Source organism: Vanacampus margaritifer, chromosome 7 (genome assembly GCF_051991255.1).
Source record: "Vanacampus margaritifer isolate UIUO_Vmar chromosome 7, RoL_Vmar_1.0, whole genome shotgun sequence".
NCBI classification, from domain to species: domain Eukaryota; kingdom Metazoa; phylum Chordata; class Actinopteri; order Syngnathiformes; family Syngnathidae; genus Vanacampus; species Vanacampus margaritifer.
The window spans coordinates 20155082-20227170 of NC_135438.1; the positions used below are offsets into that span (position 1 = coordinate 20155082).

The following is a 72089-nucleotide window of genomic DNA, read 5'->3' on the forward strand; positions in this document are numbered from 1 at the left end:
GCTTCCGCTAGTAGAAGCAAGCAGCTGGCTGAAGTGACCACGCTCCTCCGAATTAGGAAGAAGGTACACACTGGTTGTCAAACTAACAACAGTTTATGGTAGAATGACCAAACGTCCTCTTTTGCCCAAAAATTTTTCACTTTTTTACATTATGTTTGGGGCCGGGGGGTTTATATAGTCATGAAAATGTCTGTTTTTCGTTGTGTAGTATTACCACGACAGGTGACTGGTAGACCATGGACTGCTCCCAAGTTGATCGCGAGGGGTGTAGGGAAAATATAAAGGCGGCTTTTGTGAGTGTGGGGGTGTGTGCGCGTGTATTAAAAAGTATAGATATACTGTATCTTTTAATAGTAGATCATTTTACATATCTCACTTCCTGAGCATTCAAATAAGATTCTGAGCAGGGCTGGCGACCCAGAATTTGAGCACACAGGTAAAGATTTGCGCTGCCAAACTAAAGGGTGCACACTGTATATCCCTCACTCACCCCATTAAAAAAAAAAGATGATCGTGGAAGCTTGCAACATTGTGTCATTATGTATTCATTTGTCAAAGAAGACTTCAAAAGAGAGTTCTGCTTTTTGTTTTGTTTTGTTTTCTACACATACAGATGAGCCACACATACAGTAAAATGTATGGCACCTTTCAGTAAATATTTATTTAAAGCTGCTCAATGCAGGAAATTTAATCTTGAATTGCTACTGCCACGTGTGGCTGAAAAAATAAACTGCACACTCCTTTCTTCACGTACAAACTGAGCGCATGATATCATATCGGCAGACAGAGGGCGGGAAATTCAGACCCAAATCCAGTCTCAAAACGATTGGCCAGAGGCTTGCAGAAGTACCCATTGTGAACACCGAAGGTATTAATCTGCTAATTAGAAGATGTTTGAGTAAATGGTAAATTAAAATTGTATGTATTGGCTAATTGTAAAGACATTTTCGGGCAGATTCCTGCATAGGGATGTAACAATAACGGCAATGTCGTAATGTCATGATATTAAAAGTCGCACATCCGTTAAAAAGGCAAGGTTGTATTCCATATGTGCAGTTCTTGTACCCTCTAGTGGTTAGTTCATTAGTGCAGATAAATTTTGCGGGCAAAACATTTTTCAATATCTCCATTTAAAAAAAAAAAAAAGCATTACTTTTGTCCCGCTTCAGCCAAACACAACAATATGAGCTTTTTAAAAAAATGTAATTGTATTTTTTTTTTTTTTACAATATTGTGAGTTTTTACACATTATCGTGGGCTTTTTTTTATATTGCCACCCTTCCCACAATATTGTGATAATTATCGTATCGTGAGGTTCATATCGTGATATTTATCGTATTGTGATGTTTGGATATTGTTACATCCCTATTCCTGCACAGTGCAGGCAGAGCTTCTTGAGGCTGGGCTGAGTGTCCTCTTTTTTGGAAATGAAAATATGCTCACCCTATAGCTTAGGGTCCAGCAGAATGTGTCCCAAAACTTTGGAATAGTCTGCCTTTTAGTATTAGACAAGCCCCCTCACTGTCCACTTTTAAAACTCGTCTTAAAACCTATTTTTATTCTATGGCCTTAAACACGGCATGAGACTCAGCTCTTTTAGTGCTTATTTATTTGTTTTATTCTGTTATGTTTCATGTTTTTACTTCAACTGTCAACTTATTCTTTTTTTATGTTCACCGCACAGCACTTTGTATTCAGCTGCTGTTGTTTTTAAAGCGCTTTATAAATAAAGTTGAGTGAATTTGGGACATGATGATGTGGCACACAGCATGATACAGAGCAGTCCCCAAAATGATTTAAAATTAATACAATTATTTCTACTTTTAAACAAATTCTTTTATTTTGATGAAAGTATGGAACAAACATGTTACTAAGAAACCTGGGAACTGTTTGAACTTGTGAAAAAAAATGCATAAAATCTGTCTTTTAATACGGTGGAAAGGAAGGAAGTAGTCTACTCATTCCCTTTATGTACACTTCCATATTGCTACTCCCGTCCAGTCCAGTTAATTTCTCACATGCACCCCAAGTACTTAGTATTGCTGTGCCGTTATGATGTCCTCACCCATGACTATAAGTAATTTCAAAGATGCCACAACATTGCCTTATAAGAGCTGCTGGCTTCCACGCTCAAAAGGTGCAGATTTGCATAGCAACTGGGGAATTCCATGATATGCAGTGATAGCAGCATTAAAGACCCCACTTCTCATTTTTCCTGAGCATTTCATCCCAGCAAGAGCATCTTTCATCATTGGGGATTGCAATTTCTATATCCAAGTGATAGAGTTAGAAATGGTGTTTCTCACTGTACTGCATGTACAGAAATCAGGATGATTCTTTGTGAAAACCAGACCACTTACTTCAAATAATATCAGCTTCATTTTGTGCTCTTCAAACTTTTCCCCCCCCCATTTCATGTCAGCACCATTCACTGCTGTCAAGCCCATCACCCAGATTGCCATCTCTCTTCTGCGCCACCTTTTTCCTTCAACTCTCCACACACTTTAACGCCTGAGCCTCTCGAGGCCCCTGTTCTTCCATTCACACCAACCATTCTCTCATCCTGCCCTAATCTACTGTCCTTGCCTTCCTTTAAGCCCCATCTATCCCTACTTCCTTCCTGCCACCCTTTGCCTTTTCTCACCACCACTCCCTCTGCTGTCCCTCCAATCCATCAGACTGAGTAATAGCCCCAAGGCCCTGGAGTCACCCCGCAGCTGTCTGGGACAGACACTGATCACACACACAGTCACTTTGAGCTGAGGGTACAACCATCCATTTTGTACATGCTCCTATCTTGATCTGAGTGCACTGCACTCTTACTGTTGAAGCAGAGGAGGAACTCAAATAGTTAAAAAGAAAGTGATTCTTGTATGCTTTTTTCCTCTCATTGTTCTGCTATATCCAATTTTCCATCTAACCATTTGTACAAATTGTTTTACATCTCTAATATGAAACTGAACGTGTAATGTGATGTTTTAGTGTTTTCTCTTAGTTTTTTTTTTTTTTTTTTGCTTTGGTTATCCCACTATGTGAGGGGATCTTAAGTGTTTTCATCTACATTGGTTGTTTATTGACTTGTTGTGTTCATTTTACAAACCCTCCAGCATTTATGACCGTGGAGCTTTTGAAAATCAATGTGTTTGTATCATAAAAGTTAACAAGATGACTTTTGTATGTCATAGATCAACAAGTGCATTTCATCCGATTAACTTTTCTGACATTTTCTTTGAATGCAAACATTACAGATGCCAGTTGACAAAGGGATTGTTGTTTTCCTTTACTACCATTTCATAGACCCACAACTCAGTTCTACTGCACTCTCCAAAGTAGCATTTTTAACTGTGGGAAGGTAAAAGCTTATTGGAGGACTCTGTCATCAGCATGAGGTATATATATCCTTTGGGTACTTTCCCCTTTAATGGTGTCTTAATTGCATTTATGTTACTATTATGAAATTGCAATACCCTTCTGAGCATTAAGTCAAACGACTGGCCTAAGTTTGTTTGTTACCACCTTGCAAATTGTCTGCTTTTTATACGGTTTCTCAAACATGTATAAGCCATTTGTCACCACAAGGACATAATACTGATGCTTTTCTCACTAACCAATTTATAAGTAAGTAAATGGTACCTTATTTTATATAGCGTTTTTCCACCTTACAAAGCCTTCGAAGTGATTTACATTTGAACACTCATTCACCTACTGATGACGCAGCATCAGGAGCAAATGGGAGTTCAGTATCTTACTCGAGTATTCTTCATGGTGTTCATAATGGCACGGGATCGAACCCACAACCTCTGAGCCACGCCACCCCGGTGTGACACATGTATTCAGATATTTTAGTACGGAACATTTGGTACAGTGAAAGCGTATTGAATCCCACATGAAACATTGGGTAATGGCTTGAAAGCTGCCTCACAATCTAGTCACATGTCTACTTTTGTACTACAAGATAGCACAAGAGCTCTGCATGCTAGCATGCAGACGTCATGAGTAGAGATTCACTTTTGGTAGTACAGTCCCCTCACTATTTGTGGGGATAGATCAAGACCTGCCGCAAATGCACTCATAAGTCATGGTCCTCTCCCCACAAAGGTTTTGAATTGCCTATAGATGCCACAATGCAGCACCAAAGCACTACTTTTCTCTAATCAAGCTCGTCAACATACTTCAACATAGCACCCGTGCACCCAGATGCCACAAGATAACGTCAAAGCAGAACTTACTATTAAATGTGGCTTTGGCCTGAGCATAAAAACTGCAATTAAGTAAGTTTTTCAATTTATGACGAAGAATAGGTTTTTAAAAATGCCAATGATATTAAAAGAACATGAGAATTTAGATTATTTAAACTGTTACCATTGCACTTGTCTTTATAGTTAATGTCCTAAAAAGACAAAACATTAGGACAATATTTTAGATTGATAAATAAATACATGCTATTTCATATTTTATTGTATTTAATGCTCAATTTGAAATGCATTTTATCGGTGAGTTTACTGACATTTTATTTATTCATTCATTCATTTGGAATGTCATTATATCTGTTTACGCAAAACAATGTGCAACAGGTAAGTGTGGTAACAATGTGGTAATGTAAGTCGTACAGTACTGTACTAAAACTTGACCTTAAAGCTGAGATACATAACAGACTCTGATATTTGTATTACGTACTGTATGTAATTTGTATTTGAAATACTATACACTGCATAATACAGAGACTTGTCCAGGTATAGAGTCACACCCACTTTACTTTGATTCGCCGCTCGCCATCACTAATATTGCTGATCTCTTTTAAACGCAGCCAGATATTTGTATTTGTGAAGACAGTTGGGTGGCTGAATGAACTTTATGAGCTAAAATTAATTAATAGCTTCATTATCAATTAAAGCAGAGTTAATCTTTCACTCTCTCTCTCAATCTTTCAGTCTTCTTGTGGTTTAAACGTTACTATTTTTCATCAGGTTCAAAGTAGTGCTGCTCTGATTTTGGGAGAGACCCCGATACCAGTGTTAATTTTGACAATACATTTTAATACAGTTTTAGTTATAGTCTTTTGGCAAAAATGTATTAAAATTTTTGTCATAATTTAGTCATCTGATTGTATTTTAGTTTTAATCCAATTTTAGTCCCTGAAAAAAAGATCAATTTTAGTCTACTAAATTGACAGTTCGATATTTTCCTCCAACATACATTTCAACTTTTATATAAAAAATTATAACACACCTATTTGTAACTGTAACTTAATTTTCACCTAAAAAAAAAGTGCATGATTGCTTGAGATTAATCTTACAGCTGCATAATGAATGTAAACATGTTTGAACATTTAATAAAGTGCAGTGAACACTGAACACTAGTTTCTGAGTGGTTGTTTTCTCCAACCCGCGTTTCATTCCTTCTGATTGGATTGTGTGAATTTTCGTCACTGTGTTGTTTTCATTTTTGTTTTAGTCATTGACGAAATTGTCAGTCAATTTTAGTAATCATTATCGTCTCAATGAATGGCTTCTATTTTAGTTTTCCGTTCATTTTCACCTGAAAAAAAATTGTGACGAAAAATTATGATGAACATTTTTCATCGACAAAATTATCACTGCCCGATACTACATTAAAACAGTGGTAGCATCGGCAAGGACTAACAAGTAACATGCCAATACAGACGCTCCCCTACTTACGAGCATTCGAGTTACGAACAACGGTACATACGAACATGTCTGCGCGTACAGTATGTCGAAAAATGTTCGGAAAGAGATGCTGTAAGTTAGATTTTGTATGCGCGCCTTTTTCCGAGTAGTGCTTCTTCCCGCCGCTAATACCGACGCTTGGCGCTGTGAGAGCTCATTGGAGGCTCAGCAACATGTCAAGGAGGAGGAGGAAGAAACGCCGGTCCCCATGAAGGAGGAAGTAACTTTTGAAGCCGATTCCAGCGACGACGAAGACCCTCTCATGATATAAAATCCTCCTCTTCCTCCTCCTCCTCCTCCATCATCTCCTCAAGCATCGAGTACATCTTCCAAAAGTAAGTTAAACTTCATTTTATTTATCTTATTACGTACATGTACATACTGTGTGTGTGTGTGTGTGTGTCTCTCGCTCTCTCTCTCTAACATACGTAGTACAGTACAGTACTGTACGTATTCTCTCCATTTTATTAAAAGTTTTTTTCAGTACAAACCAATGCAGGTTACTTGTACAAGCCTTAAACATACTTATATAAACCTTCAATATACTTGTATAGGCTTTAAACATAAATTATAATACAAAATATAGCACTGAAGCAACTTACGAACAAATTCACCTTACGAACGATCGCTCGGAACGTAACTCGTTCGTAAGGTGGGGAGCGTCTGTGCCATTATTTCCAACGCTGATATAGGACTTTGAATGCAGCATCTTGTGTCTTGCTCGTGCACAACATTCACTGATGTGTGACATGTTCACTGCATGCCGAGCCAATATATCCTATTGGCCTTTAAATGTTCTGAACCAATGGCAGGAAAGCGTTTTCATGTTGAGAAAAAAAAGGGGATCGGTATCGGGATCGGTATCGGCATCGGCGGATACTGAAAAGCTGTGTATCGTATCGGGGGCCAAAAAACGGTATCAGAACACTAGTTAAAAGTAATGTATGAAGCTGTTCAAAGGCTATAGCTCTATAAATCTTGTTTTGATGCTTGTGAAAACTCTCATTCATCCAGGTCATTTCATTGTCAAGCATTGAATCAGTCGCAACTAGGCTGTTGTAGTTGTCTTAGAAGATGTTTCACTTCCTATCTGAGCAGGCTTCATCAACCATTTGAGGTTTTGGGCATAACTCCAACTTGGAGGATAGTTTGGTTTCCCATCAACAACCTGGCTAGTGTTGTCCTAACTAGCCTGTTGCATGAACTGATGAAGCCCGCTCAGATGAGAGGCGAAACATCCTTGAAATGTCTAAAAACAACAAATTGTGCTGCACATAAATATTAAATAAAAAACTGTACATAAAGATTGAATGCAAATGTAATGTACTAAAATGATACAGTAAATGAACTGATTAGGATGTGATTCTTTTCACATACCAATAAAGAGAACAATACTATCAGTATTGGTCCGACTCCTTAGTAACATCACTTGCCATTACTATACCGTGACATGTACGATCAATAACCATCATCTCTCTTCTCTATCTGCTTGGGATTACATTTGTTATCCACACTGTCTATATTAGAATAACTATTTGTTATTTTCCAAGGCCTTTAAAGGGTCCAGGTATGTTCCAAAGTTTGTCCCTGTTTATCATCATGTGCATGCACCCTTGAAATGTTTACTTTGCTTTTATCTCTGTACTGTACGAAAGCCATTAGTGACACAGTGTTGTTACAGGTTAAGTCTGTCAATATCTGTGTCCGACATTTTATTCGCTGCCATTCTAGCCAGGACTGTGCTGAAATAGAAACTGTGCATCTTATATTAAATCACAAGTTTGAAATAAATGATTCAAAATGCTTAGCAAGATACATTTTGATTATTTACATCTAAGGTCCCCACTTCACCTGTGACCCTGAACTGACAAAGTGGTTGAAAATGGATGGGGGGGAAGGAGCTAACACCAGGGGGCGTCGTTGGTCTCTAAAGTAGCCTGTTACAAGCAGAAAGGGGGGGGGGGGGGGTAGAGAGAGAGAGAGGGAGAGAGAGAGAGAGAGAGAGAGACTGTGAGATCCCACTTCAGTGTCAGCTCGATTCAGTCACACAGCTCTGGCTCAGACATGGGTGAAAATTTATCCAACGTCTGTTCTTTGTTTCTTCTGACTTGCGTGGCTAGATGCAGAATCGCTGTTTAATCCACTCCACAATGGGCACGTCGTTTTGCATTATGGTCGATATTGTTGCGCCCCGTCTATTACACTTGGATTTAGAGACTTATGCTAATTATTTTCAATTACACCCTTTTTCATCCTCTTTGTTATCACCGTCTCAAAAATGCGTACAAGTACCGCAAGTATTTATGCCCCCCTCGGAAAACCCACCATTTGCATGCTTAATATATTCATTGTCAATTAAATTAGCACATGATGCAACTGCACATACAGTCAAGGCCAGCATGTGAGGAGAGTTAATGATAAGAAGTGGAAGATAGGGGAACTAATAGACTCCAAGCTATTAGCATCACGGTGGGACTAAAGCATAATGCTTCATTAAACTGAATTAAAGCAACCCATGTGTGATCGTGCTCTGATGGGAAACCCTTTTAGTGACAACTCCCCAACAACATGGGAAATGTCATTTATATACAAAACATGAGCAGGACCCCTGAGTTATTGTCTCGACAAGGGCAAAGGCACCATGTAGAGTTCCGTCGGTAGGTTCAGGTGGCCCTTGGCTGTGAGCATATTTAGATTATGCTACGTTATGACTCATAGAGCACTGCAAAAACATGCTGAAATAATTGAAATAAATGCTGCTGGCAACATTGCAACGTCTTGATGCTATTGTTTTGAGCGGTATGATATGATGACAGTTTAATTATAAGAGTTGCATTTTGGACCAAAACAGCTGCCTGCATGGGCTCTATTGAGTTGGCTCCAACCGTCTCTATTATAGGACTTTCTTAATTCGTCGAATGTGTAGAACATTTAATTTCCCTGGTACAAGCAGGCTTGGCCTGGAGGAGAAGAGGAGAAGGAGAGATGAGGAGCGCAACTGCACTTAACTGGTTTTGTTAAGAGGCTCCAGCGTGTGCGCTGGCTGGCGTCGCGAAGCCCCAATCAGGTGGCATTACGCGCGGTCTTTGCGCTCACCATTGGCTGGTGGGGAAAGAAGCAGTGCGCAAAACCAACCCGCTGCTCACACTCGCCTGACAGAAGCCGAGCCGAGAACATCATCCGCTTTGAGCGCACGGACACACTGATTACAGCGAGGTTGAGGGGGGAACGCGCACTGCTGTTCTCCATTCTTCATGTAGAAATTGCAGCTTTTTCTCTCTCTTTCTCCCTCACCCCTCCCCTCTACCCGCCAGTAATTGCCTGTTTTGTTGTGATTTTTTTTGTGTGAAGAAGGGGTCAGTGTGTTTCTGCGCACAGGAAGTGTTGGCTACGCACCCTGGCTCCAGCCTGACGCCAAAACTCACAGCCGCGCGGTGCGGAATTGATTAAAACGGAGGCGCTCGGATCAGATGGCTGTGCTTCACATCGCTCAAACGACTAAATGTTACACCACCCGAGTCAAAGGAGAGGAATTGCACAACCTTTTTTTCCCCTTTCTCTTAATCTCACTGCCTTTTTACAGGCAGATCATTTGGGAATGCGCGCTGCTTATAAAAAGTGAGGAGTAACACTTTTTTTTTTTTAAACAACTTTTTTCTTTCTTGAAGTGCACTTGGAGGGAGAGAGCAGACATGATTCGGTTGCTTTTTCTGCTGTCCATCCTGGATGGAGCGCTCTCGCAGCTCCGCTACTCCGTGGCAGAGGAGCAGGAGCCCGGGACCGTGGTTGGAAATATCGCGGAGGATTTGGGGCTGGACATTACCAAACTTTCCGCTCGCCGCTTCCAGACTGTGCCTAGTTCACGGACACCCTACCTAGAAATGAACTTAGAAAACGGCGCGCTTGTGGTGAGGGAGAAAATTGACCGGGAAGAAATATGCAAGCAGGCCATCCCGTGCCTACTGCACTTGGAGGTGTTTTTGGAAAATCCATTGGAACTCTTTCGCGTCGAGATTGAAGTGATGGATATCAACGACAATCCACCCAGATTTCCCGAGGCGGACATTTCGGTGGAGATATCCGAGAGCGCCATCCCCGGGACCCGCTTCCCGGTGGAGAACGCCTTCGACCCGGACGTGGGCGCAAACGCTCTCAGCACATACGCCATCACCAATAATAACAATTTTTACCTGGACGTGCAGACCCAAAGTGACGGGAACAAGTTTGCCGAGCTCGTGCTGGAGAAGCCTCTGGACAGGGAGCAGCAAGCCGTGCACCGCTACGTGCTCACCGCTGTGGACGGAGGCAACCCGCAGCGCACCGGAACCGCGCTCCTGGTCGTCAAAGTTCTCGACTCCAACGACAACGCGCCCACTTTTGACCAGTCCGTCTACACTGTTAACTTGCGGGAAAATTCCCCCGTGGGCACCCAAGTCATTCAGCTCAACGCGACTGACGTTGACGAGGGGCAAAATGGGGAAATTATTTATTCATTCAGCAACCACAATACCCCGCGGATTAAAGACTTATTCAGCATCGATGCCAGGACAGGGAGGATCGAGGTGGCCGGCGAGGTGGACTACGAGGAGAGCAGCACGCACCAGATTTACGTGCAGGCAAAAGATTTGGGTGCCAACGCGGTCCCCGCTCATTGCAAAGTGCTGGTGAAACTCGTGGACGTGAACGATAACACCCCAGAGATTGGCTTCAGCACCGTGACCGAGTCCGTGAGCGAGCAGGACGCCCCGGGCACCGTGATCGCACTTTTCAGTGTCTCGGATCGGGACTCGGGCGAGAACGGTTTAATGAGCTGCGAGATCCTGGGCGATGTCCCTTTCAAGCTCAAGTCGTCTTTTAAAAACTACTACACCATCGTGACGGACGGCCCGCTGGACCGAGAGACGACAGAGTCGTACACCATCACAGTGGTGGCAAAAGATAAGGGTCAGCCCGCGCTTGCCACCACCAAGTCCATAAAAGTGCACGTCTCTGATGAGAATGACAACGCGCCGCGTTTTACGCAGGTGGTTTATGACGTGTATGTGACTGAGAATAATGTGCCTGGGGCTTTCATTCACGCCGTGAGCGCTTTAGACCCTGATATTGGACAGAACGCTCTTATTACTTACTCCATATTGGAGTGTGACATACAGGGCATGTCTGTGGACACTTATGTTTCCATAAATCAGGACACCGGTTACCTTTACGCACTGCGCTCGTTCGATTACGAACAGCTCAAAGAGTTCAGCTTCATGGTCCAGGCCAAGGATACGGGAACACCCGAGCTCTTCTCCAATGCCACTGTGAACGTTGTAATAGTGGACCAAAACGACAATGCTCCAACTGTCATAGCCCCTATTGGCAAAAATGGCACGGTGAAGGAGCCCCTGCCGCGCACCGCCGAGCCCGGCTACCTTGTGACCCGTGTGGTGGCCATGGATGCGGATGATGGCGAGAACGCACGGCTGTCCTACAGCATCCTGCGGGGCAACGAGATGGGCATGTTCCGCATGGACTGGAGGACTGGCGAGCTGAGGACCGCCCGCCGGGTCACTCACAAGCGGGACTCTCAGGGCCATTATGACCTGCTAATAGAAGTGAGGGACCACGGGCAGCCCCCCCTCTCATCCTCAGCCACCGTGAGCGTGATATTAGTGGACAGCGTGGTGGAAGGTCGAAGCGGGGATCGTGGCTCTGCCTCCAAGGCAAAGGAGACCTCCCTTGACCTGACGCTCATTCTCATCATCGCCCTGGGCTCCGTGTCCTTCATCTTCCTCTTGGCTATGATTGTCTTGGCTGTGCGTTGCCAAAAGGACAAGAAACTCAACCTGTACACCTGCCTGTTGGCTGGTGACTGTTGCATGTGTTGCAGCTCCTGTTGCAGCAGGCACACTCGAGGCCGCAAGCAGAAGAAGCTGAGTAAGTCCGACATCATGTTGGTCCAGAGTACCAATGTGACATCTGGTGTGGGGCCCGTGGGGCAGGTGCCCGTGGAGGAGTCGGGAGTGGGGAGCGTGGGAGGCGGATTTGGCTCCCACCACCACCAGAACCAGAACTCCTACTGCTACCAAGTGTGTCTGACACCGGAATCTGCCAAAACGGATCTGATGTTCCTAAAACCATGCAGCCCCTCACGAAGCAATGATACGGACCACACCAACCCGTGTGGCGCCTTAGTTACTGGTTACAGCGATCAGCAACCAGACATCATATCCAACGGCAGTATTCTTTCCAGTGAGGTAAGAATCCTGATCCCCACACCCCCATCAGACACATGAGAATGTTAACATTGAACATGATGTTTCATGTTTTCAATTCAAGTCTGGGGATAGGCCGATTATCGGCCAGACTGATTATCGGTGCCGATATTTGGTATTTTGATGAATATCAATATCGGCCTTTTTAAAAAATTTGATGGCTGATAATAGATCCATATAAAATTGACCCTAGAAACTCTCTGCATCTTTTTTTTTGTTTGAAACTAAAACAAAGATACCTGAAAGTTTTAACATTTTAGTTATTTTGGAAAAAAAACATTTATTGTAGAAAACTAAAGGGCGCTATGACATTTATTTGTTTAGGTTTTCATTTAGATTTTAAGACATACTTATGACCTTGGGAGCTTCCTGAAGTTTTTGTTGGAATTTTAAAACATACATGACGATTGTCTAAGAAAATCCAACATTTTGCAAATCTGAAAAGTTGTTCAATAAATATATGCTTAAAAGCATTCCAACAAAGTTAAGAATTGGAATTTATATTTATTTATTTATTTTTTTTGTGTGGAATTTATATTTAAAAAAATATTTGTGGCAATCATTTTTTCCCTTTTACTGAAATTGAATATTGGCTCCAAAAATTGGTTATCGGTCTCCTTGACTAGTAATAATCGGTATCAGTATCGGCCCTGAGAAAACCATATCGGTTTATTTCTATTCAAGTCATGTCAAACTAAACCCTTCAAAAGATGGAAATTGTATTGACTGACTGTTTTGCTCTTTGGCCTTTAATCATTGTTATGCCTAATGGTGATTGGACACGTCGATTGTTAAATCTCATGTGGCCCTTTCGTTTTTACTCAATCATGTCAGATAAAGCAGATGGAGCTCATTTGAGTATTTTTCCTGTCAGACTAAATCTTTCTTTGTTTATATTGTGTATCAAAGTATGTTTTGTATTTAAAATATTTGATTTGATTTGATAGGGTTAGTTTGACTTCAAGTGTGCAGACAGACGACGTGTATGCATGGTGTAATTGCAAGACCATTCAAAGTTAATATGTGGTACAAATCATCTTCACAGTCAATTTTATTCATGGAAATTACACTTCTGGGAAATTTCATTGATTCGAATGTTTGCATAAAAAATAGCTGAGACCCACACTCGCTCAGAAGACATCCTAGATAGTCCTAATTATGTCCCCTTTTCTCCAACGAATGATTCATGCACTATATATACTTCGACGAGCAAAATATATTGAGGCGGCAAACATTAGTCGAACGGAGATAAGTGAGTCGGTGGCCCCATTTTGTGCTCAGCCTGTTCGTTTTGCAGCGGCGAGCTGGGAGGACTTGAAGCTTTTTCTGTTGATTGCGGTGTGGCTGGACTTTTGCCAGACAGCCAGTCACAGTCTTGCCTTTGCTGTGCTTTAAGTATTCTCTGCACGACCCAGCATGGCAGCAGCGTGAACAAAGGTTGTTCAGTCCCAGCGTAGGCTGGCTCAATCATTTACACATTCAATCGCCTCTAACCCACTCTCCACTGCTCTCTTCTCACACCGTCATTAAGTGGATGCGTGCGTCCAAGTGGATGCTTTCAGCGTTCGCTGCTTATGCCACCGCATAAATAGTTTTTAACGAGCTACTCTAATCTATGCATTTGTGGTCACTTGTGTTTCTCACCTGTGTGTATATTTTTAGTTGTGATGACCTGCTTTTGTTTTGATGGCTTTTCTAGAATAAACACCAACGCGCGGAACTCAGCTACCTGGTGGACAGACCAAGACGTGTTAACAGGTAGTGAAAACTACACACACACACACACACACACACACACACACATCCTGATAGTAGCAATGTGCTGAGCAAGGCAAAGCATCTAACCATTCACTACCCGAGGAGCGCTAACATCCAGCTGGCCAAAGCGTACCCGAGTCTATTCACAGATCTATAAAAGTGAATATTACACCCATCAGTATTAGTCTTGTGGATTTTGCATCATTAATTGTGGCTCTGAGAGGCTACATGGTTCCCAATGTGTCCGTAATGTAGCTCTTCAATTTGGCACCAGTCCCATAACTGGCAGAGCGGCGCCTATTAAAGCTCTAAGACTGGATTTCATTACATGCCATGTGTAACATCCAATTTAGAATCATGATGGCCGCCGTGACGGTATTAATGCAGTTATGCGTTGGCGGCTTCTGAATCTCTTGTCGTTCACTCGCTCGCTCTCTGTCACATGCACTCTCCTGGCCTTTCATTTAATCCCCCTCCCAGTATTGTAGCTTGACCCCCATCTCTACCCATGAATTAGTTTCGTTCTCCTGTACCTTTGTGACTAGCTGTATTGTGCCTCTCTCCTGCAGTTCGGCATTCCAAGAAGCAGACATTGTGAGCTCGAAAGACAGCGGTCATGGTGATAGCGAACAAGGCGACAGTGACCACGATGCCACGAACCGGGGACACCCTGCCGGTGAGTTCTTCTAATCATAATCAGACTGGGTAGATCTTTCCAAATAATGTATTTGTATTGGACGTGGTGAATTGAGCAGAATGGGGACTTCTTTTATTTTCATGACTAAGACTGCCATGGCTGTGTGATGATAGCTGTCTTCCATCACCAGCACCAAATCGTATTTAATGCATAGTGGTATCCAAGCAGCGGCCTGGGGGCCATTTTCAGCCCGCCATCCATTTTTCAGTGGCCCGCGGCATATACTAAAAATGACGTTGTAGAGGCTAATATTTAGTTCTTTCATTTCTTTCTGTAACTCGTTTGGTGCCAAAAATGTATAAATACGTTCTATTTCAAATATTACCATGCTCCTAAAGACGTATTTATCCGTTTAAGAAAAAATTATAATAAGCTAGAGCATACAGAAGACTTTGATGCAGCCTCTGAACTGAAGAGAATGCTTGAAGCAATGGAAGTTATTACAAAAACGGCCAGCAGGTGCCAGCAGAGTATAATAGATCAATCAGGGCCATGTTGCAACAAGCTTTTTTCCCCAGTTATTTCAACAGATTTGTAAATAATGGTGAAACTTAGCTATATTTTAATGCTAATTGCTGCATAACGGAAACAGATGCAAATATACTTTTTTCTTCATGAAAGAAGAGACTCTAATCTTTCTTTTGGTAGATTCCATATTTTTATAGTAATTTGAACACAATATTCTGTGGGCTTTGCAAAATCAGTCCTAATCGAGTAAAACAGCCGGGAGCAAAGGGGGTTGCTGCAGTGAAAATGGCTGGGAGTGAATGAGTTAAACAATCTCAATGTTCAAACCTTCTTAAATTTTACAAAATACTGTAGGTGCATGACTGTAAAAAATAAATAAAAATGCATGCAAAATTGTAGTAAAAAAAAATCCGCGAAACAGGGAGGCTGCGAAAAGTGAACCGCATTATAACGAGGGAACACTATACTAAAAATGACATTGTAGAGGCTAATCTTTAGTTTTTTCATTTCTTTCTTTAACCTCTTCGTTGCATGATTGACACAGAGACTGTCTTTACGCGTGTTACAACATGACTGCTGCAGCACGGTAAAAAGACCGTGCTGCTCCGCCAGCCATCTTTTTATTTTTTTCTTGAACACTGGACATTTTTTCTTCGTGTACAATAATAATGAACTGCACCCTCTGCAGTAACCTTTTGTATATAGTTCAGTCCAAAAAATATATTTTTACATATGAAATGTATCATTTGCCTTTCACCCAAAATAAACTTTTGAACAATCAAATATTCAAATCAAATATTTAAATAAAAATATACATACCTGTATATATAAACTGAAATGGCATTCACAATAGATTAACTGAAATGGCGCACAAATACATGATATGACATGACAGGACCCACGAGGCAGTTAAAAGAGAGGGTGCTGAGAAAAAAAAGGTGCCACTACAAACAATAAATTAGTTTATGTACTGTAGAGCTTTTCTAGATATGCACAGATAAAGATAAACTATTTGCAACTAAAATAACACAATTTCTCTTTGAATAACAAGTGAATAAGGATAATTCAATTTTGGAAACAAAAATGTGTTTCTTCCACTTTCTGCTATCATATTGATGATTTCCAAGTAAAGTACTGGTAACTGTTTTAAAAATGATCAACTTTCTACAGTTTGCTCTCGTTTCGATTCTGAATGTGGAGATGGGATTATGTTACTGTTCAGTACAGGGGTGAATCTAATCTAGTAGCATGCAGGGCCCTTGACCACCCCAAAATCTTGAAAAATACAAAACTATTTGCCTTATCCCCTTTAACAGAAATCTGACATGTAGAAGTTTTTCAAAATAACTAAAAAATATATACAATTTATAATTACTTACGTGACTGATTTTAGCATGTTTACTAAATTAAAGTGGAAGTATTTTAAAGTGGCCCTGTCATCCTTGCATTTTTATGTATGCCGCCCTCAAATTAAAAAGTTTGGACACCCCTTGTCTCTGAGGTAAAACGACAGACTATTTGGCAAGACTTTTCTTTGCATTCCCACGTGCCCCTTGTCTCCTCACTGCTGTTCCGCTGAGTGGCACTGAAAGGACAGCAACTCACAGGGAGGAAGTGTTAGGCCTGCAGTTCTTTTGTGGCATTAATCAATACATTCACTCAAGTGAAAGGGAAATGCACAGAAGCTAACAGTGACATAATGAGATGCATTTCAATCAGCTGTATGAATTGTTGCATTCCGCAGTTTTATACGAGGCAGACAATCTCCACTGTAAGAATTTACAGTCTTTATCTGTCCCTCAGTCCACACTGAAGTATTGAAATGTATCTAGTAGGCATGTTTGATACCACTTTCTTTCGGTCTGATACCAGTATGTGTGCTCAACTCTTGAGTAGTCACCGACACCAATTACCGATACCACTAGTACATAAAAAAAGACAAATCATTTTAACGAATTATACAGTACATTTCAATATAGCATCTCCCTTAAAATTACATGACATTAATGGCAATTTTCTAATTTCTAGTCTCAAGGGCTGCTTATACTGATGTCAACAACAAACTAAGGCTGGTATCGGCACTACCGATACCTGGTATTGGCACGTACCCATTCGTAGTAAAAAGGGACAAAAGTCATGAATGGGGTGGGCGTGGTTTGGTTAGCTTGTTCAATGGCACCGCAACAGAAGCCAGGAAGCAGACCAGCGTCTCTCCAATAACATGTAGTAGAGTTCTTATAAATGCCACAAATGCACCTTTTTTTAGCACCAACAATACACCGGAAATTTCCAAAGATGTGGAAGAAGATGTAATATGTTGACATAGAAATTATTGTACCACTAAAGGTACACTAACGTACTTAGACATAGACGTATTCATACATTTTTTAAAAATGTTATGTTTTTTTTTTAACATACAGAAGGCTTTGATGCAGCCTCTCAACTGCAGGAAACGGGTGAAGTAATGGTAGAAATTACAAAAACGGCCAGCAGGTTGCAGCAGAGTATAAGAGATCAACCAGGGCTATGTTGCAAACAAGCTAATTTACCCTCAGTTCTAAACAGATTTGTGAATAATGATGAAACGTAGCTATATTCTAATGCTAATTGCTGCAAACACATAGAAATAGACTTTTTTTCCTGAAGAAAAAAGATACTCTAATATTTATTTTGGTAGGTTCCATGTTTATATAGCAATAGAACACAATATTTGTGGGCCTTGCAAAATCAGTCGAAATCCAATAAAACAGCCGAGAAGCAAAGGGCCAGCCCCTTTGCTTCTCGGCTGTTTTATTGGATTATTGGATTTATTGGACTTCAGTGAAAATGGCTGGGAGTGAATGAGTTAAATATGATATTATAGAACATGAGTACAGTAATTTCTGGACTACAAGGTGCACCTGACTATACGCCGTGCTAGCTAAATTTGGGTAATACTCGAGTTTGTTACACATATAAGCCACACCCGACTGTATGCCGCAGGTGTTTTAATGTTACCGCACCAGTTTCTTTTTCATAAAGAGGGCGCAAATTGTCTCGCTCTCGTTCTGTCTCTCCTACTGTATTTGGGCTCACTTGGTTTGTTTTGCTCTGTCTGACGCTCTTGCGCTTCCTTTTTAGTGCGCCCCATTGTGATCTGATGGATAAGCCGCACCTTTGTATTAGCGGCAGGGTCCAATGCAAGTGAAAAAAGTAGCGGTTTGTAGACCAGAAATTACTGTAATATTTTTTACTATTTATAAAATAGATAAGCCTATTTCTATTTCATTGATTTGCTGCCACATCATTATTCTTTAGTTTGCAGTTTTGAAAAGTCCTTTTTTGTAGTCACAGTTTACCATAACAGTCATCTTGTTCATGCAAACATTAAATTACATTTGTACCTGTTTATTGATCCAAGTGGAGTCTGACAAAAAGAGGAGCAATAGAAAATCACATTTCATATTGAATTGCCCTTTTCCTTTGAGGCCTCCCTCCACACATCTCATATAAGACCTCCGTCTAGACCGGAGTCTGCCAAATATCGGATCAGTGTTGGGAATATAAACTAGACTTCTTTGGATCTGTATTGATGGACAGTGAATGGTGGTGATCAGGCTTCATGGCATTTGACATTATTTATCACCTGAGGCAAAACAGAAAGCCATCTACACGCAACTGATAGTGTAACTCTCTGCTCTTGCTTATCAAACACTTGAGGAAGGTCACACTGTGTAAATCAGAAAGGCAGCAGTTGAGATTTAAATATTTGACTCTTTATACGACTGTCAGCAGTTCTACTCAATAAAGCAGAATAAAGAACTTCAGAAAAGGCATGAGATAGCATTGGTAATGCTTTATTGCATCTTATTCTTGATGTGATTATTCACTGCTGATTAGGAAGATGGTTTTATCATCTATTTTGCATGGAATGTTGCAGGGTAACTGAAAATAACCAATCTTTAAAGGATATCTTTTATACTCAGTTCCGGTTTGGAACTGTACTGAGAACATAACTTGCACTGTTTATTTACCTTATATTTTATATCATAAATCAACAATTTTTTTTTCTTGTGTTGGATTTTTAAGTGAACAGAAGAGCACTCCATGGGAGGTAATAGGTAATAGGTAATATTTTCGAATGTGTGAAATCAATTTCCCCAAACTCAAAAAATCAGTGTGCATTTGCAGACAATCATGTCAATACAATAACAGTGAAGTATAAGGTTTTCATTTTTGGTATAGTTTTAAAAGACTACAGTAAAATGTTACTTTGCTTTTGTTGACAAGTAGTTAGTTTGGATTTTGAACAGACATTGTCTGCAAAACAAGCACAAAAAACCCTTGTTGTCCCGTCCTTTTTTGTGAGTGAGTCGTTCAATAATGTGATTTTGTTATGAACATCTGTAACCTAATGTCTGACTCAACTAAACGTGACCAAAAAGCTATATGGTATATGGAATCTATGCACTATACAATTATTATTGCAGTTTGGTGTGTTTCCATGTAGGCATTATCGATGACACATAATGTAAACAACTTTTTATATTTGTTTTCATAGTTTCTCAACTGATATGTCAGTATTAAAATGATTCTCTTCTAATAGGAAGCATGAATCTCAAAAGACATGTATTTTGTAGTCATAGCTATTGGCATTCTGCCAGGTGTATACAGTGGACCACTGCTATTCATTGGGGATAGGGATCGGACCAATGATTAATGCTCCCTAAAAGGGATTATAATTGCCTATATTTATAGTTTAACCAAGGCTATACCACAAAGTCTTACGCCAAAACATATAATGACATTGCAGATGCTTATAAACATTATGAAAAACTGCTGTACAGCTCAGCAAGTCTGATGATGATGATGATGATGATGATAATGATGATGATGATGATGATAATGATGATGCTGATGATGATGATGATGATGATGATAAATTATTCTAGCGGTGCAGTCGGCTGTCAAATAATGACCATTTGATTGCACAGCAAAGTGCAGCAGTCATATCGACGGTCACAACACTTCTGGGGCAGCCTATAGATATTGTTATAGCAGCCTATAAGTACGCTGCTTCGTAGCATGCAGTTGTCACTTTGGTGTTTACCGACCCAGAATTGCTGGATACACACCGGAACAATACAAAATGGCAGTTGTATCTAGGTTTAGTGATGTTATGCTGAGCTTTTGTTACGGATTCCATTGGTGCTCTTGTTTATAGCAGACATGGACACTGCCATGTTCTGCTGACTGTCAAGCACAAATCTAACACGGCTGCTGTTGAATTTGTGATAGGATGAACAAGTGTGAGTAAGCAAATCGTTCACCTACAACACACTCAACAGCCTTCGGCCGGTGAAGTTTGTCTTAACTGAAGTTTGGATGAGCAGATAACTAGTGTGATTGGTTTTGGTTCCAACCAACGGGCATTATTATATCAAGAGTGAGATACTACAATAAAATGTTAGATGTGTATATGGATAAGCCAGCTCGAAGTCGGAGCGAGTGTATGTGTGTGAATGCAGAAGTTCCGCATTCTGCTTTGCATCGTTGAAGTTCGGAATGGACAACTACCATGTTTTTTTGGCATGGTTACACAGAACAGTGTTATTATATCAATTAACTCATTCAAACCCAAAAATGTATAAATACTTTTTTAATGTTTTTTTTTATGCTAGAGCATACAGAAGGCTTTGATACAGCTTCTGACATTAAGAGGTCGCTTAAAGCAATGGTAGCTATTACAAAAACGGCCAGCAGGTGGCAGCAGAGTATAAGAGATAAGCCAGGCCATTTTGCAACAAGCTCTTTTCCCCACTGTGAATAATGATGAAACTTAGCTATATTCTAATGCTAATTGCTGCAAAACGGAAACAGATACAAATCTGAATGAAATAAGAGACTCTAATCTTTCTTTTAGTAGGTTCCATGTTTTCCAAGCAATAGAACAGAATATTCTTAGGACCTTGCAAAATCAGTCAAAATCCACTTTTACTGGATTTTGACTGATTTGGAGGGGGTTGCCTCAGGGGGTTGCTTCAGTGAAAATGTCTGGGAGTGAAAATGTCTGGGAGTGAAAATGGCTGGGAGTGAAAATGGCTGGGAGTGAATGAGTTAATGAGATACTATCATAAAATGATAGCTTTGTGAATGGATGAGCTGTCTAGTAGTCGAGTGAGTATATGTTCTTCCAATGCAGAAGTTTGGTTGAGTGGACAACTAGTTAGATTTTTTTTTTTGCGTGTGTTCAGTTGACAGTAACTATTTGTTGTCTCAAATAAAGTGATACGTCAATTCAATGACATTTCAGACATTTCGTTTTGGCATGTTGCAGATAATTTTGAATAGGCAAGGCAAGTTTATTTGTATAGTACATTTCATACATGAGGCATTTCAATGTGCTTTAAACAAGGACAGACAACACATAAGCATCAATAAACACAGTAGTTAACATTTAGAGCAAAGAAGAGAAAACAAAAGTAGGTTACAAAATTTACTAAAAGAACATACAGTACGTCGGCAATGTTAAAACATTAGACTGCAAGCTTTAAAAACATTTAGTGTAAGAAAGTTAAAATAAAAAATAAAAAAAATAAAACTTTTTTAACCTACATTTAAAAGCATTTACACTCGGGGCTTATTCCATTTGTGTGCAGCATAAAAGCTAAATGCAGCTTCACCATGTTTACTTCAAACTCTGGCTTCCACTTGTATTCAATAGGTGTGGTTTTAATCCAATAATGCAAGATAGGTAAAAAAAAAAAGAATGTCGAACCGCAACTATGCGGTTTTCCACTGCATATTGCTTCTTGACCTCATATGGGTCTATGCTTCTTCAAGTGCTGGATGTGTCTTTTTTACTCAGTAAACATTAGTACCGTATACAATTATGTCTTCTTGTCTAATGTGGGCAGTGTGTGTTTGCTAACACGTGTTTGTGCTGAGGACTTGTACATATTTCCTCGAAGAGAACTGCACTGAATAACCCTGAGCTAAAACCGGCATAGACCTCACATCAATTTTGTGTATTTCTCTCGAATTTGTCTGCTTAAGCAAATTTGCAGGGTGTACACATCCAAACAGCTATGTGACGCACATGTGCGGCAGAGTCTCATCCTTCATTCTGTTTCCCCCACACGTTGGATCTCCGCAACACTTGGCTGAGCAGTAATTCATTTCTGAAGCCTTTGCATAGCAATTATCAAAGGGGGTTTAGAAGAAGGTTGTCCTCACAGGACCGCATATCACAATGTCCCTTTAGGTACGTCTCTGAATATTTAAAATCAAGTGAAAAGCATCTGCAGTTGGCATATTATCAACCACACCTGCATTTGTTAACCGCACAGCCACCGTTTTGACACTTTAGAAAATAAGGCTCCTGATGTTGTTTTAAATCAAAGGGATTGTGCCTGTGAGGTTATCTCCAGATGCTTTTAAAAAGTGTGCAAATAGCTTTCCTGAAAGCAGTGTGTCTGCAGTGAAACACTGCTGTGCCAGGATCCCAAGCACAAGTGATTGACTGCCACACCCTTATCTAGCCCACACCCTCATTCAGGTTGTTTTATTCAAATACGCTGCTGTCTTCTCTCTGCATTATTTCCCTTGTCTCCCTAATAGGAAATTGAGGGAACAAGCAAAAAAACAAAAAAAATGAGCATCTCAGACACGGATGCTGAGATCTGTGAGACGGTAGAGAGAACAAAAATTATCGTCATCATGACATTTTCGTGATAACAAATGTCATGACAAATGGGGCAATTAAATTACTGTGGCAAGAGTCTATGAGATTGATGATTATGAATTAGTAGTTGGCATCATGTTTCCTTGTCACTGATCTGTCAAAGACATTTAGCAAGCTGGGTTAGTAACCACCTTTGCTCAGGGAATATAAAGAATGATATAACACAGGGATGGGCAACTTAAATGCTGGAGAGGGCCACAATTTTGCAATTCAGGTCCGAGGGGCTTGAGGGGCACAATCTCTCATCAGTGCGACTCAGTGACCACACATTTCCTAACCAGATTTATGACAAAAGTGCTTATTTTGAAAAAGGACAGATTACGTGTATTCATGCAATATATATCCTCTTAGTATATTTCATTTTTCAATGCATGTATAAAAAAGCCACTATCCTTACCAAACAACAACAAAAAGCATTCAAGGACGGCACAAAACTGTAAGGGCAAGTGCAATAATTTATTGTATGCATTTTTTCCACAAACATCATCTCACTCAGCATTTTAATGTTATTGAATACTTCGTTTGTCCTGCAAATCTGAAATATATATATCTATTTTTTATTAGGCCTATGTTATAGTACAGGGCGTAACATAAGACATGTCTGTCATCTAGTGGTAAATGGTGATATTTCAACTTAAAACTACATTTGCTGCATATTCGCAACTAAGCACCCGCAAATTTGCATATTTGCAGACTTGTGTCCCCATTGTTTTTCAATATTTTTTTGGGTGAGTTTTATTTTCACTTTTACCCCCAAAAACCTATATTGGATGCTTGTTGAAGTTTCCTGAAGATTTGTTTTCAGTTTGTTTAAAAAAGAAAAGCCCCCTTTTTTTTTTGGGGGGGGGGGGGGTCTTAATCAATGAGCCACTGAGAGTGTAGTCAGCCCGCCAGTTGCCCATCCCTGATTATGACAATATTATACAATATTATCATATAATAGAAGTTTGGTATAACATTTTATTTTTAATATTTTGGGTTTTTTGTTTTTATCTGAGATTTTTTTCCAGATTTACCCCCAGCTTTTCGCGAAAAAATAATGTTTTTCAATTCATTTTGTTTTTGTTTTAATGAATCAGGGGGTAACTCAGTGTATGGCCATCCTTGCCCATCTTTGATGTAACATAGTATTATTATTATACTGTACAGTAAAATTTTGCATCACATTTAATGCTTTCATTCACAGCAAACAAAAGTCATCTGGGATAGGCCCCAGCTCACCCCGACCCTAACGAGGACAAGTAGCATAGAAAACAGATGGACGGGTTGCCATTAAAAAAAAATAATTAAAAAGATCATTTGTATTTTGCAACAACAGGAGGTGTGACAACTTTGTGAAAGTTGCATTGATTTCATTAAAAAGTATCCAGCACATCTCGTTGCATCCAAACAACACACAAACCGGAGATCAATAACCAGTGGTCACCCAGAGCCTGTATGGTACGGCGGGATATTAATCAAGTAGGCAGCGCATGGGCAAGCAGCCATCTCGGCTCTCCATCAAAACATTTAGTAGCTGCCTCTGCGAGACTCACAACAATTTCTCTGTCTGTCATTGCTGGGTAGAGTGGCAGCCATCTTGCTGTGTTTTTGCCCTGGGAGGTCTATGGTTTACTCATCACTGGGCAGCTCGTGTAAGGAAGCTTCGCTACTCCCCTGTCGTCTTGAGCTGCTGTCCAAATATTGGCATGCCTGTATTCTCTCTGGAACAAAGAAGAAAACATCAAATATATATATATATAGTATAGTATCGATAGAAGACGCCATCATCTGGAGGTGTTATTTTTATTTTTTAGAGGAAAAATGACACCGAAGAAGACTGCTTGAGAGAGAAAGTGAGGAACAGCGAGGTGAATGCAGGGCATGTGTGGGGGGGATTGAGTTGGTTTAATCTGGGTACCCACACAGTGCATTCAAACATGTGGCTCATCTTTTTCCTAAGGATTTGTTTTTCCTCATTTCCTTCGGCTCCCACTTTCTGATTGTATGTCAGGCAGCACAATTAGTCAAATCACTCCAACATGGGATTTCTGAAACGCGCGGCGATGTAATGAAAAACAAAATAGTCGAGGGGGAAATGTGCTGATGGCTTATTAGAAAGTAGATTGTCTTTGCATTGTGTAGCATTGTTTACCCTCTTGCATGTGTTCAAGTTTGCATGTGTGTGTGTGTGTGTTTGCCTGCCGGATGAGGTCATGATGAGGGAGAGCACTGTTGGCAGGGACTGTCATTGCCACTCACTGTTTTGGTTGTTGTTTGCTTCCTGCCCGAGGAAGTGAAGGTGCTTCATAAGGATCAACAGCCACTGGGTGTCATGCGCACATGGCCTGTCTGTCTGTTTGCTTCCAAGCATTTACATAACTTGGCATAAGAGTACTTTAAAGCCTGTGTGTTTGCAAACATATGTGTTGATGTCGCTGTTGGTTAAGAGCAACCTGACAGGCAAAGGTTGCCGAGTCTTTGCACACTATGTTTACTCATCTTGACTACAATACCCCATTGTTGCCTTTAATTTGATTAAAACTGATATACTTTTAGGATGAATGAGTATTGTGACTGTTAGCCACTTATCTGCACAATGGCCCACGGAAGATTAGATTGCCGGAGGTTAGCACAGGCAGATGTCAACAAATCATTAAAAGGCTAAAGGCCATCCGTTTAATTAATTGTCGATGTTTTGCAGTAACTGTGTTAAAGGGTTAATAATAATAATGATAATAATGATAATAATATTAATATAATAATTCATTGGATTTGACACCGATGTGATTGAATCGATTGGGATCGGACGATATTTATTTTATGTAAAATTGGTAATCGGCTGTAATTGTAATCTGCCCAATCCATCAATGACGACATTAATCATCATCATGAAACAAGACATTACATGTCATATTTCATGTTTATCAAGAATTTTTGATTTTTTTCTTCTATGCATATCAATTGACGTCAGTAGTGGTGTTTCCATCCACCTATTTTTATTTGAATTTTCAAGAATTGCGAAAAAGAAACAATGGAATGCCATAATTTAGAAAAAAAGGCTCAAACTTCGAAAATGCACATTTTGGCTATGGAAACAGCTTTTCCAAATAAGCAACTACAAGACCGGATATACGTCGCACGTTTTGACCAAATACTGCGTCGCACGTACGTTTGTAGTCCCAAAAAAATGTCGGATGATAAAGTAAGATATGTCTTGGGAGACAAAGAAACAATTCTTTTAAGAATTAGTTAAAGAATAAAACATGCACGTCATCTCGTAGCACAATCTCCTCTCACCATTCGTAAAAGAAGACCGGATGGAAAAGTCGCAAGTCCGATTTGCGCATTTTCAGAAACTTTGCTTAAAAATTTCAAAACATTTATTGATGTATTTATTAATTTGACGCTGTTTTTTTCTCCAAATTTCCTTGTCTCCCGCTGTCTGTATGCATGTCTGTGATGCATGTGCATTAGTCGTAATCCAGGTCACCCGTGATGTAAACAGAAGCATTATGGGTGATGCTTTGTCATGACCATTTAAAAATGCCTGATTTCATTTCTGACATGGGGAAAGTCGTGTCTGGTAGCTAACATTAGCACACTCAGGTTCCCTTGTGTGCTTCATGTAAAGCAACATCCTGTTTGGTACGCTAACACATTGTAGCGTCTGCTATGGATTACAGAGGCTTTAGTCAGTGAACTCACGTTTATTAACAACCCAAAGACAACACATACGGTTGCGAACACAAACAAAGTGTTACATGCATGAACTCATAAATAGAAGCACTCAAAGTACCAGAACATATTTGTGACAAGCACTCAACGCCAACACATAACCCAGTTCGTTACAATATACTGTTTTAGTGCTTAAAAAAAATATGTTCCTCCTAACAATTTTAATTTAGCTGTTTTTCCACTTCATATACAGACCTTCTTTTGATCGTGTAGATCAGTGGTTCTCAATCGCGGTCCTCGAGTACCCCTGTCCAGCCTGTTTTCCAGGTCTCTCTCAACCAACACAAGTGTCTCAAAAGATCAGCTAATCAGCAAGCTCTACATGAAGCCTGATAACGATCCTCAGCTGTGTTGGCTGTGGGAGACATAGAAAACAGGCTGGATAGGGGTACTCAAAGACTGGGGTTGAGAAACAATGGTGTAGATCATTTTACTAGTTTAAATTATGCAAATTAGTCAAGCATAGCAAAACGTTTTAGATAAAAGTTAAAGAAAATCAAAATGAAATGCAGTTAAACATTTTGAGTGGAAAATTTTAAGACCACAGTATTTCTTTTAATAATAAGTTGCTCCGTCATTTATGAACATGACAGGAATGCTGCTACTGGCTGAAAAGTTGAATGTATCATCTTAATTGTCTTTATTGTATATTTATTTTTAATTTATAAGGAAATAATGAGCAGCTGCTTGCTGGTGCAATATGCCACGATTTGCATGTGATGCAATTCGTTGACAAATCGTGACTTCTGTTGGGGATAGTCAACTAGCAAAATAATTGTTTGTGACAGCCCTGATTGAAATGATGAAAATCATGTCCCTACGAATGTGAGTTCTCATCCCCGAAATAATTTGTGGAATGGGGATAAAAAGGCCAAATAAAAATATTCATATAAAACAGTATACAGTATTATTTGAATATTTGTCAGCAAATCATTAAATAACCCGCAACCAATAAAAGTTGATCTACTTCTATGCAAACACTCCACTTTTGTATGTATTTAGCCACTCTTCCTGTTCCATCTGCGGTGTCCCCATGTCTGTTTTTGGCCATTGCTCTCTCCATCTGTGTTTTCTGCGGTCCTTCTCTCTGTTCCTTATGGCTCCTGCAGCTTTGCTGTCTTTGTGCCCTGGAAATCTGTGACTCCCGCTTCTGTTTGGCCCGCGCTGTTGATTGTCTGGGAGCCTTGTGTCTCATCTGACTTCATGGTCACTGCGGTCGCATGGCCTGCCTTGCTCCCCGTGTCCTGAATTACAGTAGCAGCATTAGTACATACACACAGTGCACACAAAATCGAGAGCAGCTATGGCCAGTGTTACATGAGCATCGATGACATTTATAGTTGGAATTAGATCAGATAATTGCAAGATGAGTACATTTAATATCCTCAAATTTAAATTTCACTCTTGTCATATAATATAATGTTTGTTTGTTTTTGTCATGTTAGCGGTGACGTGTGTAAAAAAGTAATAACATAAAACACGGATGGATAATTCCTTAATTAATTGATTTTAAAGCCCTTGGTTCACTCATGATCAAAGGTGAGACAGAGATTTTCAAAGCTGATGTTTGAACACGAGATAACTAATCAAAAGTCAGTCCCAGGCCTGACCCATTCTGTATAGATCGTCATCACATGTATGTCATAGTGAACACTAAGTCGTACTTGGAGATCCAGACTTTCAGAAAATACAAGCAAGAAGAGGTAATAATAGAAGAAGAATGAAAAAAAACCTTGACCAACTGTTAACTTGCAGTTTGTGATAACTACAAGGTGTGTCAGAAAAGTTCAAGGACTGGCATCACCTTCGATATATTTCAAACCCAAACTACAAACTACAGGTTTTCCCCTTCAATGTGGGCCAGGTGATCAACCAGCACGTCATCAAAGAAATCCTGCAGCTTCATTCAGTGCATGAGAAGAGGCAAGAGTTGTGACAGGAATACTCATGGTTGCTTGACCATGACAATGCGCATGGACGACATCACGATGGCAGTGATGACAGCGCTGGAGAGGATCCCAAAATAATTATTTTCGGAGTGCAATACATCATCTTCAAACATTATCATCATAAGGGGCATAGCAACTGTGCAGTTGCATATGACTAGACACACTTAGAGCATTTAATACATCATCATCATCAAACATTACTCATCGTAAAGGACATAGTAACTGTATAGCAAATACAAAATACGAGACAAAATGAGACTGACAAATACCTCATCATCATAAGGAACAACATAATACAAGAACATAGCAATTCAATGACCCCATGGCCCAAGCCAAAACAAATAATTAAAACAAACAATAATTAATAAATTATGGAGTTTGGGTTGGACAAAAACACAAACAAATAAAACTTTTACGGCAAATGCAAACACCCACAATCGGGCTCAAGGACGACACGATCCTGAAATGTTACAGTGCTTTCAACGTCTCTTCTTATTCATTTATTTCGAGCTGTGCGACCTGTTTAAGGGAGATCAAATTGTTGAGATAGGTTCGCAGCACAGAAGAGCAGTATTATCCTGTCAAAGCAAACATAAGTGAAGTAGAACATTTGACAAGGTACATTTATGACATGACCCACTTTCTTTGCACTTGGTGGGTAAATATAATTCACAGTAAAATGGTCAGATATTTTGAGAAAATAAAAAACGGAAAAGCTACCCATTTATACGATGATGGTAATTTATACAAAAATTATTTCATTGTTTTATTTAATTGATGCGTTCTGATGAAAAAAAATGTTCCTGCCTATACATTTGGAGCACTTTGCATGGATTTATCTTATGTGTATATTTTATTAGTATGTGCTATCTGGTCAAAACAATAGGTAGACAGACCTGCACTGTGGATAATAATACTATATACTAGATGCTACAACTCACATTGTTCACAAGGGTCCAATTCTCCAACTGCAGGCTTTTTGATGGTAAGCCATTTTGGCCTCGGGGGGGATGGAGAGTGGAGGGGTCGTAGATTGTTCCCTTTTCTTTTTCTCACTATCCCTTTGCCATCCTCCTCCCTGATGTAAGCCCTCAACCTCCTGTCTCCTTCTTTGATCACACCATTCCGTTGCTTTCCCACATTTCACCAGCTACAGGGGAAAACATGAAGAAACACAAATCCAATCTGCACAGGAGAAAATTGGCTGCAGGGTGTAATTATTATGATGACTCTGTTCATGTTTCTTTTTGCTCATTTCCCCCCTTTATAATCTCGCTCATACACTTATCCCACCACCCTCCTCTCTTTATTCTCTCTAAGAGAGCGTAATTAACATAACTTGGATCCCTTTCATGCCTCTTCTATTATATCATTTCCATGTTAATATAATCGTTTTTTATGTAGATGTTTTTGTTTTTGGCAGTAACCCTATGTCAATTACAGACTGTCTGCTTGTATAGGGATGATTGACATTGAAGTGTAATTTGGCAATCAAACAAATACTTTGTTGCTTTTAATGTCACATTTCTTGTGATAATTGTAGTTTTTGTGTGCGTGTGGTGGCACTTTAGGATGGTAGTGCTTGGGGCAGGGCGTGTGTGTGTGTCATGTTTTTTAAATGCTGCCTCACTTTGATTGCACATTTCATACAGAATGAATGAGGCTGAAAGGAAAACAGTTGTTTGTTTCATCAGTGTTGGCTTTGTCTCTTTGATGAATAGTTTTCACGTACTTTTTGTTCTTGTAACATGAATGATTCATAATTTGTGTAATCCAGTCTTTTTGTCCTTTTGCTATGTATTTGCCATCCTCTATTACTTCCTACTTTGTTCCCATTGTGCTTACAATCTTTGTATTTTCGCTGACCTGACTGCAGGTGCTGATCTGTTCTCCAACTGCACAGAGGAGTGCAAGGCCCTGGGCCACTCGGACCGCTGCTGGATGCCATCCTTCGTCCCGTCCGATGGACGCCAGGGGCCAGACTACCGCAGCAACCTCCATGTCCCCGGAATGGATGCTACACTGCCAGACACTGAGGTACCCTCCTCTGTCAACCTCTCCGACCAAGTCGCCTTGACATCGTCCACCGCTTCGTCCAGCGATAGGTCATTCTTCACCTTTGGCAAGGATGGTCAAAGGTCACAGTCACACAACAGCCTTCACCATCACCTCCATCCGCAACAGCAGCAGTACAGCTCCAGCACGCTAGAGAGGAAAGAATATGATAGGGGGACCCTTCCGTACAAATCCACTTTTTTCTGTGAGTATCAGTATGAAAAGTCCCTAGAACCCTTTGACTTTGGTCAGGTGCAGTACAGATTTTAAAGGAGGGGGTTTCGAATATGCCTCTTTTTCTGATCTGGACTATAAACTTTTAATTCTCCTGTTTTTAAGGAGCTTTAACAACTTTAGTTTCTTGTATTGTTCTCTTGTAATTGATCATTTTTGTCGAATGTAAAATGCGATCCATTACTGCTTACCCCACTTTTCTCCTAAATCTACGAAATAAGACTTTCCCACTAATTTTAAATGCTGTCTGTAATTATGTGGCATAACAAAATACTAATAAACAGCAACAACAACAAAAGAATTGGACTCATATGAATCTGCTGTGGCCCATTTGTCTCCCTCCTACCCTCTGTAAATTCCACCTGTAAAATCCTTTGCCAAGCTATCTTTTTTATCTGATGCTCATATAAGTAAAGGCCATCTACATCAAGCTCACCTCATGTTTTTATTTGTTTCATCACCTCACACTTTCACCACAATGCTGTTTGAAAATTGGAGGAATCCGCACTGGACACGTGATTCTGAATCCACGGAAAGAAGTGGTCATTCTACTTGATTCTGGAAAACAATGTTTCCTTTGTGTGAGCAAGCAACGCTGACAAACAACACTCAAAAATCTTCAGTTGGGAAAGTTGAGCCGCATCATATTGATATCAGTTGGAACATAAAAGGGAAATTCCAGCTCCAAAGAGTTCTACAGCATTCATTAGGAGACGATAACAAATCATTTCCGAGCTCCCACATAGCATGAATAATCTATTAGCTCTAAGAGTAGAGAATGGATTCGATATACACACTCAGTAGAGAGGTCATTTCCAATCAAGTCGCTCGCATACATACCACCATCCTTCATGAAACTGCATGCTGACTGACTGGGGGCTGTCTCTCAGGTAAAGGATTGTTTTTGACCTGGCAAACTGTGTCAAGCAATTTCTCTTCTATACAACAGTTGTGTGGGGAAAAAATAAACTCCTCATTGGTATTTAGCCTTTAGGTGGCTTGCTCTAAATATAGCGGGTTGTTCATTCATTCTGCCTCACAGGGTACTGATAAATATGCAATATGAAACGATACTTTATCCAGTACGCTTTTGATTTGTGATTTATTTTTGATTTTAGTCTTTTCAAATAAATGGGCTTCATTCTGGCACAACAGAGGTTGTGTTGTTCAGCAGAGTGTAAAAACAAGGTTAATGCTATGCTAAAGTAGCCTCCTTTTGGTTGTGGTAATAGAAATGTTTTCTTATTATGGAACAATATATAATTCTTTATTGATCCATCCATATCGATCCCTATAAATACTTAATGACACAATTATTGCACTGTGTACGATGGAATCTCAAGTTACAAACGAACCTTTTTTTTTTTACTTTTCAAGTTAGGCACAACATTTTTTGTAGAAAATCTGCCTCTAGTTATGTAAATGTTTCGTTATGTGAATTGTCTCAGCATAGATTAGCCGATGGCTCATTGCTGTGCTTGTTGTGCTTTTTAAAGAGGAAGTCAACCCCCCCTCCCCCCCCCCAAAAAAAATCTTGACAATATATGTTCTATGTAGCCCCACTAGTCTGAATACGTTATTCTGGTTAATATTGTGTTAGTGGAATATGAGTTAAGCAGCAAAATCCAGACAGTTTTTATCCATATCAGAAGGCGGCCATTTTGCCACTTGCTGTCGAGTGAAAATGACATCACAGTTTCTCAGGTAACAACCAATCACAGCTCAGCTTCAGAAAACGGCTGGATTTTACTTTTTAATTTATATTCCACAAATGTAATATTAATCTGAATGTCATATTTAGACTAGTGAGGTCACATATAACATACGTTTTACTGTCAAGAAATGTTGGTTGACTTCCCCTTTAAATATCAGTGGCTCTGTGTATGCAACTTGTTGTAATAGTGATGGGTTTTTTTTAAACACTTAATTAGACCTTAAGATGACTTAAATGTTACGGTTGGCCTTAATCAAACCCCACATAAAACTTGATGTCTCCTCTGCGGCAGCAAATAGTAAGCTGTCCTGTGTGCAGCCGAAAGTTCCGCTTACATACACACGCTTCTCCCAATCACAAATTGACAGTTCTCACAGCAGGCCGCCTAGATTTCCAATTAACATGGCAAAAATTTTTGACTCTGTATGATATGTACACTATTTATTGTATTGGAGCGTCTTTTAAATTTGGCTGGGGAAAAAAATGACACATAAAATTCAATGTCTTCACCCCTCGAGAGCTGGAAGCTCCACTTACACACACAGTTCTTCCAATCACTGCTTTAACGCCACTGACATGGCAACTCTCCACCATTATGAGCGCTAACAAAAGATAGCGGCAACAATGACATTACAATTGTGTGTGTTTGTGTCCCGTCAATTGAGAAGATGAAGTTGCATGCATCAAGAATGAGATGAGCTCATTCACACATCAAGTAGAGTAACAATACACATAATCACTACGCTATCCATATTTGGTATGAATTAATTATGACACATCTTTGTCTATGTTCATCATATAAAACATTTATAATTTGATCTTTTATTAAAGAAAGTATAAGATCAGTGTTGAAGTCATATCAGTGTTTTCCAACCTGTGCATGTATTGTGCATTAGAAAACACTCACAGTAAACCAGCAAGCAAAAGTAAAAAGTATGCATACTGAAATAACTCAGTTTAGTCACAAATATACTTAGTATAAAATTTTGAACACAAAGCTGATATATTTGCAGGGAACCATGACTTGTCTGAATGGCAACAGACGGGTACACAGGTTGGTTTTATCTTTGGTCATCCAATTGAAGAGCAGTTATTTGCTATCCCTGCCATTATACTGTATGCTGCAATTATAATAATAATAATAATAATTCTGTGAATATACATTCACTTTTAACTTCAAGATATAATATATTTTTCTAAAGTTCACCGCAAACTCAACTGAACCAAAAACCATGAGCACACAACCAAATTGAACCTTGAATTTTGTGTATACATACAGTATATGATGGAATGCTTTATTTGTGGTCGCACATGCACAGAGTACAGAGCAATGAAATTGAATTGACAGTCACAATCCGTCCAAGAAACATGAAAAAAACAACAACCAACATAGGAATGGATTAATTGCATTTTTTTTTATTGCATTAATTTCAATGGAAAAAATTACCACAATTGACGAATGTTTCGAGTTTGGGGGTCACAGAAAGAATTAAGTTTGTATATTGAGGTTCCACTGTATTTTTTAAGTTCTAAATATTAATCATCACCGCGTCTTAAATCTAATTCCTCAGGTTTAGTATTGTACACTGTGGAGGCGCTTTTATGGTGTATAAATAACTTCATAGAAAGTCCTTCGTGGCATGTATCCTTCATCGAGCTGTATTTGGAGCCGTTACTAAAAAGTCACATGGGAAATGGTGTCATTTGTCTTAATGACTGTTCTCTGTCTTGCAGCCCGCAAGAGGATTTGCTAGCTCATTCCATGTGGACCTGTCAGAGACAGCATGAAGTTCAGTAACAGACCAACAGCACTGATGATAGAGACCTCAAACTAAGACTAAATAAACAGAAAGCTGGACAACAACAACTCTGGATAAACGCCATTTTCTCGGATGGCAAACTATAACAAAGCGTCTCTCTGGTTGCCAGAAAGAGGCAAGGAGAATAAAATTTTGAGTAGTGGTGAACCTTTCAGTTTGTGGGGAGCATTCCAAGGCCTTATTCCTCTCAGCAGGACTGAGATCTGGGCTTGAGACACTCTTTTGACATTGTGAAGATTTTAAATTTATCAGCAAAAAGAAAAGAAGTCGTGAAACAGGAATACAACAGACCATGAAGGACCTGCTCACCCCCAGATGTGGTTTGGACTCTGAGGAGTTGTTGTGTGCCTGTTTACATCCATGAAGCGTTATCAACTTGGACCAACGTCATGTGGAGCCCTTTAGCTATTTCTATTGTCAACCAGTGAGCCAACTGTACAAAGACTGTGTGGGTATAAATAATGAGTGACATACAATACAGTATAGTGTGAGAAAGAGGGCCAGCAGGTGCTTTTCAGGTATTTGATGGCACAGAAAAAAAGGACGCAGAGAACTGACTACAAATTCTGCGTTTCTGTTTTTTGACTGACTGTCTTTATATAACTTTTTCCTTTCAGTTCTTTCTGTGTGGTTCACATGTGGAGAAATATAGATGCGTACATATTACAACATAGAAACGCAAACAACAACGTAGAGGACCAGTCCTCTTCCGGATGAGTTTTTACTACAGAAAACAAGCTGAAAGGTCATGTTTGGTATTACGAGAATGTTCTGACTTCTGAACTAGTGATGATTAATGGAAGTAAAGTGGTGAATTACCAGGATGTGATTATTTACATGCCCTTGGCCTATACATAAACAATCAGACACATTCAGTGGTTTTTATCATGTGTGAAAAGTGTTTACTGTGCTATTTTAAAAAGCGTTTAAATTAATATAAATCTATACATATATATAACTATATATAACTATATACAAAGAAAAAGTTTTGTTTTCCCGAAAACTGTGTAACCATTGGTTTGTACACCTCATTCAATCAATAATTCCAAGTGCTAGAAAATGGAACATTGTTCTGACCGGAAAGGAGGAAAGCAAACTCCGACCATGCCAACCAACGATTGGTTGACTTTTTTTATTTGATTGTTATTTTCACCATGTCACCAAGATCTTGGTCACCTGTGTATTTTTAACTCAGTATATGCTCATGTACAGGAAGGGGGGGGGGTATTACTACTGAGCTATAGTTCAAAGATTTTACAATCATATGCTCACAAATACACATTCATACACACACACATACATACACACAGGTCAAGTAATAAATAAACGGTGTCATTGAAGTTCTCTAATGTGTGTTTTGTCGGGATAAATTTGCCAGAAGTCCACTGGGAAACCTGCTCTTTTCCTGCTTTTAACACAAAACACCTTTCCTCCTTACGGTGTTATTTTTAGTGCTTGAATTTTCATAAGACACCGAGTTATCTCTGACGAATCTTGTGGATGTAATCACAATGGTTTTGCTCTACTTTCCTATGACCTAAAATAAAGTCTATGGTGCCCGTCACTCCCCACTTGCGCCCAAGTCCTCCACACTCACATACCAACATCTCTGCACTCCAATGTGATTCTCACATGGCCTCGCAGATGTTCACAAGACGAGAAAGAGCTCTTGAATTTGGGGTCATCGGAAGAGGCGGAGCGTTCCGTCAATTGGCTGACTGCAAACAGAGATGATCTGTTTGTGTCCATCACAAGATTGCCTTATTTTAGAAGCAGAGATTCATGTGACTGCCGCATGTGACTGATCCGGTGGTTTCCCGCATGAATGAATGGCCTTTGGGTTTTGGATAAGCGTCTAACCCAGAAACATTTTATCAAACGCTAATGTATGAGACTGAAGACTGGAAGCAGTCAGGTTATAGTAACCCAAAACACAATAAAAAGGATATACATGTGGTAAAGATTCACAACAATTGCTTTTTATTTAGCTACAATATTTCTACTGCATTAGTATTATCATTTTGGATTTGAGAATGTCTGCATTCCATTACCAGGAAACTGATCTCCGTAGAATCTTGTTCTGGAAGTAACACCATTCTTAACACAAGTTTGGTTCAAATTTAAAGGGGGAAAAAAATATGGTAAATTTCAATCTTATTTACAGAGACACTTTATGCTTTCAGCGTTGTGAGAACAGTTTATGAAGGCTCTATTATATTTCATTGTGCCGCTTCCACTAACCCCTGCTTGCCGGGCTCCAAATAATAATTGGTAGTAATTGGTGATAGACTTGTGAAGTTTGGTCTCTTTGAGGCCCCGTAGTGTGCGTTCTTCAAAATGGTTGCATTCTATTTGTTCACCACTAGATGACACAAAATACTACACAGTGTGACTTTAAAATATATAAAGGTTTGAACATTGAGTGTTTAACCCATTTCAACATTTACAGGGCTCTAAAAATGTTAGTGGGTAATTTTTCTAAATATTTTTAGTATATATTGTCAGAATACATTGTTTGGATGAAATGTATGCATTTGCACATGTTCGGAACAAATTATCACATGACCAAAGCTGTTTACTTCCTGGTTGCACCTTGAGAAGAAAATGGCTTCCTCAACTCCTTCCAAAGAAAGATCAGTAAAGTATGTTCAAATAAAAATAAGACAAAGATTTTCTGTACACATGATCTTTAGGTTGTATAGTATTGATATATGCATTTGTAATTACTCAAATATGTTTGATGTGTTTGCAGCATGAGAAAATATTTGCATACTCACATTAGTGACCTTTAGGATAGCGCACTGTAGCTAAGTGTACACATAGGTCTATACATACAAATTACTTGATGTGTCTAAGTCTGATCTTTTTCTCTCTCTTATAAATTCACTTTGAGCAAAGTGCTTGATATTTTGGGGGTCGGTGATGGTCCAGACAAGGCATGCAACATTGGAGGTATCCCTCAAAGTGAAAAATATGCCATTTTCAGTGATTATGATAGTGGTTGATCTGATATGGACTATGAGGGGGAAATGGCCATTTGCCAGCGTAGATGTTGAATGCATATGCAGAACTTGTCGGCAGAGATGATGACAAGGACAATATTGATTACAACCTCCTTATCCCCCAAACTACCAGCATTACCTTACCACCTTTTAATCATGGAGAATGTATGGCCTCTACAAGTAATGTCAATTACCCCATGAAGTGACCAAAACTAAAACAGCCGAGAGGAACATCATTAGTCCTGATGGTCCAACCATCACAAGTGCCCCTTCTCAAACTTCTACTGTTGAAGAACTGACATCCTCCAGCCACCATAACGTCCAAACAAAAGAACCACAAAGGTTTTCTAGCCGACTGCAGGCCATGGCAGAATAATCTGTAACGGCATCTAGTCGCCAGAGGAGCCCTTTTGAGGAACCTCTGTCATCCAGCCGCCAAAGAGACAAGACAGAAGAACCGCCAAGGTCCTCCAGCCGACTGCAAGCCAAGACTAAAGAACCTCCAAAGACCGGGCAAAACTAGAATAGACCAGTTGAAGAAACTCTAAGGTCTTCTAGCATTCATATGGGGGACGCCACATGCTCCTCCTAAAGACTGGGTTAGGCCAAGCGTTTTTCTTGGTCTTGCAGAGCAGGGTGAGGTGCCTCCAGGTTGCAAATTCTACCATGACAACCTCTTTACTTCTCTTCCACTCTTTGATGAGATGACAGAGAGGGGCTATGGGAGCTGTGCCATGATGAAGGAAAACCAACTCTTTGATGTTCCCTTCAAACCAAAGTGTAAATTCATGAAGTTACCTCGAGGAACCTCAGAAGTTTTAACACAAATAGAAAAGCTGTTGGTCCGTTGGAAAGACAACAATGTTGTGACTATAGCAACAAACAGGGGAGCAAAATAACAGTGGTCAAGCGATGGAATAAAGAGCGACATGTCTTTGACAAAGTCCATCAACCACATTGCATCAAACAGTATAATGAAGACATGGGAGGTGTGGACCTGACCAACATGTCTCTAGATACAGCATCACAATCAGGTCCAAGAAGTGGTGGTGGCCCATCTTTTCACGGTCTCTCAGCAGTGCACTCGCAAATAGTCATTACTTTTACAGATTTGTTCTGGGAGGGAACATGGATCTGCTCACTTTCACAAGAATAGTGGCACTGTCTCAGATGCAGAGGTTTGGTACAAGGCCTATGTCTCATGGGAGGAGATCTCTATTGTCGGTACAAAATCAGGCAAGATATGACGAACACTCTCAATGGCCAATAAACACAGGATATAAGTTCCTGCAATGCAGTTTTTGTGATAAATGAACCACCTATGCCTGTGAGAAGTGCAATGTATCTCTGTACATTGAGTGTTTAAAAAAAAGTCTAAAAATAAACAAGTCATTTAATTAAAAAAACGAGTACAAACCAGAAAACAGCCCAATGTAGCAAACATATCTGACAAAGGCTAGGCTAAATGCATTGATCAATATGAATGGACAAAGGTCACAACATGAGGATAACCATAAGGGAAAATGCAAACAGAAGTAATGAGACAAAGCAAGGTAACGAACTGGCAAATAACAGATGGGAGCCAAGGGTATAAGAAGAAGGAGAAAGTAAAACTGATAGGCTAGAATAGATAATTACACCAGGGGAAGGAGACAGAAAGGAGAAATGGCAAGGGGCGAACTATGACCAAAATAAGACAAATAAACATGAAAAATGGCAAAAGAAAATTTCATCATTGAAGCACGAACTAAACAGGAGCCTTTGCCTCGGGGCTCATGAATGAAATGGTCAAATCTAAAAGAGGCTTACTATCCAGAAGTCTGTATTAATTCTTAATTAGCTTTAGACACTTCAGTAGACCAAATCACTAATGAGGGTCATATTGAACGTGACATTGTGGTGTGTACCTAATGATATCCAATATTTTTTCAGAAGTCAGAAAAGGTTGAATATGTTTTTTAAGCTGCATATGCTTTAAAATGAGTTTGTGGTTTTGTACTAACAAATGTTAAGAATTGTGTGTTTTATGAATGTACTAATTGCAAGGTGTTGCATGTTTGAAGGTCAGACCATAGACACGTGAACTTCAAAATCTTGCAGAAAGACTCTAGTTGTCTTTCATTTTATTTAATCAAATTAAACTTTATTTATAATAGCACTTTTCATACGTAAAAATCCCCCCAGCATCCCCATGAACATGCCCACATGCACACGCACGCACACACACAACCTGAGAACTATGTTACAATTTTTTTTTTAAAGATATGGTGAGGCACAGAGAAACCATGTCAGGAAAATATGTTCCACTTATCCATATGGTAAATTTTAATAAAATTCCAGATTTTTTATTTTAAGTTTGAAAGCATGTTAACCGTACTTACTATAGACCCACCACAAAATGGCGAAACCCTAAACACAACCATAAAGGACGACAAGTCAACTACAGATGACCTTAAAGAGCAGACGGACATTCTAATCAATGACCCTGGGTTGACCTCATCTTAAGGCGTCTCCATAGCAGGCAAAGTCGTTGAAGCTGAATCATCGTGTCTATCTCCCATCTTTTCACTATACAAGGTTGAGTGAGGTGACCTAACTGTCAGTCTGAGCCTCCGAGCCTTTCCCTCATATTCATCCCTGGCAGACGCACTTCATTACTCTGGCTAAATAGACTTTCAAGAGACCCCATCAGCCCTATCACCTTTCAACACAGACACCTCATCAGACATACGCACTCTGCCATACGCACACACAAGCGTAACATGACACGCCCACGCAGGCACACATGTTCCACTCTCCCCCCTCTTGTGCTGCCTTATCTTTTTACAGGCCCATTCGTCAACACGCATGCACTCCCTTTCACTGACACTCTGCTGGTTGACATCAACTCGCCACCTCATCGGACACCAGCGGACAGCTATTACAGCGTGTGCTCGGATGCACATTCATCCTCACATCCTTCTACCGCTCTGTCGGCCCACAACAACAACCAATTGACCTGAGACATACTGTAATTTCGCTCCACTTGAAGACTTGGACACACTTGTGGTTGTCTGGAAGATGTCACAATTTTGTGTCAAAGATAATTAGTCTTTTTGAATTGGCCTCAGATCCTCAATTCACAGAAACCGGCAAAGATAAAAATAAAAAAAACACACACACAAAAGAAACATTCCAACTTCTTACCCTTTAGAAAAAAGTATTTGTTGCAGTGATACAATGAGGCATATTAAATCCAAAGATTAATTTTTAATTAAATCAGTTCTCAAAATAACTGCCCGGACTGAATGTGAATGCTCTCAAAGAATATTTCCATTCCTCGTTTGATGAAATAAAACGTGGTTAATTAATCAGCCTTTGGAGTGGATACAAACTTAACAGTATTCAAAGCAGAAGCTGCTTTCATTACGGTCTGCATTTATCTCAGGTCTCGCGAAAGATGCTGTTAACAGAATTTTTTACTGTGATAGCTGCACTACGATGTGGACAAGACCAAAATGACATTTAATGTTTTTTTTTTTCCAGTATCTGTTTTTACCCCCCCAAAAATGTAGTCAGGTAGTTTGAAGTTTGTAAAGAGGATATTTTAATCAATGATAACAACATTCTACATTCAACTTTGTTTCACACTTTGTTCAATCAAATGTTGAAATGTTATTGATTTAAAAAAAATAATCATAAAAATAATAATGCAGTGTTTCTCTTCTTTTTAAACCCATTATTTTTCCTATCTTACTTAAAGTGTTCTGTCAGTACTATTGAGCTTTTTAATGTTTTATTCCTACCTGACTACATATCATAAAGTAGGGAGCTGGCTACATGCAAAATAGATCTAAATATAATTCATGGAGGTCAACAGTTTGGGAGAAAGCTCTTTCAAAGATAGAGCAACATTAATTCACTGTTCACATCCTGCCCATATGCCTGCAAAATGGATAACAGACTCATTTTGAAAAAAAGATTAACACCAAGGAGGCACAGTGAGCAGCTAAAAAGCTCAATATCTCCCTCAGAAGTGGAAAACAAGAAAGATAATTTAGTTCAGACCTTTTCTAGATTCATCACAGACCAAAGAACTCACCTCAAAATGAATGACTTCAAGGATGCCAGAAAATAAAATAGTTTGGCAGCCCAGAATTTTTATGCACACATGCACTGGCTACAACATTAAATAAATTTGCATGAATAATCTAATAGAATCTAATATCAAAGCTGTGTACTGTATTGGGGGCTGGACTTGCTCCTAAGATACCAATTAGCAAATTGTGCCGATGTCAATGAACAAATTATGGTTGGATTTGTATTATTATGATGTATTTCCAGGGAAAAATATGTATCTCCTGGAAAATAAATAAAATTGTGCCTAAATAGTAAATGAAGAAGAAGACGACGTATAGCTCTTTATATACACCATATTATAATTAGCAGACATATTGCTGCCACATTGTTTTAACTAAGGAAGAGTTGTTAGTTTTAACTTTCAAATGGCTTACCATTTACCAAGTAGAATCTCACGCTGCATTGTGGCTAACGGTACATTGTTGCACTTTTGGGTGTTGTAAAACCGTAGTAAATAGTCCTCACTACAAACATCCTGAATGCTTGATGGGTTAGCCAGCTCTTCAATTTACAAAGTATTTAGCGATTTTGATGTGGATTGGTTCAGTACAAACATCAGATATACAGTACATGCTATGATATAAGCCACATGTGTCATTTCAAAATCGGGGCTTTAACAAAGAGACCGTTACGAGACTGCAGAATTGCTCTGTATCATACTGACAAACTGTCTAATACTTTTATTGGCATTTTAACTCCGGGTAGCGTGGTGATAGTCATTTTTGTTTTTGTAAGTGTGTGAATGTAGGTTATCATCAACAAAAAAAAAACAACAACAACAAAAACAAATAATAAAAACACCAACAGCAACAACACTGTATGGCAGGGGTATGGCAATAAAGAAACCATTATATGGTTATTATATAGATTGCTTTGTATTTTTTGTGTGGGACCCCCTTGCAAATGAGATGTTGCATCTCAAGGGGTTTATTCCACGTTAATAAAATAAAAAATCAACAACGAATATATAAATAACAGATGCAATTATTTAAATATCATTGATCAAGAAAATTTGGATCCATGTTTGATGTGAAAATGTAAGTCATTTGGCTTTCTTTGTACTCCTGAGTTACAATATTTGGTTTAACTACATAAAAGTGATACAATATTGTCAACACTTCTCAAAATGTTACAGTGCAGTTCAAACTTTAACCACAGTAATACATAAACAGTATGTTAAAATCACGTCTCAGTCATGACAGGATTATTATTATTCATAAACTTTTCAAAGGCAAGGTATACTGTAGCTTTTATTGGTTCTCATTGCACTGCACATTACACATTTACTAAATGTGGGTTGTGTATATGTTTTGATTGAAGATACATAAATAATATCTGATGTATTTTGTTTTGATCAGAAGACAACAGTTAGAGGATGAGATTCCCCCGTATAATACAATTCTTAATTATGTAAAAATGGCATGCTGTATGTAAAATGGCAAATCTGAATATAGAAAGGGATCTGTCCCTCATTTTGTCCTACTTTACATTTACTCCACTTTAAAAATAATAATAATAATAAATTGCACACACACACACACACACACACACACACACACACACACGCCTATGCACTCACTCATTAGGCCTGAAACATTTTGCTCTCAGCCACCATCTCCTCTCATTGCAACATTCTGGATAGGAAGTAGTGAGTTGGTAACCTGGGGTGACGGAATCAGGCCTCTGATTCATGGCCTGACCCCACTAAAGGGGGAACAACCCAGGAGAGGACAGACCTCAGCCTCCAGCATTGAGCTAACACAACTTGATTGACAAACACAAAACAGACTAAGTACACAGCCACAATGGATGATTTAAAGGACCAAATATTTCTGAGACCAACAAATGCATAAAAGGAATTAAAAAAACTAACAAAAAAACTTCTGCCACTAGATGGTTTAGCACATAACAATGCAAGCCTGGTTCTTAATCATAATGTTCCTAGGAGACTGTACATTTGTATATTTCATTTTAAGTCCATGGTTCTTAACCTTGTTTGAAATACTGAACCCCACCATTTCCTATGTGTATTTAACGAACCCTTCTTTATTGAAAAATAAAACATGATTCTCAACCCCCTCCACCCCCAAATTCAAGATGACAGCAAAATGAACAGGGAGCGTAGCCTTGTCGTTGAATCTGGCTCACTTCACCTTGAATTCAGAGAGTGTTGTGTTTTTGTGTTCCCAATCTCCATGCAGGTTAAGAACGTGTTCCTTTAGTTTTGCAAGATAGCTAGTTGTGCTGGACTAGAATTGCAAATCATGCCGTTATGACTCTGGCTCCCATCACCCAACTCTATATTGATAGAGCATTTTAAAACAACCACCACTGTTTTTTTAAGCTGGAACCCAGGGGCAGCAGATAGAATGAAAACAGCAGAGCCCCCAGAATTGAACCCTGTGGAACACCATACGTCCCCTTATACATGTGAATTCATATAACAGAAATTCGTCCAACCACTTTCTTTTTTTGCTCAACATAGTATGAAGGGATTAAATAATAAACAAATCACACAATATACCATTACAACAGCCTCAAGTCGACTACCAAGCGCACCGAATTCCCAGCAGCACAGATAGGCCAAGTAATCTAGTGTGATCACATGCAGCCAATCATAGCCAAGCAGGGAGTAGCATCACAAATCATTTGAGTCAGGTGTGTGTCTTGACCTCCGCCAAACCCCTGAGACTGACTAACTGAGCACCTGGGTTTTGATGGAACCCAGGTTAAGAACCACTGCTGTATGTTGTATGTTTCATTTCAGTTGGATAAAGGAGTTATTAAATGTAATACAATTGATATAATCACAATTTATACCATTGTCTCTGATAGGATCTATATATTATTTCAGTCGTGTTGTGTAATCCCCCTACCGCTGAGATAATGAGAGGATAGGGTTTCACAAACAAAGGCATTCATTCCTCTTGAGAGACAAATCTTAACTGATGCCCTTCAACCTCTCAAACCTTCAATGAAGCGAAGTGAGCCACATGAGCCATAATCCCTCTCAGAAGGAAAGCTTCAGGTCCAAAAACGGAGGATTTGTTCACATGTTGTGCAGGTTAGACGTTGATCCAGTGATGGATATTGTCTGTATTTCTCCAAATCTCTTTCCACTTTTCTTCAAACCAGACTTTGTCCAGTTCTTTGTTCCTGTGTCTGTCCTCCTCTCCTCCTTCTGCATGCACTCAGCTGTCACACTGAGATGGGTGTCTTCTACCTTGGGAGATAGTTTAGGGAGGTAGGTTTCATACAGAGTCATAAAGCACAGACTTTTACCATGTCTAAAGAAGGCATGTGTATATAGAAATTGAGAAACAAGTGATTGCAATGAAAACCCAGAGGTTGAGTTTGGGATTGCAGAATTATGTGTGCCACATGACCCTCTCAAATGTTAATTTTTCTTTTTTGGTAAAGCAAGTTTTACCTAGGGTAGCCTGAACATGAACAGATTTACGCTAATGAATCATCTTTGTCATATATCAGTTGTCAAATCAGTTCTGAATGATCAGGCTTGGGGAGTAACAGAATACATGTACCGCCGTTACGTAATCAGATTACATTTTTTTTTTTAAACTGTATTCCGTTACAGTTACAGGAAAAAACATGTAATCAGATAACAGGTACATAAAAAAAAAAAAAGGGGATTATTTGGAGGGATTACAATCCCTACAATGAAAGCGGGCGAGAAAGAGGCCTGTTTAAAGGGGTTCACGGACGAAAGGAGGAAGTGACAACTGGTATTTACGGTTTGTAACATACTTGTCTTGCTGAAGGACTGATTTATCTTTAACAAAGAAAACGTTTTAGCTGAGAGTCGATCCTGCAGCATGCTACGCTGAACTTGCCGCTACAACATAATGTGAGTTATATCTTCTGAACAAATATCCCTCCCACCAATTCACCGTACACAATATGGTTTAACTCGTGACTCGGATAAAAGTTCATTTTGCAGTTAATGTCTCTTTTCTATCTATCTATCTATCTATCTATCTATCTATCTATCTATCTATCTATCTATCTATCTATCTATCTATCTATCTATCTATCTATCTATCTATCTATCTATCTATCAACATATCTATACTGTACATGCATTTAAATGGTTGCCAATTATACGAGGATTTTTGCTATTGGTCGGCTTCACAGGTCCCTATCACCTGCAAATAGCAGGGGCGCACTGTTTAGAAATATAAATTGTGGTGATATTTATTTTTATTTGGACTTCATAAACATACTTGGTTTTGGAGTAATTAAAAGTAATTGTTACATCACTTTAATATTATGGTACTTGGATTATGTTACTATTTTTTTTTTGCAGGTAACTGTAACGGAATACATTTTAAAAGTAACACTCCCATTCCTGTGAATTATCACATCAAACTGGCTTTTTAACCCAGCACTCAACTTGCAGCCTCTTTTATACACTGATTTGCTGACAGGATCAAAGACACACTGAATATGAACTTTGTTCCACAACTTTTTTTCAGGCTCTGGGGTTTTAAGTTCAGTCACTGTGCTTTCTAAGCAAGTAACCAAGCTATCCACTTGCATTATTGATAATAAAAGCCCTGTCCAAACTGATGTAATAATAATTATAATAGATGCCCCACAGCTGATCAAAGCCACTCCGCACCCTTGACATAATTTAAAGTGTCGTTAAGTCAGGTAACACTGCAAATGAAGAAGAAGGGGGGGGGGGGGCTGCGGGGGAACACTGCTGTGCAAAATGTCTTTGGCATATTTATAGTGACAGTCAGACATCTATTAAAACTACACACACCAGCATAGGGCAGAATTCTCGTACCTGTAAAATCATCACTTTTCAAAAACAGCATGTTTGTTCAACCATTAAAATTGCCCCTCATAGGTCATATAATGCAAATTGATGTATTCATGTATTCTAATTATATACTTAATTCCCTTTAAAATTATATATAGTACATGAAAGTATCTCAAAAATTGACATAGTTAAAGCAATTTTAATGTTGCCAGGTTGAAATTCCTCGTTTTCAGAGAAACGCATTTAAAGTTTGGCAAATACATCTTTCAAATGTCAAAATATTAGAGATCTTTATCATTATTATTATTATTATTATTTTACTGTGTGTTGGTTTGAACAAGCTATACATTAAAAAAACATAACATTACTAAGTTGAAACGTAATATTTAAACAACAACAATACACTACAAACCCATTTTGCTTAAAAAATGGTTTGATAATGTTATATCCTTTAATTATGTAAATTGGATCAATATATCAGTCTTATTGGATATAAAAAACATTGCTTAGTTAACTGCCTTTTGATTGATGGTACAAAAAATGAGATAGAGAGAGCAGGGAGGGGACTTATGTACTTTATTAGTCTTCAGTTATGTATTTGATTTGTATTCAGTGTTATTTTAACACTTTTATGTCCATCCTCACATTCATCATGCGTGCATCAGTGGACTTCATTCTAGACTTGACATCATTATTATTAATTAACTGCATGATTAACTATTTGCCGGGAGACTGGCTTTCAAGAAAGGTGGTACACAATTTGTTAGGTGGCTGGTTTACTCCAGAAACATGCATACTGTCAATGTATATGTTTACATGCAGAAAAAAAAACTTTTAAAATCTGAATATTTCCATTACACTTTTGAAAGGCCATGTAGACACATGCAAAAAACAGTTTATAAAAACCCACATAAGACCCCTGGGTTACCCCTTTCATCACCCGCATTCTTCTTCATATAAAGGACATTTGGAATACCTCGTTTTAATGGCGCATTGGTTTGCATTGTGCGCATGCTCTATTCTTTTGCACGCAGGTAAGGTGACAAGGCCAAAGAAGCTCAGTGAAGGAATTCTCTATTATTAGTCATAAGTAAGGAAGAGCTTTTTTTGTATGAACTGTATGTGTTTGTTTGTGCATGTAGCCTTGTCATTTTTGTAATGAATACATAAATACACCACCTTTTTTGTCATGGAATTGAAATGAAACTAACTGCCTTTCTTTCACCTCATTCCTCTGATCTCTCACTGCCACAAGTGTGACCGAACGATGCAACAAGTGTGTCCTTACCTCGGCCGCAGAATTAGAGCCGCATTCTTCAAGCCTTTTAAACATAATCAAGCATTGTAGGTTTTATCGACAAAACATGGGAGCAACCCCGCAGGAGTGCTGAGAGTGAAAATGCCTCATCCATACAAAGGCGAGTCTCCAAGGTTGCATGTTGTATTTAATCCCCTTGAATCCCCCATAGACCTGATGCTGAAAGAATTTTGTTGATGTCTTGGCTTGTCTGTAATTTGTATATTTATATGTGTGCATTTGTGCATGCCTTTCCCCAGAGCCGCAGTTAAACCTCTGTGACATCCACAGCCATGTTGTGATTCCCTAGTACAAAGCTCCCACTGCGACTGTTTGTCATAGCAAGGACTAGTTTCCTATACATGAGCGTGCACATATACACATGATGCATACAGTATATGACAAAATTAGTAGGGACATAAGAAGCACATGCATGACAGCAACATGCCTTTCAACTTAATGGCTGTATTCAATTAAAAAAACAATTAAAAAAAAACAACTTAAGATAAATGAAAAGAAGCACTTAGAAAGAGAAAAGTCAAGTCTAATCATCTTTATTTATATAGTGCTTTCAAAGTACTTCATACATTCCCGTTCACATGCATGTGTTGACTTTTGAATGACATACACCAGGAATTTAAAAGACTTATGAAGTGAGTGGATAATTGTGCATAATTTACACGAAGGTTTTCCAAGATGTTGTTATCCCACAGATGGCACAAATTAAGCTATCTGTGCCCCTTCACTCAGATTTACTCAACTGTTTCCAGATTTTTTTAAAGCACGGAGCCTTAAGTAATTATAAGATCCTATCAATTTTAAACTCATTTCAAGTTTGGCAGTTACCAGCTGGTTTTATGTAGCTGCAATATTTGGGCGTGAGTAAAGTGAGGCAATTGAATATGTAGAATGCAATACTTTCTAATGGCAAGATTACACTATTGGATCATATAATGCAGAGCATACAGTGTGTGTGTGTGTGTATGCATGTATATATATATATATATATATATATATATATATATGACAACACGACAACACATTTACAACAACATTTATTTTTTAGGTAATTATCATCCTCCAATATCAGGCCAAACTGGAATCCGTTCCAACAATGATTACACTTTCTGTCTAATTTCAAATGCTGCTACCGTTCTCTATTTAGTTAAAGTTACATAATTTATTGTGGGTGGGATCAGCTTTTTGAAGTCAGTGATGATGTTCAACACGTTCAAAAGAAAATGGAATACACACGACCATGAAAAGCTCTTGATTGTGTTTTATTCTCTCTCAGTGCATGTTGAAGGAGATTGTCAACGCAGAAAGAAACTTATATCGAGGGAATCAACTGTCTAAAACAGCCAAGCAGGTGGAAACAGACTCTAAAAAGCTTTGCAATGTTTATTGATGTTCTTTTGATTTTTGTTTAAACAATGTATCCACAATAAGTCCATGCCCACGCTTTTTGAGCCATTCAAACCCATGATGGATGCTTCACAACTTTGTTTAAAATTACAATAAATATCAGTCTCGCTTACAGCACATATTGTGAAAATAAATCTTTGTGGAAATTGCCCACGCTATTGCTCTCCCTCTGTAATTTCTTGAACCCATAACTGATGCTGAACTAAAGCTGTTAGTCACAGAACATATTGTGCTGTTGGTTAACTCTAAACCTGCATGCACGCTAGGTCTGGAGAATGTTAACAGGCCATGTGACAAAGTAAAGATGTCAGTAGACATTTTTCTTCTAGTCTCAACTGGAAGAATTCAGCCTGAAAATTAGTTCAACTGGAACATGCATGACTAGTCATAAGATCAGCAGTGTGGTGCACTGCACTTATTTAGATTGAAATCATGTCTAATTCTAGCTATTGCAAAAATCACACTGATTGTTGCAAGGTGCAAACAAAACACTCCTAGGAGTCCTCAGAACTTTTACAACTATCCATCCGAACCGCTTATCTTCACTGGGGTCTCGGGCAAGCTGGACCCTATCCCAGCTGCTGATAGGCGGTGTACACCCTGAACTGCAGGGCACTTATACAGTAGACAAACAACCATTCGCACACACAATCACACCTACGAACAATTTGGAGTGCCAATTGGCCTACCATGCATGTTTTTGGAATGTGGGAGAAAACCGGAGTACCTGGAGTGAAGCCACGCAGGCACACGGAGAGAACATGCAAACTCCACACAGGGAGGACGGAACCAGAATCGAACAATGCACCTGAGAACTGTGAGGCCGACGTGCTAATCAGTGCACCAGCGTGCCGCCACTTTCACAACCATTAAAAAAATAATAAATCCGCTTTAGCATGCCACATCACGTTTTTCTGAGGTGCTGAACTGTCACTGTCCAGACAACCAATTACAACAGATGAGATGAGAAATGCTTAGAAAAAAAAAAGTTGAGCAAATCGACCTTGCACCTTTTCCCCCCAAATAAGCAATGCACGTTGAGTAAACACATTCAGGATGTAGCGTAATTGTTCAAGGAAGCTGTGAGTGACTCAGTAATTATTGTCATTATTATCATTACCCACATCTTTTTCAAATAAAAAGTATTGTGTTGCTGCTGCTGCTGCCTTTATTTGTTTTTATCTCCTTTGCTTCATGATAAAACCAAGACGGCGCCATATACAGATGCCCTGGTCTTTTGGTGTGTTCTGTTTTGTCCGTTTGTGTGTGTCAATACCGTGTCTACGTACCCTGGTGAAGAGATCCAACACATCAGGAATGCTTCTTCTATGAACCTACTGACAATTTTTGGGGAAGCATCTGCTGTGGATATGGTCCATTTTTTGGGTCACAAAAGTGAGATGTCGTAGAAGAGGGAAGCGAGCTGGCATGCTAGTGTGACTCCGTATATGAGGGATACAAACAAACTTACCTGGGATTTTTCACTCCAATGCACACACGACACAGCAACAAGATTGAAAAGATGTAGAAAAAGAGACTTTTCCTCCTCTTTGTCTTTTGTGCTTCACAGAGACATAGCTTTGTGAGCAGATCCCGGACAGCGCATTACATCTGGAGGGATTTCAGTTCTTTGACTGGGATCATAACCCAGAGCTCGCCGGTAAAAGCAAAGGCGGCGGTTTCTGTTTCTACACCAACAATGAACGGTTCACCAATGTGGCAGTGTTATTTTCAACACTGCTCTCCTGCTCTGGAATAGCTTTTTCTAAAGTCCAGTCTATTCTATTCATGAGTTTGCGTCATTCATTCTGGCTCTTGTTTGCATCGCGCCGGATGTGGACGTGAAAAAGGCTCAGCGCATGTTAGTGGAGCGCATTTTGGATGTAGAGTGGACTTTCCCTGACTCTCTAGTAATTGGCAATTTTGACAAGATGTATCAAAGACATAAACTATAACCAAGTACAAGCTGTTCATTAAATGCCCTACCAGAGAGGAGAACAGTTTAGATCACTGTTACACTACAGTTAGCAGAGCTTTGATTTGACACCCCAATTTTGGTCCCCAATCATTTTTATGTTTCTCCCTGGCCAGCCACCATTTGTGCGGGAGTTTCTCATTCAGCATATCCTTATGGTTGAGGCCAACTGAATTGAGAAAGAAAAGATTTAGCTCATAAAATGATTCCTTTCAGCACATTCATCCAAAAGATTAATTTGCTTGAGTGAGTTGTTCTCGAACAACACTTCTTGAGCCCCATCTGTCGCCTAACTCCAAAAAAACAAACACAAAACCCCGAAAAATGCATGAGATGACACACTTGAATCAGGTAAGCCTTCAATTTCAGCACATCCCTAGTTGTTAAAAAATATACTGGTAACCTTTTTGCATATTGAGCAGTCATTCAACTTTATGGTGGCAAATGTTCTGTTATTGAACATTACCCTAATGTTCAGATTAACAATGTATTTTCTAACTATACAATTTGAAACACACATTGTCCTGATGATTACAAGTTTCATTGCCTTTCAATGAGCTCAGTAGTGCAAGCTTTATTCCCCACAAATTAGTTTAAATTAGATGTCAAAATGGTTAATTATTATGATGAATGTTTTATTGAAAGAATAGTGAGTGGAATTAGAACAACGTTAAACTGAGGCACACTCTCTCAATGCAGAGATGTCAGAGAGAGAAATGAGTATAATCCATTTAATGGGAACCAAAATACCCTATGGTTTTATTAGCAAGGACAGCGAGTGTTAGAATGGAAGACTGAGAGAGACAGAGGAGGAATACAAAATCCATCTGAAAAGGTAGCTTATCTTCCTTTGCTGTACTGAGTTGTGCAGAGCTCCCCCCCCCCCCCCAAAAAAAAAAAAAATTACAAGTTTTATTCCAAGAATAATTGTGACTGAAATGTTTAAAGCATGTACAACATGCGATGATGATGATTATGATGTAGTTTGAATATTTTCACGAGTGCTAAATTATTCAGCAGAAGGGGCTGGTGAAAATATAGATTATTTGATGGTGATGTAAATTATTCAGTTTCTATTCAAACATTTAATAATATATTCATGGTGGTGAAATGATAAAAATATTGGTGGTAGTCGGGTGCGATTGTGATGCTTTTTTTTGTTTAGTTTTTTTTTTTTGCCTTGAGCAAATTGGTTGTAAAGGGAATGAGAGGAGCTTTTGCCATTGCCTGGGAAACAAATTTGCTGTGTCCACACCCACAACGGTGCAATTTCTAAGTGCGCTTGTCTACGAAAATACCAAATAAAAAGAAAACTCCACCCACAATTAGACTACACTTTGTGCTGTACTTACGTTGGGCATGAAAATAGAGCTCTAAATGAAAACAGAAAAGAGGTGATTAACTAACAACTGACGACACAATTAGAACGACAAGCTTGGCATTGGATTGGATTTCCAGACCAAGTGATTAGCCGTCCGCATCGAAAATCATGTTTTCCCATGATTTGTCTCAAGGGTTGTCCAACTTTTGTTGCTAACTGGAGTTCAATAAAGAGTTTGTGCGTCTGTTTTGTTTTTTTAAAGAGCAAATTCACGTTAAGCCACGCTAGTATTACAGCAACAAGGAACTATAGCAAAAACAACATTTAGCACACAACACATAGGTAGAGAAAGTAATTAATGATGCAAAGAGTCCTTGCACTCTTTAAAGTGTCTACTGGTGTGGAATAATGATCAACAACAGTTATGACAAATGAGACAATTTTACTCCAGTTGGTGATCACTGTGCCAGTTAAAATGGTGTATGTGAGTAGATCCTTCTCCTATTAAAATTAATCAATAATATTCATTGTTTGTTTTGTTTATTTAGAGTTTACCCAGTACCACTGTTATTGTTTTTGTTAAATACATTGTTTTCAGTATTGCATGCATCCCTGCATTTGAGTCCCCCACCCCATCGTGACAGAATTATCCAACCAAAAAACTGACCCAGTAGAGCAAGAGGCAGGTACCAGTTCCCGTTCCGGTGGCGCACGTCCTGCGGCCGCCACCAGTTCCCCTTCGTGACAGATTCTTCATTGCCCTTTTTTCAAAATGGAAACTGTGGGTAATTCTGCAAGAACAGAATAAATTGCAGCGTCCATGCATTCATCCACCAGAAACACCATGTTTGGTTTGTCACCCCCCCAAGCATACGTGCCACATGTCACTGCTGTCATTTGTGAAGAAGTCAGTTGTTTGTGAGCTCACCTTTAAGTACATTAGCAATTTTTAACTGTTGTTCCCAAAAGTAGGATTATTTTAACTTTAAAATCATCCGATTTGTCTGATCCAAGTTCTTTTGTGGTAACAATAGTTCATGTCAGGTCTTAAAATCCTCCATGCTGTGGATGTCCCTATCATCTTTGGTAAGGGTTCCTACCAGAAGCTTGGGTGATTACTGAAGTCTGTGCAGTAAACAGAAGTCAGGATCATCTCTTCATAAGGTCATGTAAGTACAATCTTTATACTTGACTGGTTGACCTGACTTGTACCACCTTGTTGGTCTGAAGAGGGTCTAAGCTGTCTGGCTTCACCATATGCTCAACCCTGCCCTCTAATAACATTTTTTTTAAGTATGTAGGACCAATTCGATGTATTTAGTATCATCATACAAGAGTATTTAAAGTTGATAATGTGTTACTACTCATCCCCATATAAGTGCATTTGGTGCCTTTCATATAGAACCTTGGCAGTGTTCACATTCCAGATGTAAGATTCCAGAGCCAGTCTCTCACCAAAGTGAGGTAAAACAGTTAACTGTCATGAGGGTCTCAGAAGAGTGTCAGAACAAGACAACCATTATCGATGAAGCTACGTTAATAAATCAATCAATGCTAGTCTGCTTGCTGGCTTACTGTCGATGTACCCTTGAGCAAAGCATCGTACCTACTAAACATTGGTTATATAGTGAAATAAGTGTAAAATCGATGTGCTTTGAAATTTCTTACAGTACTTTTTAGAGCTTTAGAAGTAAAGACAAAATATGTTTGTGTTTCACCTACTTATTGTTCATGTAAATGTAAGATCTTCCATGTGGGATGGACAGATGGTTTTGTTCACATTCTAACAATAGCATGCAGAAAATCTCCTAAAGTGGTCTTTTGAAGTGGTGATCAAGATGCAAAATTGGGCGTCTGTGTGTGTCAGGGTGTGTGTGAATTGGGTTATGTCTTCTCATCTGGTCTTGGCATTTTGGAGTCAACCTTGTTTTCTTTTATCTCCTCCTTTGCCTCGCAAGTTGCCCGTACCATCTGGCACCAGGCTTTGAAAACAAGGCCAAGTTTCTCCCACCAGAATGGTATGAAAATATACCCACTCAACCCAGCCGTCCTTCGCTCTCTCTCAAGTCAGAAAGAAACAAAAAGCAAAAGATGACAGACTGAATATGAGGAATACGAGATACTCTTCAGGTCAGAGGAGACAAGATGCAGTTTAAGAAATTGTATCTGAAAACACATTTAGGTGAATTTGGAGTTTGTATAAAAAAAAAATCTGCGAATTGAATCAAATGAAATTTGATCTCGGTCAAAGTTCTACAATAACATACTAACAAGGAAAGCAAGGAAGCATAAAGAAGATTCCGAGCTCGAGTGACTTGTTTATAGAGTTAACTTTCTGCTCCTGACAGTGAGGAGAAACTCCATTGACTCTCCTCTTTTAGAGACCATGACCATTTGCATAACATGTTCTCCTTTCTCATTGTCAGTTGCTGCAGTGTCAGTGTTTACAATGTGCAAGTGAGGCCATGTTGGATGGCAGCACTGCTGTGCAACGTCAATTTCTCTCTCCACTGCTGTTCTTTAATTGCTGTGGTTTTATAGTGGGTCAGCCCACTCCTTAGTAGGCCTCGCTGTCAAAATGACCTTCACAATGCCTTGCTCTCTATCTGTCTCTTTCTCGCTGTCTCTCTCTCTCCCACAGACACAAACATGCACATACAAAATATATATTTTAAATTGTTTGGTGTCTCGGATAAGCAGTTTAGTCTATGAAAGTTAGACTTTTTGAATGGAATTACGGAAATGATTCAACTTTTCGAGTATATTCTATTTTTTTGACGAGCTCCTGTACATCTAATATTTTTATTCACTTTTTATATACTTGCTAAACCCAAAGATTATTTACACCACTGTAATTGCCCAAATATTTTCGGAGATGAATAATTTTCCAAGCTACTTAGCTGTAAATAGTGAAGAGTTACCAAGCGTGTGCTTGAGGATTTTTGAGGAAATGGTGACTGATACACCAAATAATTTTAGGGGGCCAAAATATTTTAAGGGGTTGAAACCTCCCTAAAATACGCCTAACTACACCCCTGGGTAAAATACAAGTAATTTTTCCATTATATCTTCATAAGTTACATACATATCATCTGCATTGTTTTATCAATACAATGACTTGAAAGGATGCATAATATTGTTTATAATAGTGCCACCAAGAAGATTGTTCTCCCTTTTCATTGTATTTTAATCAACAAGGGTATGTAGTAAACATTCAATTAGCAAATTATTGCTGTACAGTATTTTTAGTAAATGACTATCTATGGGAGCTTGCATATCCTCCACATTGCTCACAGTCAAAACCACATGTGCACAAATGACACTAAAGTGTTTCCAATGCTTCCATTGAAAAGATAAACTCCTGCAGAGTCTGAATCAGTACTATCGGCTGGGTGGCTTTGTCAACATCATAATTGTCTTTGATTAGTCTATCATTGCTGTAGAGAGTGGAACAGATGCTATGCTGCTTCATCACTCATACAATCTTCAGTTCACATTCAAGCACACATGCAGGAAGGGAATGTAATGGACTATTTGGTTCTTTCGCTATTCTTTCGAAAAAAAGAAAAAACGTTTAATTGACCTATGTTGTGTGTCAATGCACTATTAGCTGCTTTTGTGTGAGCCAGTGCTTCAAAACAGTTAACACTTCATTAGATTTTCATTTCATTTTTGTTAATATAATATAACACCACATTCACACTGACTGCGGTACAGATACGGAACGGGCTCCGTACGGACGCCGCAAGAAAAAGAAAGCATTTGAGTCTGCATGTCAATTCACACCAAATCCACTATTTGTGTGGGTACACTTAGTGGTGTGGGCATTAATTCCCCTCCCGCTTCCAAATGGCAGAATAATAACAAGGGGAAATGTAGATACTGTTATACCTGATGTGGTGTCAGAAAAAATTGTACAGATGGTATCACAAAATACAAACTCCAAAGTTTTCCCTGTCAAAATAATCAACCTGGAATATATAAATAACTGTGACCTCAGATACAAAGACACACACTGACTTGTTTGCTAAAATCACAGACACACATACATTCACAGGCTGCCTTGTTACATATACTATAGGTGTTTGTTGCTTTTAAGTTGCTATTTCCATGAGTCTAAACATCAGTGTATCACACACATACGCACACACACGCATGCGCACACATGAAAACACACACAAACACATAAGTACGCACGCACACGCACACACACTCACACAAACGCTTGCCCCTCCCATTGAACAGCGCACCCAGAGGATAATGGATTAGTATAGATTTAAGAAGATTCCAGTGTTTGCTAATCTCTGAGCTAAGAGTGTTTCTGTCCTATATCAAGCACAAGCCATCTTTTTGATACAAAAAGATTTACATATATATATATATATATATATATATGCTTTTTTACTATTAGTAGTATTGGAATGTAGAAATGTTATGGTCTGAAATGCTTCCCACTATCAGCAATTGGAGGTGTGATCGGAAACCCAAACCACATCATGTGGCTGTGTAAAAGCTTAATGCTTATTTAGTATTTGTATAGTTAACTTGTATAGTTTAGTCTATAATGCAAGTAGTAAAATGTAATGAAAAGGCAAATCAATGTTATACATATCTTTCTCATACTCATTCTTTAGATAGAAGTTATAATAATATTGTCTTTGTTGATGGTTGCCTGACTTTCTCCTGTTTTCTTAGTTTCTTTTTCCCACTAATTGTATAACCATCCGTTCGAAATGGACCAGCCCTGATGTCAAGGTGCAAAGTGCAGTTTTTTGACCTCCAGCCCCTTTTCCTTGTAACCTCACTATAACAACCAGCACGACTGTTTCCATCCCTCCCACTCTTGGTGACCCGAACATCTGTGACTGCTGACAATTTCCGTCTTTAACTAAACCCCCTCCGAAACCGGTCTCCGTAGCTGAAATGTTTGTACTACATGGTGGCGGTGATGGGCAGGGTGGGCATTACAGGAGCAGAGGGTAAGCCCCATTCAAAGCTGTTGTAAACACCACTAATGCATCGCTAAACTTGGGGAATCTCGTGTGCCTTCATGTGCATTTGCGCGTGTGTGTGTGTGTGTGTCTAATTCACACACACAGCCGACTAATCCCTCATAAACCTACATTTTATCACTTACCATTAGCTCAGCTGTGGCATTCTGCCTGGAGATGTCAAAACATTAGCGCGACAAGTCTGTTCTTTTTCTTTGTTGCTTTGCGTAGAATTCACATTTCTCAAGGCTTTGGAGATAAAAAAGAATATGCCGTCTTTGTTTGGAAACAGTGTAACATTAACCACATCAAGGCATCATTTTTTGGTATACATGGCCCAAACTGCAAAACAACAATTAGAATCTTTGAACTGCTGCTGTGGGAGACATCATTTTTCTTTGTTTAAAGTTAACTTGTTTGTTTTTTTCCTTCAAACCCAAACAGCATCTTTGATAATTTTATTTTATGATAATGCTGATGTTTTAATTTATTAACATGAATTCTAAGGGCCCTATTTTTGTGCCCAGCACAAGTCTAGCGCATAGTATAGTCTAACTAACTCATCTGCGCATGGGTGGAGTTTTCCTAGACCTTGTGCAGGTAGAATTGGGCGCAAGGGGGCGTTTGCGCCGTTGTGGGATGGAAAGTAGCAGACTCCCGGCCAATCGGTGTGGCATCCCTCATTTGCATTAAAATCAGGGCGTAGGAATGCACGCCATGCTTGACATTGCAGAATCAAATTGACTCACTGGGCTTTGAGAGATGTCAAAAGTGCATTACAGGTGAACTGCAAAATCTCCCATTGCGGATGTTGTAGTCGGCAGTGCATGTGACCTGGGCAATTAGAGACTGCCGTGCACCTTTGATCGTGCATCCACCCCCCAGTTGTGATGCACGGTCAGGGGGTGTTATCACTGACTTGTATATGAATGGACTGCCAATAGGCCCCTCGCGGATGAAGCCAGAGGGCAGCAATCTTACATTGCCCCTTATACCGACAACTTGGGCTGGGCAATTAATCAAATCAATTCGATACATCGCCATTTTAAAAATCGAATCATTGAAAATTTGCTAAATCGTGAATTTGAATTTTGTCTTCTTGATTATTTAAAGCTGTTCTGTTACATCCAGATGTTGATGTGAGTTGTAATTTGCTGTTTGGGTGGTTTACAAGACCTGCTTAGTACAATAGCTACCAACTACTTAATTGTGGCATTTAAGCACAAACTATGAATGTTAAGTTTGTTAATACTGATCTAGAATCAGTATATATTTTTGTTTTCTGAACATTTTGCACATAAATGATTTTTGAATAAATTAAACATTTAAATAAATGTTTGTTGGGTTTGTTAGATTAAAATCGTAATCGTCCTGATTGACTGCAAAAATCGCGATTTTTAGTTTTGGACCATATCGCCCAGCCCTACTGACAACTTCTGTTATTTGTTCCGCTGTAAACACTGTAATCAGTGCATGGTTTACACTATCCCTGTATGGAGTAATGAGAACCTCTCAAAGACCAAACTTCACAGTTTGCATTGACCATCCAGCCTACAATATTATGATCTCAGTTTTGTTAATTGTGACTCACACATTTACATTCCACAGAAGTTTTTCCTAATAGGCTTTACTTTCATTTGATTGTTTAGGTATCTGAGAATATGATGCAGATGAATCTTTGATTAGCACTGGGAGTTATACCATATTTGAGAAAATTACAAATCTTATTTTTGACGGTGAAATGTGAATGTAGTGCTTCACCCAGACTTATTGGTAGAACTGTATGCCATGTACAGTAGCATTTTCGCTGTAGACAGAAAATAACATGAACAAGAGAAAACAATGCATTCAAGTTAGGTGGCAACGTAAGATGGTCGCTGGTGGCTACACTTTTCCCGACAGCGAGTTAGCAGCATTGTTAGTCCATTCATATATAAGTTTGTGGGTGATATTAAAATATTTTAAAGATGATGATAATGATAATAATAATTGTAATAAATGCTGTTATTATTTTTATATATATATATATATATATATATATATATATATATATATATATATATATATATATATATATATATATTTAATGTATAATTTATAAACTAGACTTCCCCAGGAACGAGAATGAATAAGTGCCTGAGTTTATGCCAAGCGCAGACTACTCTCTGTGAGCAAAATACCAGGTGCATTGGGGGCGTGGCAGCTCAGAGCACCAGACACGGTAGACTGGACTTGTGCCTGCACCAAAATTAAGCTACGCCTGTTTTTACGCCAAGCGCAGGGGTGCCAGTCTACCAAAATAAGGCACTAAGATATTAACATTAGTAAAAAAAGAAAGAAAAAAAGTTTACATTTCCTATATGATTCTTACTTTGAAACAATGGTTTCTCAATTAACTTCCTGTACTTCATTACCTGTATCATTCAAAGCGTCCACACACACATTTCTATGGTATCTGCAATGATGTCTTCAACAGCATCAATTAATGAGTTTCTTGTGACAGCATCCCCCTGCAACAATTTCAACTTCTAGTTCACTTGCAGTTGAACATCAATGTATCGTTTGCACGACATTTGAGAAGCTAGTATTCATATCAACACTCCATTTTTTCCACGGGTATGAAATATTTAACTCCCTCCCCCATGACAAACAAATATGCAGTCACAGAGGTGGCAGGCACATCGTCTACAAATTGGCGTCACTGACACATAGCAAGCTCCTCGGGGGCTTTGAGCTAGGGAGGAGAGAGGTGACACTGGAACCGTCTCTGATCAACTGAAGAGCTGATGTGCGTATGTGTGTGTGAGAGTGCGTGTGCATGACCCCATCTGTCACTAGCTGTCTTTTTATTTGTTTGTCTGTGAGTCAATCCATGTGCCACTAACTTTGTACATATGTGTAGGTCGAAACACGTGTATACAGTATGTTGATCTCAGCGGGACTGACAAAATACTTCTGTAGTCAGCTGTAGACAACGGCTCATTCTGGGAACAACATCAAACATGGTTTTGTCAGTCAGTCAGTCAATTTTTTGTTTGTTTTTTACTGAGGCAGTTGATCACAAATCCATAATTGCAGAAAACAAATTGTTCATATATAGAAAATAGACACTATATTCTGAACATATTTTAATGATTGATTTTATTTTATTTTTCTAGGAAGTGTACATTATTTACATTTTGGATTTTCCAGTTTGCACAGAAAAACGTCTTTATTCCTCCGAGTCACTGAGTTTTCACTGAATAAGCTAATAAAATCTGTATGGATACAAGAGACTGAGCAGATTGATCGATTGATGAAATTACTTCTGATTTCATCATTCCAATGTTAATGATAATAATATGCGGAATTTTAAAATGTTTTATTTAATGCAAAAAATGCAAGTTTGAATCATTTTTTTCCACTGAGGTTCTAAAAACAGCCACTTTGGGGGGACCTTTAAGTAACATTTCCTAAAATAGCAAAGACAATCATTTGATTAAGGTTTGCCAAGGTTAAAGAAACATCACAACAACTTGTGCAACAAACAAAGCCAGAAACATGAAAACAGAAGTGTCAGCTTTTAATTTTTAGTTTGACACCGATAGTGTTTCGGTGTTTTACTTATGCTGTTTCGTTTAATGTCAGAATGAATTTCAACAATATCTTTCTTTCGTCTTTGTTTTTCTTGGATTATTTTCAGTTTGAGTGTCTTAATGAGAGGTGAACTCTTGACCCTGAATTTTTAAATGCATGATGCTGCATTCTGATGTAGCATTCCACCCTTTGTAGTTAATATTCATTTTTATGTAAAAATGAACAAAAATAGAGCAGCTACACCAGTCTGTAACAAGTCAAACTATTATTGTCTCCTTTTCCTGTCTAAAAAGAATGCTTAACTATTTAGTTTTCCCTAAAAAACTAAGGATAAATACAATCACATGTAGCAGTCCAGATAGCAATACTAATCGGACCCACAGGTTACTACAGCTATTGAGCATGTAAAGAACTGCCAATACTGTATATGAAGGTAAATCTTCAATAGCATGTGTAGAAAGAAATAAACACTCCAATTTTGCATTTGGGCAGCATCAGTCACCATGCCTGACATGGGTGAAGGGAACAGTATGACAAGAGCAGATTGTGTCGCAAACATTAGAATGCATTGGGAATCTGTCCAAATTTGGAAAAAAAAAGTTCGGCAATTTTAAGTGAAATTAACCTGATAAAAGTGTCCTAAGTTTATGACTACAAGAGTCCTTTTTTCGTAGACTCAGCGTACAAATTGGCACATTGTTATTTTCGTGCCAGGGCAAGTCTAGTTGACAGTAATTGGGAATTTGGCAAAGGACATAGCACCTTGCTGGGATTAAAATGTGCTAACGACATGGATTAAAATGCATACGTACAATTAATAAAATGAATATGTTGATGTTAAATATGCAATACAGTATAGTTACAATGTGTTAAGCAACGACTGCATTTTGTCAGTTTATATGTCAAAAGTTCATTAAGGTTGTTATAACTGTACACAAATCGCATAGTGTCTGTTGTCATGTTCACCTCCTAACTTGGACATGCCCATCGTTTGTTTCTTTGTTGTCATTGGATGATGTATTTGTGATGTCCATTTAGGTAGTGGTGGGCGTAGTCATACCTTTAATTTTCGAGAAACCATGGGCTCATCTCATTTCTCTAATTGCAACTTCCTCACTCATTTTTTTTACATGTTAGCACCTCCCACCAGAAATTCTGTTGAGGAGGGTGGAGTTTGACAGAGGATCAAGGTGGAAGTAGGAGTGATATGGGGAAATTAGACAACCGCTCCTCAATGTCGCCATTTTAATGGAGATGTCTAGTAAAGATGACGCCATGTCATCGACACATGTCACAAATGCCACTGTCACCATAAATGTCAACTTTATGCTTTCAAGTAGACTCATTTAAAGTCAAATAGCAAATTTGCAGATGCAAAGACAAGCGTGATTCGTCTGTCCCAAGCCAGTTTCCCCTGGCCCCTCCAACCCAACCCCCCAGTAACGTTGAGTAATTCACATTTTATTTTTCTTGTGCTCAGACGGATTTTTTTGTGCAGAAAAGCCAAATGTGTTTACAGTTCAAATGGTACACCCCCCTGGAGTGCAGCACAACTGGTGTGTGTTTATGTGTGTGTGTGTGTGTAGTTTGGGGTGGATGTGAGGTGGGGGAGAGAGGGGGGTTGCACACACAGACGCACGATTGGGGGTGGGAGGCGGTTTCCAAGTGCCCACTTTGCAGCAGCCAACATTATATCATTCACAAGTGGAGATCTTTTTTGCAGTTCCTTATAAACATACTTTCTGCACGGACTCCAGTGAGTCCATCCATTATGCTTCCGCCAAATAGACCGCACAACTCTCCTGCATTGAATTGAAAGGGAATGAGCAGATCAGTTTTGGCCAGAAATCATGTCGGTTGTTTTCACTCACGGAAATAGGGCATCAAGTCATGAAGACAGAATTTTTTTTTTTAAATATGAAAATTCAGATACATTTTTTACGGAGTGAATTTGTTCGCAGTTGAATAATTATATAAAAACTACATTAATAATACATTCAGAATGGCACGGTGTGGGTCAGTGGAAGAGTAGTTGTCTTGCAACCCAGAGGTTCTGGGTTCGATCCCATGCCATTGGGACCATGTTGAAGTATTCTTCAGCAAGATACTTAACAAGTTGCTCCTAATGCTGTGCTTTGAGGGCCTTTTAAGGTGGAAAAGTACTATATAAATCATTTACTATTATGCGAGATGCAATTAGGAATGGAACATAATGCACCAAATAAACATCATAACCACGTTTTGTTTTGTTTTTGCGGGGCATGGAAAGAATGGGTGGCTGGGTGGGGGGGGGGGGGTGTGTGCTGGGGTTGGGGTGTCTGGGGGTTTGGGGGCGGCGGGGGCTGGGTTGTGGTGGGTGGCGGGTGTGGAACGTGTGTGTGTGGGGGGGGTGCTGGTAGGCCTGCCGTGCCCCGTTCTGCTGCGTTGGGCTTAGGGCGCGGGCCGTGTTTGGGTGGGGAACGCTTCGGGCTCCTGGGTTTGCTTTCCGGCCGGTGGCCCCTGCGGGGCCCGGGGGTTGTGCCTTGGCGCTGCCGCGGCATGGGGGGCCCTAGAGAGAAACTCTGTCCTGGCCGGGGTCAACGGCTCCCCTCTTTGGTGGAGATTTTCATGCATGCCAGATCCACCACACCAGCATCTACCAAAATTCAAACACAATCTGCTTCTTCCTCTGGTCGTTGAATCGGTGGAGGCTGATGTCTGTGGATCTCACTCTGCTTCATCTATCCGTCCTTCCTTCCTTTCTCCAGTCTTTCCTTTGGTCTCTTGAGATCTCCCTAATTTGTTGGACTTTAGATGTTTCTGGGGTTGGTGAAAGACTCTGGTTGGTAACCCGGTGGGTAGTAAGTGATGTTTGGTCGGTGCTGGATTTCACTTTCCTTTATTTTTTTGATCCTTCCTCGGGTCTCCTGACAACTTCTCGACTCTAGCGGGATTCTGAAGTATTCGGTTTAGGTAAACAGTATGGGATTTTCAATAGGTTTTAGGTGAATTAATGAGCACACACACATATGCACACGCACATTCTCATGCACGCACACGCACATACTCACACACATACAAAAAAATAATCCTCTAAAATCGATATGAGCAGTTGCTGCACCAGAACCTGTGGATCAATGTCACTTGACTAATGGGAAAGGTCAGGGTTATTGCGAGTTGTTGTGACATTCAAAGTTATAGGGAATGGACTTGATACAAAGCCAAATGTGGATTCCTAAATGTCAACATGTCTCAACCATGTAAACCGCAGATTTAATTACTGAATTTCAATTTTTGAAACTACTGTACTGTAGAGCAACGGCAATGCATCATTAAGCTAATTTTACAGGGGATTCATATTCTTGAATCCTTAAAGCTAAGGTTAAGGCTTTTTGTTACAACTGAAAAAAAAATTATGTGTGTATTTTTCCTGCAGTCAAATACCAGCTGAGAAGTCTGCTATTGTCCAAATAATGTTATCCTTTAAAATCCCCCACCTTTGTTTGTACAATATACTCTTCATCAGCTGCAGCTTCAGTGTTTTTAATATCTAGTCAAACATATTTCAAGAGTTGTATAAGCACATTAAATGCTAAATAAATACTGTGTGTGCTTTTGTTTCACGTCACCATTTATATATATATATATATATATATATATATATATATATATATATGTGCACACAGCAACCAGTAAAAGCACGAAATCAAACAGATAACGCACGTACAGCTGATTTCCCGAACGAGGACGGCAGGTTAACCCTTACCCTATAGCAGAAGCGACCGTTGTCATGGGAAAGGGCTACCTGATTATAATATAGTGATAAGCGAAAAAAATACACCACTGAACAAAAATGTCACAAAAAGTGGATACACATGTCTTATTGTATAATTTCCGCCATCTAAAAGAAGATCATTTATTTGTTCTGTCTGTCACTATAAGACGCTGGCATACTGTAGATAGATGGATAAATAAAGACTTTTTTTGACCAATTAAGTGAAATTTTATAATTTTCCCGCGGCACACCTTAAGAGCCCTCACGGACACTAATGTGCCCCCGGACACACTGGTTGAGAATCACTGATTTAATGTAGTCATGCAATAAAGCAAGATATGCCACAATCATGAGGGAGTTAAATATTCCCTATGCTCCTCACCAGAGGAGATTGATTGACAGTTACTACAGTATAGCAAGTCAGGATGAAGTGGAAACGTTTAAACATGTGAGTTAATGTGTTAATCACTTCAAGATGTTATTTCATGCGACGTCTATGAAAGATGACGTGGGTGAGAGTCAGAGTACACCTTGAACTTGTTTCCTATCACCCCAAATTTCAACTTTATGCTGTTTTAAGTGAGATGAATTTAAAATCTAATATGAACACTGTTTAACTTCCAGATGAAAAGATAATTGTAATTGGTCTTTACAAAGCCACTCTCCTCTGCCCCATAAAGCTTGCAGTGAATATTTGGAGTGACCTGTAAATACAGTAGAGTATGTTTAAAGTGTTGAAGTGCTGCTTATGTATTAAATTGAATGCAAAAAAACCCAAAACAAAACATAAAGCCAATCGTGGGGCACATATAGACAAACAAAAAAAACTAAAAACTTAGGCAATTAAAAGTCTTCAGTTTAACAACCATGCATGTTTTTGGAATGTGGAAGGAAATCAGAGCACTTTGAGAAAACCCACACAGACATGGGAAGCACATGATCACTCAACACAGGAAGGCGATATTTCAACAGGATGTGCTAACCAGAAGTACCAAAAATAAATACATAAATAAAATTTCTTGTACATTTCTCAGATCAGAATTTAAATTTGCAAAACACTAAGTGTGTTTCTCCCAAAAAAATGTTCTAACATCATGGTTACTACTGCAAAATCAATTTTCTCTCTCAAAAATCTTTAGGATATGTCTCAAAAATAAATATTTGCGTCACTGAATGCATCACTGCTATCAGAACGACAATACTTTGGTGTGACATTGTGTACGGATAACAATTTCCTTAGTCATATTGTGAATATCACAGTGTACTCTGAGGGATGTTCTGATGTAAACTGCTACTCAAGTTTTGATGACAAATTCAGTATTCTAAATTGAAAGTTACACCTTTGCGCATGCGGAAGATTGATTGCAAGAGTCTGGGCAAGATTCATATTTGACTTTTAGTGTTTGCACTGTAATTTGTTGACAAACCATCTCCATTTTTTTCATCTTACACCCCAAAAAATGTTGGTATTAATTCATTGCATAAGACTGCATGCAAAACGGCTTCTATTCATTTCTGTATAATAAAAAGTGTAAAATTGAACACAGCTGAGGTTAGCACGTCTGTGTGGATCTTGCAGAGGCGGACTTACCATTAAGCGAACCTAGGCAGTTGCCTAGGGCCTCACGCTACTAAAGGGCCCCATAAAATTCCTCATACACTAATGGTCAATATAGTTTTTACTCATTTATGGACATTAATTATGTTTTTGATCCAAATCATTTTGCTGAAATGCCAGCAGAAGGCTTCTTGTATCGTATGTCTCTTGCCCCCCCCTCTGAGTTTCCACTAATGTATCAGTCCATCTTACTGCGGAAGAGCGGAAGGGCGCAAAGTGACGGTAGTGAGCTAGACTGAGAAGCAAGGAGAACGTAAAAAAATGAAACAAAGTTATCCCAGTTGGGCCGAAAAGAATAACGAGGAAAGCAAAAAGTTTCTTGCCACGTTACCGAAATGACCAATACTTTCACTGCATCTATGGTGACTTGCAGCTTGTAGCAGCAACAAGATTGGCGCCTGTTGGGGATGAAAAAGTAGTGAGTTATTTTATTTTTTATTTTTTTTTAAAAGGAGAGCAATGATGATGACATGTCAAATGAACAATACTGAGCTCTCCAGAAAAAAAAAAAAAGAAAAAGTAGTGAGTAACTGTTCAGCTGGTGACATTTTCCCTGTATTGTAAGTATTTCTTCATCTCATGGAATTTGTGAGGGCCCGTTATCGTTGCAGCTTACCACCCGCATGACGGTTGCTATTTTTAAAACATTTAGGACATGTACGTCACTACCCTAGCTACGTGACATTTTTAAGCTAATTTTAAATGAATGGATGTGCTGTTGGACAGTTTACAATGTTTATATAGTTGTAGCATCACTTGTTTCTCCTATGAGTTGCAGGCAGCCTGTTTTTAGGCTTGTCATAATGCATTTTCCAAACTGGCCCAGAGTGATTTATTTTTTTGAGTTTTGTCTTAAGAAGTCACCTTGCAAAGGAATATTCTTTCGCTTTAAGCATTAAATCATAATTTTGGTGGTAGGCCAATATGTTTTTTGCTGCGTAAAAGAGCCCCCCCCCCCCATTTGAAAAGTAAAAATTTAAACAATATCTCAATGAATACAAAAACAAATTTGAAAGTATTTTTTTAAGTAACACCCATTTATAATCAACTGTCTGCTTGACACCTGTGCAATGAATAATTCGACTCACCTGTAGACGCTTGTAGTCTAAAATTTTGTCTTTTTGGGCTTCTGTGGGGTGTACTCCACAGAAGGCCAAAATTTCTTAAATCCGGCACCTGAGCCTTCGACAGCAGTCCGTGTCTCATGCTGTCCCTTTGGAAAATGAATTACAGATACTTTTGGCAAATAATGAATCAACTAGACATGATAATGCAGATCTTTACAAGGGATTTTCTCAACTGCTCACATTTTCTACATTCATGTGATGACAGATGGGATGGTGGTTTCCATTTTTAAAGTGAGGATTATTCATTATGCTACTGTGATTTCACACTTCTCAGTCGCTCAAATAAGTCCATCAAAGCAGAAAAGGAAATCCTAATTGCATACAAATCAAGTGCTGATTCTGACTAGTAAACAGGCGTTATACAAAGTTATGTGATTGATATTTGAATACAGTGATGCCTTGATTGAAGAGTGCCCCACGTTGTGAGTTTTTTGAGATATGAGTTGTCACTTAGATGTTTTTTGCTTTGTGTTGGGAGCCTTTTTTTAAATTGTTTTATTTTTTTAGTGAGCTTCAGATACGCTGCCGCTCAAGTGGCGTGAAAAAAAAGGCAAAACAGTCACAGATGCACTTTCAGCTTTTTATTGAACAGTAACAGTCAAAAATACTCTCAGGCCGGGTATACACAGAAAGACAATTAGGCTGTTTTTGTTCTGATTTTGCAACGTTTTCTTTTGTCCCAACCAAGTACGTCAAACACCCACATATATTATGTGTCTTATAAGATTTCCCTGTGAGATTATCTTTATGTCTGAGGTGTATTAAGAATTGATTTGTCCTAATAGGGTCCAAAACAAGTCGAGCCTGACAATCAGAAATGTTAAAAAGTGTCCGATATTTACGAGTATACTGTTATGCTATTTGCTGCAATGAGGACCCAAATTCAACAGTATAGTCCATATGTAAAAAAAAAAAGGGGGGGAAAAGGAAACACTATTTCTTTACACTACTTTTTATGTTGTTTTTATACAACAAAGTGCTTTTTTCATTATTCTTAGCAGAAATATTTATTTTATTGTTATTTTGCAAAATGTATATTCTGTCGCAGAACCAATTGTTTGTTTCGTGCCAAAAAAATGCACTTAGTACTAACCTACATGAGGAATCAAAGGCAATCTCCATCACAGGGGAGGCTTCTGCCCCCAAACCATCTGCAGAACACGATCTAACTCAACGTTTAGTGCTTGTATGATCTGAGCTAGAGTAGTACTTTTATTCTATTATATATATATATATATATATATATATATATGGTTGTTTATAATATTGTGGGTGGGTCTGGAACGTCTCCCATGCTATGAATGTGATTTCACTGATTATATCTAAAAAAAATCCTGTATCATTAATATGAGAACTCATTTCACCCCAGTTGCCAAAATGCTCCCTTGCGTGATCCACAAGGGTTTTCAACTTCCTCTGCTGCTATCATGGTGAATGAGGACTGACCATGTTGCTTCTGTGTAAATGTGCATTTTTTTTTTTGCGATCCGAAACATGGGTCCTGTTGCAGACGGATCAATGATGATCTATCTGTTGCTCCCTATATATATATATATATATATATATATATATATATATATATATATATATATATAGTGAACAAATGAACATGAACAAATATTCTGAATGTCATAAGCAAACATATTAAATGCTTTACTTTGGTGCATGTGGTTTATTGTTCAAACACAACCTGTGCTACCTTTAACATATCAATCCGCTGTCAGCGAAAGGATCATTTTCGTTCAAAATTAATAGTGTGATTAATCTGTGTTAATATATGATTAATGCAATGATTTATTTGTGATTAATTATATATATATATAATCTCCATATATATATATATATATATGTATATATATATGTATGTGTGTGTGTGTGTGTGTATATATATATATATATATGTATGTAAATAGCTTGGACTATTGATTGGCTGTATGTAACCTTTCCTTCAAAAATCTAAATCTTACAAATTTTCATTCATGTGTGGACAAGCGGTTAAGAAAATGGATGGATGGAATGGAATGTCTGCTGAGGCGGCAAAAATCTTTTTACACCCTATGATTTTTTTAGCCTTATTAATTATTGTTTAATGAGTTGGTCTCAGGCCTCAACTAGCACAATGAGACTAGTCGAAATATTGTATAAGCAAGCCATCTAGGTTTTGGATTAAAAAAAACAAGTCACTACCATCAGTGTAATATATTAGGCAAATATGGTTTTCGAAACTGGACTGACCTTTGTAAGTTTGCAGACATATGCTTGATTTATAATGTTACTCACAATTTAGCCCCAGATCCACTATCCAAGTTTATCATTCAGGGAAACAACAGTGAGTGTGTGACAAGGGGATTTGCGAGAGAAGACTTTATTATCCGTCTGCGCAAGAGCACTTTTAACCAGTCCGAATGGCCTGTGAGAGGGGCCAGGGAATGGAACTCATTACCAGATCACATTAGACAGTTAACAGCATATAAGGCTTTGACTAAACATTTGAAAAAGTGGCTTATTGATTCATATACTTGTCAACACTAAAAGACAGTGAATCTGTTGTGCTGTTATGTGTATTTGTAATGTACTGTATTGTTTCTATTCTTAACAGAAAAGTTGTGTTGTCTTCATAGTGTGTCCAAGACCTGTTTAGTCCAATCCTATGTTTTTACTAATTGTGTGTCTGTGTTGTACTTACCTTTTTTTATTTTACTTATTTATGTATTTATTTATTTTTAACATCATGGCCAGGGAACTACAGATGGAAAATAGCCTTCTGGCTTTTTAAAATTTCTATGTGTTTTATTAAGATGCACTGTCCTTTCAGATAAATCAAATCGGCATCTTGATATAGCACATCTTTAAAGTGTGGTGAATTATCTCGGCAAAGGAAAAGTGCTCACTATCACAGATTTGGACTGGTTTGTGAACAATATTTGAGAGAAATGGTGATATCGTGTAAGTGGAAGATGTTTTAAATCTTTGAGTTCATCTCATAAAAAATTAGCGCAAAAACAGAAGTGTTGCGTTTATATGTTTGTTGATTGTGTGTGTGTGTGTGTGTGTGTGTGCATATGCAGTTTAATAGTTTCGGTTTGGTTCGTACACGCACCGTTCGGTCCAGTCACGCAACTTTTTTCTTTTTTTATCTCACCTCATGAGCACAACTTCCAATCTCATGCGCGCTAATCCAACGTGGCGCTCAAGTGGAGCAGTGAGGCTCAGTTAAAACTTCACTTTTAGTAAGTAAAACTCACTTACCTTCGCACAATGTAGGCAAGTCATTATTCCACATGTCATGCACAATCACGGTGTCAGAGCAAAATTAAAATCACCACATAACAGAGAACTTGATAGCATCACTAATAACTAAAGAAATAATTAAGACAGAACATGCACTATTAAACACTATTTAAATCCTTAGCACCACAAAGCATGCTAGGAGCGTCTTCAGACTCCCAATGACGCTTGCTACACCAAAACGGCGGTGTCCATAGTTACGGCGCGCATCATATCCTTCTAGCGACGGGACAGCCAATGATGATAACTACTGGCGTTAGGTCCCTAAGGCATCATTACCGAGTCTTTACTCCAAAGCAAGCTTTCTGGTACATAAAACAGACCTAGGAATTACAATTTGCTGGAAATCGCTATGCTCATGACTGTGGTGTTTCGTTTTAAACGGGAGCTTAGTTTAACCTGAGGATAATCGATACTAATATATAGCAAGCAGCTATGCCGCGTCGTTCTCGATGAACATGCCGACGGACTTTCCGACTTCCGATGTCAGATTGGGGTATCGAGGCTTGGGTGGCAAATGTTGACCGTACCGCAAATCCCCTCAAAATAAAGGTGGAAGTCTGCAATTAAAGCACATCTTGTCCGTTTCATTTGAAATCCAGTGTGGTCGTGTTAAAGAACATAAATGAAGAGATGTCTAAAAGTTTCCGTAGCTACTTAGTGCATGAGTTGAGCGCATTCATACATCATGTAAAGAGAGTAATAATACACAAGATAATCATCACTCTATCCAAATTAGATATGAATTATGAAACATGTTTGTCTTATGTCCATCAAATAAGTCTTATTTAGTTCTTTCATTTTATAATACCATAATTGTAATTTGATCTAAGAGTAATTCTAAGATCGGGAGTTAGTGTTTTCCAACCTGTTGAGCCAATGCACTTATTTTGCATAAGAATAACCTCACGCTAAACCAGTAAACACAAATAAAAAGTTTACATACTGAAATAATTATCTTAACTCAATTTAGTCACAAATGTACTTCGTGTGAAATCTGGTCTTGTATAGTTGAACACAAAGCGGATATATTTGCAGGTAAACATGTTAAGTCTGTTGTATGAATGGCAACAGACTGACACACACAGGTTGGTTTTACCTTTTGCCTCTAGCATAAATACAATAATAATAATTTAAATGATAATACTATAATAATAATAACAATGATAATAATTATTAATAATAATAATAATAATTAGCTGTGAATACTGAATAACATACACTTTCACTTTTAACTCTAAGACATAATTTATTTTTCTAAAACTGAAAACCGAACTAAACCGAAAATAGCGAGCCCAAAACCGAAAACCAAACTGAACTGTGGATTTTGTGAACCGTTCCACCCTTAATATATATATATATATATATATATATATATATATATATATATATATATATATATATATATATATATATATATATATATATATATATATATATATGAAAATAAAGACCAGATTGGCTCATTGATGAGAAACAAGCACAGGGCTCCCACTACAACAACTACATTCAGGGAAATGGGATACAGGTGAATTGGATAACATATTTACCATAATCATTTGCTTCCATTTGCTGATCCATCAAAATTTTTACCCCAGTGTTTACGTGAAACTGGTCTGTAGTGCAAAAAAGGTTGGGGACCACTGCCTTAGTAGAACTGAAACCATTCCATATGAATATGATTACCACTGGCCTTTGTAAGATTGGCGCACAGATTTTAATTTAGATCCA

The 72089-nt window shown here is 38.8% G+C and overlaps 1 protein-coding gene across 2 annotated transcripts; it reads left to right on the top strand.

The window, feature by feature from the left end:
- Positions 1-8850: 8850 nt before the first annotated feature.
- pcdh10a (protocadherin 10a) lies at positions 8851-35423 on the top strand. Of its 2 annotated transcripts, none has more exons than XM_077571705.1 (5): positions 8851-11926; positions 13644-13702; positions 14272-14378; positions 30133-30516; positions 33994-35423. In XM_077571705.1, exons 1-5 carry the CDS (start codon positions 9380-9382, stop codon positions 34011-34013), a joined length of 3117 nt encoding a protein of 1038 aa, XP_077427831.1. In that variant the 5' UTR covers positions 8851-9379; the 3' UTR covers positions 34014-35423. The 2 variants fall into 2 exon arrangements, with proteins under 2 accessions (XP_077427831.1, XP_077427832.1); XM_077571706.1 differs by having other exon boundaries at positions 30133-30293.
- The last annotated feature ends 36666 nt before the right edge of the window (positions 35424-72089 follow it).

What these genes read in the sequence shown, in the direction of transcription:
- pcdh10a (XM_077571705.1), top strand. Translation starts at nt 9,380, where the DNA reads ATGATTCGGTTGCTTTTTCTGCTGTCCATCCTGGATGGAGCGCTCTCG. An exon ending in AGACCAAGACGTGTTAACAG is followed by an intron (nt 13,703 to 14,271) that starts GTAGTGAAAACT and finishes TCTCTCCTGCAG; the next exon opens with TTCGGCATTCCAAGAAGCAG. An exon ending in GTACAAATCCACTTTTTTCT is followed by an intron (nt 30,517 to 33,993) that starts GTGAGTATCAGT and finishes TCTGTCTTGCAG; the next exon opens with CCCGCAAGAGGATTTGCTAG.